The following is a 72,089-nucleotide window of genomic DNA, read 5'->3' as shown; positions in this document are numbered from 1 at the left end:
TATCATGTAATTCAGAAAAATCAAATAATAAGATCTGTCATAGGGTTCATCTTCCCTAGGTATTTAGGGAATTTAGTTCATACTTGGAAAGGAAAACATCTCAAAAATAGGAAAACAACAAAACATAAAGAAACCCAAAAACTTCTAAAGAAATTGAATGGAGATATTCAGTCTTGAAGGAGATCTTGCTTTTGAGTTAAGTTTGTCGGCCTTCTTCGAGTAATTTCTACGTTCTACTCTGCGTGTCCCCTTTAGATCCTCTTCTAGTGTGTATTTATAGACTTTAGATTGCCTTTTTCTCCGTAACAGGGAAGCCGAGTGCAAAATAGACACAGACTGGCACATGGGCATGTGGCCAGCCCGTGTGGAAATGCCCAGGCCATGTGGATCTTGAAAACAACTCTTTTTGCCTGATTTTGGCTTGTTTTTCGCTCCTTTCACTCCCCTATGCTCACCTAAGTATAGAAACATGAATTTAAAAGATTAGGAGCATCAAATTCACTAATTCATATAATAAATCATCCAAAAACGCATCAATAATGGGATTAAAAACATGTTACTTTTATGGCTTATCTGAATGCCTGCTGAATTGCTTCCTTGTAGTTTTAGTACATTGTATTTTTCCTGCATCCCCAATAGCTAGTAGTTCAATTTTTTTAGCTGTTTGAAAATTTTATCATAATGTAATAGAAAGGTCCTGAAACGAGATGATTGTGAATTTTCATTCCATTGGCGTTGTGGGTGGCATTGTTGTTATTGAATGCATTACAGGGCCCTTGGTAACCTCTCTGATGCCATTTTTCATTATAATGTCTTCTGGTTTTAGAAGGTTGCATTTCATTGTCTTCTTAGTGTTAAATACTTTGCATCACAACTGTAGGTAGGAGCACATTCGGATTGAAAGAAAAAGACCCAAATTCAGGAGATGGTAAAAGACAAGGTTGAGGGAGAAAGAAGATGAAGAGAAAAGAAAGAAGAACAAGAAAAAAAAGGAAGCATAAAAAGAAAGAGGTTGAAGGAGAAGAAGATAAAGAGAAAGAAGAAAGACACAGAGAAAGGCCAATTGTCTTTCTTTTCTTTTTGACTCTTTGACTACTCATTTAACGTGACAAGTTAATTGGCCTAATTAGCTAATTAATTGGCTACTTCAGCTATCCCGTTAAGCCTATGACGGAAAATGTTAATGAGTTATTAATTTGTCACTTTTTAATAAAGTTAGTGACTGTTTTGTTATTTTTTTAAAGTTGAATGAATGAAATAAAACTCAAGTGATTGTTTTGTCAGCTACCCAAAATTGAGTGACTGTTAATATAATTTACCCTAAAAAACTATAATATTTTATTAATATTATAAGTAAAGTATGGTCTTTTTCTACATCCGATTTTATTTTAACAACATCATATTAATTATTTTTATCTATATCTATTGAAATGCAATAACTTGATGACAAGTTATTATCCAATTATTTTATATTATATTCCAAGTTTTCAAACAATGTGAGCAATGCTACCTTCCATCAATAAAATAAAAGCCATGCATACCTATTCACTACCATGTGATATGCAGCAGCCAATATTGACATTTGTACTTAACAAAGGTTCATTTCGTCAACAGCCAAAATATCACTGCCACAACACACCTTCTAGATAGGATTAAACAAATTTTCCCAATTGTAACTTACCCAAGGCATAAATATAAAATCCTACTTAGATTACTTTCTTTTAAATTGATTTTTTTGTCATACTTAAACTATATTTCTTACTTAAATTATACTCCATTAATTAAATTATTTCAGTCATTATATAATAAAAAATTGTAACATGAAACACATTTTAACTAAAAATTCAAAAAGAAAATTTAAGTATTATTTTTTAAAAAATTATAAACATATTCATCTCTTCAATTTTTCACTCAAAATCTTCAATATAAAAATTCAAGAACTCATTGAAACTCATCTAAATTCAACTTTCGATGATAAAACCCATATTTTGATGAGCTTCTTTTCTATTTAAGTTTTTAAATCTCTGTTTTGATTCTTTTCTCATATAGATTCAAAATCTATTGGAAGCGCAAAAATATATAGAATTTTTCAGCACATTTTGAGCTCTAGTTCATGTAGTTTTGTAGTAAATTTTGTCGAAATTCACACTTTAATTATAGAATAAATAATTTGTACTTAAATTATTAACATATTGAATTTTAATTATTTTTATAATAAATTTTCACAAATTTAGTTTATTTTCGATAATTTTGCACAAAAGGTAAAAACTGGCTCGGCAGACACCTCGAAAGGCTTGAACCGTTGGGGAATTTTTGCATCAAGTGAACCAAGAGCAAGACTGAATATTTTTTCAGCCAAGGACGGTCCAAATGATGATTATTTTATGTACTTTGTATTTAATTTTTATCTAACTTAAATTGGGTTAAAAATTAAATAAAGCCTGAAGGAGAAAGTGACCCAATGTGCTAAGCATTGAAGATTGATCCAACAAGAAAATTGGCAGCCCAAAACCATCCCAATCAGCTTATTTAGCTGATTTAATTACTTGCATAACAACCCTCAAAGTTTCCTTAAACTCCATTCAAACCCCTCCACTTTTTGTGCCTTTGAAGATTTGCCCCAAGCTACATTTAGCAAAGTTTGAAACATTCAAACTTGCTTGTTGTATGGTCAGCCAAGGAAGAGTGTATGACTCCTAATTATTTGCTATTTTTAGCAGCTTCAGACCTATAAATACCCATCTTTGCTACTTCATTCAACACACCTCCCATGCCACACATCTCTCTCTCTTTCACTCACTTTCTCTTCTTGTTTTCCATTTTTTTCCTTTCTACTTTCCTTTGCCGATTTTTCTTTTGGAAAAGAGCCTTTCAACCACCTTGGGTAGCAACATTCAAGTGCTTATAGAAGTCTTGGAACAACAAGAACGAGCGGAGAAAGAGAGGAGCAAACTAGTCTGGCTTCGGAGAAACACTAGATTTTATTCTAGTTTCCTATCCTTTAACTTTTCTTGTTGTTGTTATGAACATGTCTATTTGTTATGTTGTTTTTCTAAATTTAATTAACATGGCTTAAATTTAATTCGTGTAAGGTTGATTGCATTTCATCTACTTAAGTTATTAAAATCATGTTTGTGTTGTTATAGGTCTTGATAAATTGTTTGATTAAGTAAAACCATGATTATGTTATATACTTGCATTACAATTGTAAGGTAACTAATGAATTAATTATTAATCGTATTTAAATTGTAATTAATTGACACAATACTTAATCAGTGCATGTTTAATCTTCTAAGGTAGCTGAGGGTTAAATTAGCGACGGTATTAAACGGTATATTAGCCTTGTATAACTTGCAAGATTATTGTGATTAAACTGTTTCAATGTAGGAATATATTGTTACTTCACTTAATCTTTTACTTGCTTATTTAAATTGATTAATTATTTGAATTGGTTTTGTAATATATTCAAGAGATTAGTTAATTTAGTAAGTTTGTATGTGCTATAGTTAACAAATTACTAAGTTGCCATTAATTTATTCGTAACAACATGAACATTGTCTTGATAATATTAAGTTAAGAAATGTAATTGATCTAACACAATTATGTCATATTGATTAAAATCATCTTTTGAAATTATGCTTTGGAATTTTACCTTTTAATTTTCTTAGTTAAAATATAGTTTACTAAACCCTTTTCTTTCAAAACAAAAGATTTTCCTTCACCAAAGTATTTTTATTAATTGCATTTCATAAATATTTTCTTACACAGTCCTTGTGTCACTTTATTACTTATTGCGATTATGTACACTTGAACATTTTCATCGTTCCATCTATGTATTATTTTTGTTAAAAATAACTTTTTCTATTCTTTTCTATATACTTTGCATAAAATAATTAAGGGTCCATTTGTTTAGTAGGAAAACATTTTCTGAAAAATGTTTTCCTGATTTTCCAGTGTTTGTTTGCTTGAAAATAACTTACATTGGTAAAATTTTTTCAGAAACACGGGAAAATGATGAGGGATTTTAAGGAAAATGTCTTACCGATTTTATTTCTGTAAGACATTTTCCGGAAAATCTTCCTCCACTTTCATCATCTTCTTTCTCCTTCTTCTGTTTTCTCCTTCTTCCTGTTCTTCATCTTTTATTTCCGTTTTTCCTTAGCTGCCTCTATCGTATATCTTCTCTTCTCAGGGCTGCTGTTTCGTTTCGCTCTAATCTTCCTCTTCGCAGGATCTTGGCTTAAGGTATGGCATCTTCTTTATCTTCATTTAAAAGCTCTTTTCTTTCTTCTTGTTCTTTACTTGTCCACATTTTAACCGATAATTTTGGAAATTCCCTAGAATTTTGATTTAAATTTTTATACTGTTGAATACCCTTTTGTTCTTTGTGCTGAATTAGTGGTGGGTTTTATCTGAAAGTGAAGCAGCGTTGGTTATACAAGTTTCTTTCGGTTCGTATGCCTAAAATTTTATGCCTTTCATTGTTTCTTTATTTTAATTTTTTAGTGAATTACATGTTCAAATTTTGAACATATTATTCTATATGTTCTTTCCTGCTCCGGAGGGTAACTAAGTCCTCTGACTTTCGAGAAAATATATTTCATGTAGGAGGAGAAGGAACAATCCCTAAGGCAGGTTAAACTACCTTAACCTGCTTCCCCCCTTCCAAACTGTCTACTCTATTTGTTCTTTAAGGATTTCTTTCTGTTAGGATTTTAACCCGGTTAAGTAACGAACAAGAAAATAGTAGAATAAATTGATAAATTGAACACACAAATTTAACGTGGAAAAACCCCTCCAAAGAGGATAAAAAACCACAGGCAAAGATAATTTTACTATAATGGCAAAAGAACGAAGAGTACAAAAGATGGAGATAAAAACTAAACCCCGAAAACCTGAAAACAAAGAACCCACAAAACGTAAACACAAAATTCTCTAAATGTGTTATGAGTTCTAATCTCTAATGGATGTATTTTCTAAGGTTGTAAAAGAGCCTATTTATAGGCTAAATTCATAGATTAAATAATAATAAAATAATCCAAACTAATCAGTATTTGATTGAAACAAGTAAACAGAGTTTAACTAAAAGATTATTTTTCAAATTTGACTGAAAATAGGAGTCATATTTAACAAATCTCCACCTTGACTCATATTTTCCATAACGCCATCTTTGCCAAAGCACGCCATCTTTGCCAAATCCCGCCATGAGCCTATCTTGAACTATGCAGGGAATTAACTGAGTCGAATTTGTGCTTAGAAACTGGAAGACTTCTAGCCTTCTACTTGTACACTGCCAAATCAAAACTAACCCGGGTCTGATTTTCACGAACATAGTGCCCTAACTTTTCAAAACCTGCATCCAAAAGAGAACCTCTCTTCAACGAAACAGTCATACCTTTTTCCCTCTATGACCAAGTTGCCTCCCTCCAAACAAGTTGACTTCAACTCCATAACGGACGAGGGACGTCCGATTTCACTGGTCACTGTATAACTTTCCAGAATATAAAGACCGCCGGTTCTTTTATCTTTTAACAAAACGAGAGCTCCACGAGATACTTTAATACCGCTTGACTCGATGTTGATTTTGCATCCTTTCAAGTCTAAAATACTTAAGGAGATGAGATTCTTTCATAAATCAGGTACATACCTGACATCTGAGAGTGTCCTAATTATCCCATCGTGCATCTTAATTTTAACAGTACCAATACCAATTACCTTACTAGATGAATCGTTTCCCATGCGCACAACTCCACCTTCAATTGAACTGTATATGGAGAACCATTCTCTATTGGGACACATGTGGAAACAACATCCTGAATCTAGGATCCACTCGGACGTGAGCTTCGTGTTATCACTTGTTGACACTAACAAGAAATCATCTCCATTTTCATCGGCCAAATTATCACCAGCTACATCTTCCTCGTTACTCTCAGCAGCTTTTTTATTTCGCAGTTTATAACAATCTGCTTTGACGTGACCTAACTTTTTACAATAGCGACACCTTTTATCTCGTTTCTTTGATGCTATCAAAATGGAAGCTTGCCTATCTGTCTTGCTATCCAAATGAAGCTCATTGTCGAGTTTGTTTCTACTCAACAAATGACCCTTCACATCTTCGAACGAGAGTTTGTCTCTGCCATAAATCAGGGTCTCCCTGAAAGACTTGTATGAAGGGGGTAAAGAGCACAATAATAGCATAGCCTGATCTTTATTGTTAATATGAACCTCAACATTCTTTAAATCATTTAAAAGAGTAATGAATTGACTGATGTGATCTCTAAGAAGCTCACCTTCGTTCATGTGAAACGTAAATAGACGTTGTTTCAACACTAAACGGTTAGCCAGAGACTTAGTCGCATAAAGAGTTTCTGACCTTTTCCTCAAGGTAGATGAGGTCTTCTCCATCAATACCTCCTGCAATATTGTATTCGTGAGGCACAACTGGATTGCAGATAAAGCCTTTTCATCAAGCTCTTCCCATTCTGTTTTATTTAGATTCTCAGGCTTTTTCCTGATAACAACCTTTTTCAAGCCTGATTGAACTAGAATTGCCATCATCCGAACCTGCCACAGATTGAAATTTGTCTCACCATCGAACTTCTCAATTTCAAACCTTGTTGTTACCATCTCTGAACGGGCTAATCTATGAAAATTGAACTAGTTCTGATACCACTTGTTAGGATTTTAACCCGATTAAGTAACGAACAAGAAAATAGCAGAATAAATTGAGAAATTGAACACACAAATTTAACGTGGAAAAACCCCTCCAAAGAGGATAAAAAACCACAGGCAAAGATAATTTTACTATAATGGTAAAAGAACGAAGAGTACAAAAGATGGAGATAAAAACTAAACCCCAAAAACCCGAAAACAAAGAACCCACAAAACGTAAACACAAAATTCTCTAAATGTGTTATGAGTTCTAATCTATAATGGGTGTATTTTCTAAGGTTGTAAAAGAGCCTATTTATAGGCTAAATTCATAGATCAAATAATAATAAAATAATCTAAACTAATCAGTGTTTGATTGAAACAAGTAAACAGAGTTTAATTGAAAGATTATTTTTCAAATTTGACTGAAAATAGGAGTCATATTTAACAATTTCAACCTGTAATTACTATTGCTGTTGTCCTATGTTTTATTGGTGATTTGAAGATCACCAACATGATTCGGATTAGAGCTATTGATTATTGATACTGCTCTGTTCAGGATTAGAGCTGGTCTATGTCATTAAAGGAAAGTTTGTTGTTCAGTATAGCAAATCTCTTCAATGATCCAGGATTTTCTATTTTCATGTCTTATTGCAGTCACCATCCTTCCTACAAGCTTAGTCTACCTTATCAAGTTTAGAATTTCTGATAGAGTCATCCTTATTGATACCTGAATGAACTCTATTACTTCCATCACCAGACTCCTCTGTTAATTCCTTTGCATTCTTAGATACAGGGACCCTTTCCTTAGGAAGCAAAATCTTAGCAGCATCTGCTATCTTACTCGTGGAGTTCCTGGAGATGTGACCAAATATTCTTTTCAGCATCTGCATCTGAAGTTATTGTGTTCTCTTTTCTACTAGATTTTGTATTTTTCGATATGTTCTAAAATTACAATTTTTGTAGTAAAAAATTGTCATTCCAATGTGTTTTCTCACAATTAGTAAAGATTTTAGTATTTGACTTTATATGGATGAGCCTCTCTTTTATTTTTGTGGACTTCATTTCTGTTTTGGGTTTGAAAAGATGATTTGGTTGAGTATGAGTAAATATTATGGTGTATTTTTTTCTTAATTCCAATTTTTTTGTTTGGCTTTGTTAATTTAGAGTACAAGGTGCACGCTTTCAATAGAAATGGACTTGTTGCCTTGGGATTTATGGATGAACACTATCCTATTCGAAGTGCTTTTTCGCTTCTCAACCAGGTAAACGAGCTGCAGCTTTATTTTTTCTTTGTCTTAATGATTTTCTTTAAGCTTCAATATCATCTACTCTTATTACTTACAATATTGGTGTTTTGCTTTTAGTTGTATTGAGAACTAAGTTCAAATTTACTGGGTTCTTACTGCTTTTTCATAAGATCTGTCTTGTTTCAAGATTATATAACTAGTATCAGTAACAAAATGAAAATTTCTTTTAAATACTATTAGTTTTTGATTGATGTTCACTAGTGACTCACGTATGTTTATGCTTGATACTTGGCTCATATGTTGGATATGGTTATTTTGTCTGTGATGATGTAATTCTATCGATTCAGGGCAATGAAAATGTAATATGGTACCACGTTTTGTTTGTAAATGTGATTGATTCTTGTGCTTGTTGTTTTTGTAAATGATGCACCAAATAGCATTAGTTCCAGAGGTACCATTTAGAGAACATAGGCAAAGGGTTTTAGGTTTTAAGGTTCTTCTCTGCCTTTCTGATTGACGCTACTCGTCTCCATCTCTGCTTCGAGTTAGGCTCATTTTGAGGCTTCTCTCGTTTTAAAAATGGAAAGCCTCCACCCGACCATGAGGCATCTGATTTTCCATTATCACCAATAACTTTTTTACTAGATGCGCCATTATTGAAATTATCATATCCATCATCCTTGGCTTCGTCCCAACCAGCCCAACCATCATTGCTATGAGAAGTAGTCACCTCTGTAGTACCTTCCTTCCTATTGAAGAAACTTCTCTGCATGTATTATTCTGATGTTTTCATGGTTTATAAAATGTTTTCATGGTTTTTGAACTTATAAGTACAAGTTAAGATGCATGTATCTGGTTTCATTTTAAATACCTTCTTTGGGTATTAGTTACGTCTTATGGTGAATGAATTATTTTATTAACAAATCCCATTTACTGTAGTAAGTTCTGAGCAGGGAGAAACATGAGTGCACTCTTTTAGAATGGCTTGCAATTTGCAAATGATCAATAGATGCTATATTTGGTTTTGCCTTAACCGATGACTAAATAGTTGTAGGTGGGGACAAAATAAATGAATTCTACAAAACAAAAACGTTTTTAATTTGATGACTCCATTTGTGTAGTAAGGGAAAAAAAGACTAGGCAAGAAGAATTGGCAATGACCGTCATTTAATCTGCATAAAGGATCCATTTGTGATATCTCATGACCTTGGTCAAATGGTGGACAAGTTCAGCATTAAAGTTCCCAGAAAAGAGTTTGAACGAGCGGCTAATGTAATGCAACATGATCCAAATCCTTGGATAACACTCTTTGAACCTTACGTCCTTGGGTAACAAAACCTTGTCCAAGTGTGTTAGAAAATCAATGGTTAAAGCTATTTGGTTGGTTTTTGTAGTCTGTGTGCTTTGCGTCCCCCATAATCTTCAATTTTGACCTTTTTAGTTCACATCCATTTTAAAGAAGTTTAAGCTTATTATATGTAATCAAGAAAAGAAATTTCCAAACATTTTATGGATGGATGTTAAACTAGTTGTAATTAATTGATTGATAGTGTATACAAAATTCCTGTATGATCCAAACATATTCATATCAAATGAGTGTGTTATATCGTATTTGTGTATTCAAGTGAAACAAACAAAAACAGTCTTATTATATACATCTAATAAATCATTACAATATATGTAAAAACAATTTAAAATATAAATTTATTAATATATATATTAAACTCAATTAAAAATGAAAAGATAATAAATTTTTAAATATAATTTGTTTAATTTAAAACAGTTTTATGAAATATTTTCAGGAAATCTGCCAAACAATAGAAAATATTTTACACAGATTCATCCAAACACCAGAAAAGTAAATCATTTCCAGAAAAGAAAATCATTTTCCAGAAATTATTTTTCGGAAAATATTTTACTGGCAAACAAATGGAGCCTAATGCTAAGTGAATCTCTATAATAAAAGAATTTAGATAAAACATGAAATCTAAATACTGAAAAGAAGCTAAGTAAAAGAAATAATCTAACAGTTAAAAATTGCATTAAAATAGAAGAAAGAAATAGGGAAAGGAAAGAATGTATCTTTTTTAAAGGTTTTAATTCAATTAAATTTGATTTGATTTAATTCTTTTAATTTAATTTAATTTTAATATACTTCTAGACTTAGACACGTAGCCAACTCTCTGATTTCACTCAGGTGTCTTGATGAGTAGTTGTCCTAGATCCCTCATCCCTCGGTATCAGTATGGGATCTAGCCTACTCGCTTCCCCCTCAAGGGCCTATACTAACCATCACCTATCCACCCATTCAGTTGGTGTATCCCAGGAAGTGTCTTTATGAGACACCTGCTTTTAGGTATGAACACTCCTAAAGTGAAAACACACTTTTGATGATCATTGGACCCCACTTGGGCGTAACAATCTCGTATTATCATAACAGAATGGAGCCACGATGCACATCTTGCATGCCCTACAACTTTTACATGACAACCTGCCACATCACACTAATAGACGAGGACTTCCACTATATATACCCACTCAGAAGATGAAGAGGGGATATTTAGCCTCTTCAGCAATCTTAAAGCATCCTTCTTCCCCAGCCTTCTCTTTAAGTTTTAAACTTGTTCTTATCTATTTTTTAATAATATTTTAATTTTTGAATTTATATGAGCCCTGAATAACTTTTTTTTTTGAATGTGATCCAAGAAAAAGGTACTTCTACATAAAAAAATTGTATTCGAAAAAATGTTTGGAAAAAAAATGATATTGGGCGGCCTTGAAAGCTTTTTCATTAGCCAAATCTCTTTCTACAGGGAATTCAAAAAGGTTTTTTTTTTTTGTATGACAAATAAATTTTGGATTAATTTGAATTAGTTTAACTTGAATAAGATACAAAGGTTTATATTGTAGAATTTTATAGTTTTTTAATTGTTTTCAATTTTTATATAATATATTTTTTAAAATTTATGATTATATATTTTAGAATTTTTTATTTTTTAAATTTTTACATTTTTGAATTATTTATATTATATATGATATTTTTACATTTTAAAAAATATTTCATATACAATATTAAAAAAAGGGTGGTGTGATAAATTTCGATAAAGCCACGTGAACGATGAACTTGGTCAACATTCGATCAATAGTGGTCAACGATGGTCAACGTTGATCAATGGTAACCAATATCGATTAACGTCTAGTCAATGTTATTATTGTAAATAACCCTAAATGTTAGTGGCAAATTTTGATTGGTTGAAAGTTGTCACATGACACATTTTAATTGGTGCCATGTGGTAACCAATTTTTTTAATATTAATCATATAAATAGTTATGAAAATGTGTAAAATTACTTTAATTTTTTGAATCCTCTCCTATATTATTATATTATTAATAGATGTCAAAAATTAAATATTATATAGATATATATCATATATTATTAAAAGCTATGGTATTTTGGTATTTTTAAATTTTGGTGTGTTTCGAGGTTAAGTATTTTATTATGGTAATGATTTGTTCGTTTTGATTTATTTAATTTGATGGGCATCGAAATCACCAAAAATAATTCCTACAAAAATAACTCTAAATTGTAGTAAAGAGTGGTAGTAGGGTCGAGTCCACAGGGATTGGATGTTGTAATCAACTTCTGTGTTTACTTATGAACAGAATGTTCGTTGTGTAAAAAGTCGTGGCAAGAGTCGTGCCTTCGACTCCAAATGTACCTGCAACAAAAATAAACAAGTAATCGGAGGGTTTCGAGAATGTGTAAACAAACAATTAAATAATATTATAAATAAATTTGGTTCGGGACATAAATTCAGAATTTTACAAACAGAAATAATAAGCCTTAGCCTTAGACTCGGTAAATTTTGTATCAAGGATCGATCCTCGAAAATTAATCTTCCCTTCTAACGATAAGTTGGTTATAGCAGTTAAGAACGTCCAAACCACCAATTCTTCCTCTTGTAGCTGGTCCTGGTACGACTTGCAAACCAACCCTTACCGATTATCTAACTGAGATACATGAGTTCCCGATTCAAGATTCCGGCAGCCTTACATTTTGAAGAACCCAACTCAAATTAACAGCCTCAACCGCGTGGGTGGTTTAAACCCGATCACTTTTTCCTTCATTTGTTCTCGGAGATCCGAATACAGCATAGCCGACTCGTTTCTCCAACTTTCAACAAACATGACTCCAACCCAACGTGCACTTTAACTTGAAATCAAGTTTAACTTTAAGGGATGATTGGTCTATCCAGATACTTAGGAAAAAAATGAATACCGATTGGAAGGGTTTTTAGCACGAATTTGAATCTCACGATTCCCGACCGAAAAGAACACCGGCCTAAGGCTAAGATGAAATTTAGTGAAGCATGAAATTATTCATGCTTTATAAACTTTGGAAAGTGGTTTGATGATTATGGTAAAGAAATGAACTGAAAGGACTTGGAAAGAAATTAGCCCAATTTTGTAAAAGCAAGAAAAATGCCAATTTGAAAGACAAAAGAGAATAATTCAATTCCCAATTGAAGTAGGAATGTAGAATTAAGTGATGATTTTCCTAAGAACATTAAGGCCTATTTATATACATAGAATTTGCTATTTTTGGCCTTAACTAATTTAACATAAAATCAAAATAAAATAAATAAATAAAAATAAAATAAGATTTTTTCTATTTTTGACTTTGGCTTTTACAAAGTCAAAAATTCTTATGAGTCATTGGCTTTTCTCCACATTTTTTATTCGGCCTCATTTTAATTGGTTGTGTTTCAATTTGGTCCTTTTTTACTCATTTTTGTCTCTTAGCGTCCCAATTGCATCCCTGACAAGATTAAAACAAAAAAAATACTAATTTAGCAAGGATCAATTCAGAAATAAACCGAATTAAACACAAAATATCATGCAAATTAATATGTTATCAGATCCTTCCTACTTAGCTCATGCTTGTCCTCAAGCATATTGCTCGTTCAAACACTAGAAATTATTCTACAATTTATTACAAATCGAGCTTCTTTTCCACATCCATAATCAATGTAAAGAACATAAACAAATACTCAGAATATATATTTTAATCAACAAGTGTCATAAAATTGAAATATGTGAACTAAATAATTTCACTAAACTGGGTTTGAATCTAAAATTTGCAAGGCATTATAAAAAAAACTAGGCATGGTCAAACCTTTTTACGCGAACTAGGATGACAACCCAAGCACCCTATCCCAGTTACTCAGTTCAAACAGTCTGTTTTTTTTAAGGCTCGGTTAACGGAATGTTTGCAAGTTATCGACTTGTCACTCGAACCTTTTTACACGAGATAAAATGACAACCCAAGCATCCTATCCCGGTTACTCAATTCGGTCACATTTTCGAAAATTTCACTCATAACTTGAGCCTTTATTTATTTATTCATTTTATTTATTAATTTATGTACAAGCAAACATTTTTTCAAACAATCAATTTATATGAAAAGTCTAGTTACATATATCAACCTTAAAACACAAATGTCGACTAATCTAGATACTTTGAACACTTTAATTTAAAATTTGCCCAATTGTCCAAATTGACTACGTAATGAGATTAGAGGCTCAATGTCAGAATAAACTATCGAGTAATTCTAGTATAAGATTGAACATATGTAAAAGAGAGACATGCAGCAAAAATCATGCATGCATACTTAATTACAATTTTCAATCCCCCCTACTTACTCTATGCTTGTCCTCAAGCATGTTTTATATGCAATAAAGTTCAGTAACTCAAACAAAAAGCAAAGAGAAATGTTAAGAATACTCCCCATGTGTTTCTAACGATGTTGTCGGCGTTGGGAAATAATTGTCAGCATTTAGCACGAAGTGCCCACGGCACCATCATTATCCGACTTTTGGAAAAATTCATAACCTGTTACGCTCTTGAAAATAAAAAATTCATTGGATTAAATAAAAATTTATTTATTTACAACCTAAATCTTACTAAAACTCAAAATTAAATAAATGAAAATAAACTTGGGTTGCCTCCCAAAAAGCGCTTTTGTTTAACATCGTTAACTAGGCGACCTGGAAATTTATTTAACCGGCTCTTCGAGGACTATCTCCTCAACCATGTGGACTTAAAAATTCTCGTAGAAAGGCTTTAATTGCTGTCTGTTGACCTTAAAATTTTTTTCAGATTCTTCGCTTTTAACCTTGACTGCACCATGTGGAAACATGTAAGTAACAACAAAAGGCCCTAACAATAAAGTAATACTTTCTGTCCTACCATAAATTGTTTACGGGTTATCTTTTGGTCATGGTATGCTTTGAACTTATCCTTATAAATTTGGGCACTTTCATACGCTTCTCGTCGAATTTCCTCAAGTTCCTAAATATGTAACTTACGATGCTTACATGTAGCTTCTAACTCCATGTTGCATTGCTTGACCGCCCAAAACGCTTTATGTTCTAGCTCAACAGGAAGATGACATGGTTTCCAAAAATTAGGCGATAAGGAGACATACCTATGGGTCCTTTATAAGCTGTACGGTACGCCTATATTGCATCGTTTAGTCACAAACTCTAGTCTTTTCTGTTCGACTTAACGGTCTTCTCCAAAATCAACTTGATTTCTCGATTCGACACTTCTTCTTGACCGTTTGATTGAGGATGATAAGTCGTAGTGACTCATTGCACTACCCCGTATTTTTTCAAAAGTGTGTCGATTACCTTATTGCAAAAATGCGTTCCACGATAGCTGATCAATGCTTGCGGTGTGCCAAATCTAGAAAAATATAGCTCTTTAGAAAATCGACTATCGTTTTGGCATCAATATGACGAGTGGCTTTTGCTTCCACCCACTTCGACACATAGTCCACTGCAAGTAAAATATAGACGTTACCGTATGAAGAGACAAAAGGTCCCATAAAATCTATGCCCCATATATCAAATATTTCACAAACATGTACAGGGGTTAGAGGCATTTCATTTTTCCGACTCAAGTTTCCTACCCTTTGGCACGTTTCGCATGTTTTACAGAACAAATACACATCTTGAAAAATACGTGGCCAATATAGTCCACATTCAAGTCCTTTATGTGCAATTTGTTTAGGGCCAAAATGTCCACCACATGCATAAGAATGACAAAAAGATAGAATTGATTTTACCTCAGTTTCTGCAACACATCGTCGAATTACCTGATCGGAACAGTATTTCCAAAGGTAGGGGTCATCCCAAATATAGTATTGCGATTCACGTTTGATCTATCTTTTTCAGACGAGATAAGTTAGAAGAGACTATACTTGTAGCAAGGTAATTCACCATGTCCGCATACCAGGGGAAAGCTGTCTGAGTAGCGAGCAGGCTTTCATCTGGAAAATTGTCTTTAAGTGGTATGAAGTCCTTCGATGGAGGTCTTCGGCTCAGATGGTCAGCTACCAAATTTTCGCGTCCTTTTTTATCCTTTATTTCTAGATCGAACTCTATGGACATCTACAAATCTTTAAAGGATTAATCTCTATAAAGTATAAAACGAAATAGAATACCATGATTCCACCAAATAAAAAACTAAAACCTATTATCTTTATCGGTCAATATTTTGAAACATACAAGTCCTAATTTATGTCAATGAAATATTAATTAACTTTTTATTCCTTTATTAAACAACTAAGTTGCTTAAATGAAATATTAATTTATTTCAACTAATTTTCTTAATAGATTTTTTTGTTAAAAATTAGTTTTCTTTATTTATTAATAAACAAATATCATGTTATTCAATACATGATTCAATATAAAAACATAATTATCAAAGTTTTAAAAATATAAAATTTATTTAATAGAATTTAATTAATACATATAATTAATCTGTGCATTGCATCGAAAATAATTAATTTATACTATTTTTATTATAAAATCCTGGGAAAAAATGGTACAATTAAAGTACACCATATAAATAATAAGAGCAACTGACAAAACATCTCTAAAATTTCAAGGAGTTCCATCAACAAGCTAAATTGAGCATAAATTTTATCTTCTTTTTTTTAGCATAGCTCAGCTACCTGTTTAGAATGTAGTAGACCATGCATAAATGTGGGAAAGCAGCAAATATGTATGAAATTCCAGAAACCGGTATGGTTTTCCTTTCTGTATGCTACCGATATGCATAAACGAGAACAAATAACAAATATATAGGTTAATATACCCAACATAAAGACAAACCTTCACACTTCATATCCGCCATATACTCGGTCTGATACCAAAATTAAAGACCCAACTTTTTAGCATGTCAACAAAATACAGTAACCATCCAATTCATGCTCATGGAAAGGGGGACCCAATTTATGGGAGAATATTAAATGAATTAGAATAATCAAGATGTTAAATTACAAGGTCAGGCAAGGACTCACGTTCCTACAAATCCAAGACAGAAAGAATCAGGATTTATAAAGATAGTAGATGTAACGACCTGAAAATCAGTAGTGTAAAAAGTGTAATTTCAGGATCTCGTTTCTATAAACTGTACTTATAAATACTTTTATTAAATATTTATAAAATTATATTAGGAGTGAATTGAATTGCAGTCATGTGATTTTGTCGAATTAATGCTTAATTAGGATATAGAGACTAAATCTTAAAAATGTCAAAAGTTTAATTTTTAAGGAATATTTAATTAAAATATGACTAAGGGATTAATAAACAATTAAACCCCTACCTTAATGATAGTGGACGGTAGGGAATGTTAATTGATTATTAATGTTATAAAATTTTAACTTAATTAAAGTTTAATCTTAAACTAAGGTTAAAATAAAACAAAATGGAAATACTTAGGTGACGGGAGAGAAAGAGAAACACCATATTCTATTCTTCTTCATGCAAACCGAATGGAAAATTAGGGAGAATGAGGATTCGGTCATTGAAGTGGATTATTGAAGCTTAAATCGGTTAGTATAATTTAGTTTTTTAAAAAAAAATAATGTTTTTGAAATTCTGGGAGCTTGAGTTAGCTGACACATATAGTATTTTTCGATACTGTTAAAGATTGAGAATGTTTCTATTGATAAATAGTTGAAGTTTTAGGAGTTAATTTGATAGATTTTAAGTTTAGAGTTGAAAAAGGATTAAATTATAAAGTTAATTGATGGTTTTGTTTAATAAGGACTAAAATGTATAAATTTCAAAATTCGTGGTAGAAATGAGAAATAGGAAGTTCAATTAGGACTAGAGTGAAATTGGCATAAAAGATTGGGGCTAGATTTGAAAGTTATGTTAGCCCCAGTTTTATGGACTAAATTGAATAAAATGCAAAAGTTACATAAATTAGCAATTGAATGTGAAACTCGTTGTGTATTGATAATTTTGTATGCTTGTCTTAATCCGTAGCTAACGCCGACCCAAATTCCTCGAAAATGAAAGGAAAAGGCAAAGTCATCAACGAATAGCTCAGAGTACAGTTTGTGTTTCTATAATCTGAACTATCTCAATTGTTTCACTTTTGCATTGCATTGTATGGTAAGTTTATAAGGTGAATTATAATTGATTCAATTCTTTGAAATGATTTGTTATGAATTGGTTGTCTGTGTAAGGACTGGATTGAATAGATTTAAAAATATTAAATATTATTTGAAATGTGGAATTGTAATACTGTTTCGACGAGTTTGCAGTTAAATATGAAAATTATTGATTGGTTGATTGGGGCTATGATATGGAAATTGTGAATCGATTATAAATGAATGTGATAAACTTATTACCCTATTAATTGTTCGGGTAGGGTCAGGTAAAATTGGCATGCCGTAAGATAGGAAGAATTCAGGGATATATGACTACGTGCTGGGGAGTGCTAGGCACCACATTTTGTCGGTTATACCGATCAGTGCTAGGCACATCTATTTGTTAGTTTTATTGGCCAGCGTAAGGTGCAACTAATTATTTTCAAATTTATCCGACTTACACTGGTGTCAAATTGGTGTGTTGGTTGAATCCGTGTATCCCTCTAAGTCTGATTTAGATTAATAAGGAAATAAGAATGGGAATTAGAATAATGAAATGTGAAATGAATAGAGTTAAAAAATGGTTTTGTTCTTTAAATTCATGTGATGGATATTGAGATAAAATGAGATACTTAATGTTTGATATTTCAAATGGTTATGAGATGGAAGTGTTATGCCTCATACGAGTGTCTTTTGTTATATTAGATAATGAAACTATGAAATAGTAAAAGTTTACATGATAACTTGCAGATCATCAATTACTTTTTACTTATGTGTTTGAATGAATTATATTATGTTTAATGTTTGGATTATAGAAATTTCATTGAGTTATACTTAGCGTACGGTTTTATTTTTTCTGCGCAGGTTAGGTAATTTTTTATTTAATCATCAACTTCAGCATCCAAAGACAATCCCAGACTCAAGTGTTGGTGATATTTTTATTTTGGTTATGGCATGTACTTAAGGTGTCATTTGGTTAAGCAATGTTCTATTTTGGATTTTTGTTGGCATTTTGAGAATCATATTTATTTGTGTGTAGGTGTTGGCAAAGCTCGTATTTAGTGGTGATATTATTGAGTAGCTTAGGCATGTATGTTTATTTGCTTAAATAATGATCATGTGATGTGCCATGAAATTTGTAATAAAGGTGGATGGTATGCTTATGTTGAGATGAAATAAATTGGTAATATTAGTGCATGCTTATGAGGTTGAATTTGAAATTGCTTGAATGGCTAAATTTATGAAATTTTGTTAGTTGTATTGAAGTGTCTTGGTAGGCATATTGGAATGGTTTGAAGGTGGTGTTTTGGTTGAATTTGAATTGTTGAATTGAGATGCTAATTGTGGAATGTTAGTTAGGCACTTAGGTTGATTGTTATAAGTGATGTTTGTAGTATAATTTTGATTCTTTTGAATTTGTTGAGAATTGGTATAATGTATTTTATTGCTTGTGGCATAAGTAAATTAGGGTTAGAAAGCTTGTTTTAAAAGATTTCTTCAAGTATACACGGCCAGATACACGGCATGACACACGGTCGTGTGTCATACATGGACATATGGCATGGCCGTGTTGTCTGTATGTTTAGGGTGATTTTTGGTACACATGGCCACATTATGTTACATGACTTTGCGACACAAACGTGTGGTATCTTTTGAATATTTGCAATTTTGACTCACACGACATCAATGAGTTACACGGCTTGTTCACACGGCCGTGTGACTCCAACTCCACACGGCTTGCCCACACAGTCTTAGCCTTTCACGCGGTCGTGTGACCCCTTTTTACAAAATTTTTCCGACCTTTTTATTTTTGTTTCAATTTGATCCCTGATTAATGTTAGGTTAAATTAAAGCTTTCGTAAGCTTAATTGAAACTCGAAATTAATTGAATTGCATTTTATACTTGATTATATGTGGTGAAATGATATTGTATTGAGATTTTGAAGTATGAATGGTATGTAGTTACTTTGTATTTGTTTGTAGCATCCTATTACTCGGGTTCGGCGTCCGGACCAGATAAGGGCTATTAGATTAGGAATAGAGAATAGTAAGATTTGATGAGAAAATATATATATTAGTTAATTAATTTCTTATTAATATACTATCACCTTAATTAATAGTTAATCAAATGAGTGGTAAAATTTTACGATATTTTGAAGAAAACACTATCATTGCATTATTTAATGCGAAAGCTTTTTTTTATTAATTTCAATTTTACTTTATGATATTTTAATTACTTTAAAATCATAATCATTATTATTTATTATAGTAAGACTTTATAATTGCTTAGAAATTAATTTTAATATACTAGAAGTAGTTGAGTTGAATATAAGGTAAGTAAAAATATATATTTATCATATATCTATAATTTTTATTATAATATATATAAAGTATTAAATAAGTTAATATAGCTTAATTATATTCAACAACTAAAATAAATAATATTATTTCTATTATAAAATAAATACACGAAGGTAAAGAATAAAGAGAATGAGAGAGCAAAGAGAGAGCGTATTTTATTGATCAATCGAGAATGATTACAATGCTTCATCGGAGTTTCTATTTATAGGCATAAGAAGTATAAAAGTAGTAGAGATCTAATTCTAATAATTATTAGAATTTAAATTACATTAAAACCTTATCTTGATCATAATGGACATCCACTTAATAAAATATTCATAACATCCCCTTGGATGTCTTTTGATAGATAATGTGCCTCGTTAAAACCTTATTAGGAAATGTAGCACCCCAAAACCGGCCCAGAAGTTATAGCCGGATCCGGCATGCCACATCAAAAACGTTAAAAAAAAATTTCCATTCTAAGTCCAGAAAATCGTACTTGATGTTCAAAAGATTAATTCATTAAGGGTTAAAGTGAATGGAAGTGTGCACCGGTAGGAAACCGGAAAGAGGTGGTGAGTCCATCTGATTGCTTAAGTACCAAGCTCCCTTCGGATCCAATCCTAGACATGCATACCGCCATTGCCACACCTTAACGTCATGGATATTTCTAGGAAACCGATTTGATTAAGTCATTTTTAGGAAAAGTAATTAATTTTGGAAAATACTTTCATTGCGGAAGCTTTGCTTGTTGTCGTGTTATTTTGAAATCAACTGTTGTTTTTGAAAACGCGCCCTAAAGCTATCCAATTTCAACAGTTAAATATAAGTATTACCTATCTTCATAAAAATAATTAAGCGGCCTTATTACATTTAAAAGCCCAAAAACTTGAAACGTAAATAAAAGGATGTCCAGTTCACCAGAAGAAAATCAAACTTTCAGAACGGGTGGCCACTCCGAATTCCCTCACAGCTCCAAGCCCACTATGGTTGGGGATTTCCTGCGTGGATGAAAATAAAAGGGTGAGTTTGGGGAAACTCAGTGTGTAAGGAAAACCCATTCAAAGCCCAAGTCAGCTCAAGCCCATTGGGCCTAAGCCCATTCAGTAATGATGGTATTGGGCGAGCCCTTTTCAGATTACAATAAACTGGGCCTTAGCCCTTATTCAGATAACAAGATGGCCCATAGGCCCATTTCAAAATACATGCAACATCAATAACATATGCAAACCCATTTGGGAGACTACTCAACCCACCAACCACTACACTCCACCCGTACCAGCCATACACTCCATGTGGGATAGCTCAACCCACCCACCCAACACTCCACATTGCTTGCAAAGATTGCGCTCGATTAACAAAGAATTGAGGTAAAGCCTCCAAGACGTGGACAAGCCACTTTCAAGACTTCCTCCGTCAATATCCCAGTCCCATGCATCGATAATAACAACATGGCATGCATAAATAACAACAATCAAACATGCATTTAAGTCAATTTAACCCTAGGGGTATTTTGGTAATTTATCTCCTAGGGTAAAGCGTAAATTTTCCACTTTTAAAGGTATTTCAGTAATTTATCTATTTTAGGATTTTTCATGCATATTCCTACTTTTCACGTACTAACAGAATCACGATCGAGGGTTCTTATCAATTGGGCCCGTTGGCCCATTATTCCAATTTTGGCCCATTAAGCCCAAAAATATCGAGGGTACGTAAATCATGCACTTTGCGTCTAAATTTTGCAGCTTACCAAAACATTAATCGATTTACCTCACGAGCATTCACACACTGCAAATCTACAAAATACCGGTTTTCGGCATTTCGACTTTTCGACTTTTACCGATCCAGACTAAGAAAGAGGGTGTTAGTTACACATTGCTTGCGACGATATATTGACGAGATCCACACACGAACCGCCTACAATTGGATTACTAACACGTTAATCTAACTATTCAAATACAAACTACGATTAACCCCTTACAATATTCGCCAACCACACCTACAGATCATAGTAAGCTTATAAGAAATCAATAAGCAACTCATTAACAAATTTTTGTCAATGTTTACCACATAATCAAAATTTCACTGCAAGCTGTCTTCCTGAGCAACAGTCACTAAGTCATTTATAACTGGAGCTACGAAACTCCAAATCAAGTTCCGTTAATTTTCCCTAAAAATAGACTCATATATCTTCTATCCATAAAATTTTCAGAATTTTTGGTTTAGCCAATCAATACCAGAATTTTCTCAAAGTTTCCCATGTTTCACTGTTTGACTAATCTGACCACCCTTCATTACGAATCAAATTTCTCATTGTACAGAATTCAAAATATTTCTTGTTTATTTCATTAGAAACTAGACTCAATAAGCTTTAATTACATAATTTATTCAGCTTCTAATTCTTCTTCCACAATTTATGGTGATTTTCCAAAGTCACGTTACTGCTGCTGTCCCAAGCAGATTTATTACCAAATCACTCTTTCACACATACCTTACATGCATGTTATTTAAACATGTATATCACCAATCAATCATCACATATCTATGATTTTACTTAAGTATAATCTCCATTTCATCATTTTAAAGCACAACATGTTAGCTGATTTTTCCCTTTAACATCGAAGGCACATGCATGCTCATTTGTTTGGCTCAAATTCACCTATCTTCCATTTTTCATCAAAAGAACATGAGACAACAACCATTTCCTTCATTTTAATTCATGACTAAATGCTCACAACACAACTAAAAATCAAAATATACTTCAAGAGTTAAGGTAGAATCAAGAAGAACTCATGAACCTCAAAATAGAAGCAAGGTACCAAGAACTTACCTTCAATTTTCCTCCTCCTAATGACCGAATACTCAAGAGCTTTCTCCTCTCCTTTCTCTTCTCTAACTTTCAGCTATGATGAACAAAGATGGACAAAACTTTGTTCTTTTCACCCTTTTTCTTTTAATAAAACTTCATATTTCATCCATTTAATTCTTTAATACAAAAGACATGATATTCTTATCATGAAACATTTACCTAACCCATTATCATGAAACATTTACCTAACCCATTATCATGAAACATTTACCTAACCCATTACCATGGAACATTTACCTAACCTATTATCAATTTGTATCAATTTGTACCATAAATTATGGATATCAAGTGTACATTTTGTCTACAACAACATGATGGTTGGCCACTTCATGTAAAATGGGAGGTTTGTCATGCAAATCCTCCTATTTTGCACTCCTATTTATTTGGCCACTTCAATTTAGCCTATAGCATTTTCAACCATTTTCACATAGGTCCTATTTCATAATTTCACTCCCTTTTTCTTATGGAACAAAAATTAACTAAAATTATCGAGTTCTATCTTAAGCTTGGGCCTTCTAGAGGCCCACTAACATAATTAAACCTATGCCAACATTCACAGGATTCCCGAAAATTGGGGCGTTACAGGAAAAACCTTGTAGGATAAAAACCTAATGAAGGAAAAAGAGTACACAATCTATAATACGCATAATATGCTACCTTATTAAAGACCTTACCAGAAAAACCCAATGGGACAAAACATCGATTAAGGGAAAAAGAGTGCAACGCGTATTTACTCTCCCTCATGAAAATATCACATATTTTATCATATTCTATTTATTCAATCTTGAATACCAGTTTTTCAAATTACTATTTGAATGTATTTTCTAAGCATTTATATTACCATTCTTTTAAAAATCATGAGTGAAGGAAATTTAGGGAAATATAGTTTGATCTCTTGAGGAGATTCAACAATAATCATAACAAACTTTAATCATGATTCTTTTATAAATACACAAATATGTATTTTGGATAATTTTATAATCCTCTTTCAACTACTATTCACTAAGTCAAATTTACCACATATGTTCAAATTATTCCAATTCATATAAATGAACAATTTCTCGAGAATTTCAATATGTTTCTAGTATTCTAAATCCTTGAAGGATTTTAATATAAACTTTACACTGTATAGTGATTCATAAAAGGTTCTAACAACAACCATTAGATGCAAGTTAAATCTTTTATGGATTGCTAGTTTAATAATATATATAAAGGTTATTGCATCCACCACAAAAGAATATTATATATTTTCATAATCAATGTCAGGACTTAGCAAAACATCATATTTTTATTCCACTTTTGCAAAACTACTTCATTTGCAACCTCAGTGGCTTTATAAATTTAGATATTTAGATTACTAATCCAAACTACGAATTTATTTGTACTTGAGTTGTGTCTTTCTATTTTGATCAATTTATTCCATATCTATATTTCTCAATAGATTTATTCAAGATCCTCATTTTGTTTTATTATTTCAATAATAATATTGTATGCAAAATCATTGTCGATCACTTTTATTATTCAGTTCCACATTTTCTCGAATTGACATAACTTATTGAGATCTCTTATTTTCATTATTTTAAAATTCAATTTTAGGTACTTGAATATCTTCTGAAGTTTTACTTATTAGTTATGTCTTTGGTCTCGTATGGAGCACCCGTCTCCACTATATGACCAGCTAGAAGAATTTTCATCTTTGGAACCGATCAATCTATTATTTGTTTTAACTGATTGTCCTATTGGTTATTTTCATTAAGTTTGTAAATACATCTAACAGTTAACTTGTAATGAGTTATTGTAATGACCCAAATTTTACTGTTATCGGAAAGTGAATTTTCGGGTCTCCGTTTCTGAAAAATGGATTTGTAAATATTTATTAAAAATATTTACAAAGTAAAATGAGTGGTTAATTAGAGTTTAATTAAGTGAATTTAATTATTATATAAGTGTGGTATTGTGTTTATTACTGAAATGAATTTATTTGAAAATGTGGTGAAATAATTATGAATAAGTGTTTATTGTAGAATTTGATTATTTGTTAATGAAAAGTGAATTGAATTATATTGAATTGTATTGATTTATTAAATTATATGATTAATTGATATATATACATATTGATTGAAAACTGGAAAATGAATTAGAAACCCTATTAACAATATCGGGCTAAGTCGGATATAGTTGGCGTGCCATAGGATTGGAAGTGTTCAGGAATATTCCGACTTTGTGTCGATGAGACACTATAAGTGTCACCTTACTGTTACTGTTCCGGATTTGTTCCGAAGAGGTACTCCCTACCTTAATGTTACTGTTACTGTTTCGGATTTATTCTGATGAGGTACTCTGTGTACCGCTACTACTACTATTACTGTTATTGTTACCGTTACGGTGTATTCCGGCTTCAGCCGATGAAACACTATATGTTATCCAGGTGTGTAGGTTGGATCCGTGTATCCGTCCAGGTTCGAGTCATGTTAATAGAGGTAAATAAAAGTACTGAATAATTGACTGCTACTAAATATTTGACTGTTACTGAATTATTGATTATTACTGATGACTAACTATTACTGAAATAGATAAGTACAAAATACTAATGGAAATGTGATAGTTGAATGTTATTTAATGTTACTGAATAGTGAACTGAAGAATGACTGAGACATATGAATTAAGTAACTCAGAATTAGATATGAATGGGAAAAATATTGTTCAAGTGATTTATGAATTTATTTTGGAAAGCTAATCGAATTAATAGATGATAAGAATTGAATGAGTTATAAAGAATTTACCCATGAAATGAATAATTGAATACTTATGATCAATATATGTTTTTAAGTGTATGTTATATTATTAAGTGTTTGGATTATAGAAATACCACTGAGTTCATACTCAGCGTACGGTTTGTTTCCGTGTGCAGGTTAGGTTAAGGTCAGACAGTTGAATCAGCATTTTAGGCCAATCTCAAACTCAATAAGGTAAAGCATGTTAATTGTTGATAATGGCATGTACCTAGGATGTCTTAAGTGTGTTATTTTGCATTGTGATTGTAATAGTGAAATAAGTAAATTGATAATTGATAATGATACATGATAAGTGTTTTAAGTCAAGTATTGGATAATATATAAAACGTATTTGTATTGGTTGTGGTTTGAAATTTGCAGGGTTGGCTAGCAAATTGTGAAAGGCTCATTATTGAGTCCACACGGCCTGGCACACGGGCGTGTGACCAGACTGTGTGAGACACACGGCTTACACACGGGCATGTTGTTAGGCCTTGTGTCCCCTACACCTAAAATGTTACAATTCAGTATGTCCAGGTTTTACCACACGGGCAGAGACACGGGCATGTGTCTCAGCCTTGTGGATGACACGGTCTTAAACACGGGCGTGTGATACATCTGTGTGAAAACTGCACTAGATTCGAAAAATAAATCCATAGGGGCTAAGTACACGGGCATGTGACTTGGCCATGTGAAACCAATTTATTCATGGGTAACAAGTCAGAGAGCTCCACGAGTAGAGGACACGAGCGTGTCCAGGCCGTGTGAGCCACACGGTGTGCCCACACGGGTGTGTTATGGAACACATGGGCGTGTTATCTAGACCACACGGGCGTATGGTACTGTTCATTAAAGGAAATTTTAAAATTTTACGAAAGATTTTATAAGCTCCCAATTGAGTCCCGATTTATTTTCTAATTTGGGTCTTGAGGGCCCATTACAGAGACAGTAGGGCAAATTCTTGAATTGCTTAATAATTATATCTGTATTATTCATGTTTGAACTGTACTGACCCGTAATACTTCGTAATCCTGTACCGACGACGGTATAGGGTTAGGGGGATTAACAGTTATCCTTATTGAACTTCTGTTTCAAATTACTCTCCTCCTAACTCATTACAAGTTATTATTTCTCTCCCCCTAATGTCAAGAAAACTATCGAATCAAAATTGTAATCACAAATCATGTCATAATTGAATCTCGAATACATTCAAAACATCTAATAATATAAAGAAACTTGTAATTAATATATATTCTCAACTTTCTTTGAGGATTCACTCATCTTTGTGCGTTGTGGTGGAGCAATTGGAACATATACGCACATACAAAAATTTAAAGATGAGAAATATTTAGCTATTGATCAAAAACCAATTGTAATGGGGAGTATTTATAACTTATTAGCTTGATGCGTATAACACATAAATCAACATAATATCATGTTGAAATAGGAAGTTTAGTTCTCATAAGTAATGGTTTAGACATTAATCAAAGCCGTTCAATCAACAATTTTTCTAAACCATTATGTGTATAAATAACAATTTTTTACAAAAGTTTTTCAAACTCAATCAATAAAAGACAGATATAAACTCATCAGTATTGGCAAGATAAATTATCTTAATTACATGATCTGAAATTAATTATTTAAAAAAAGCAATCTTCCAAACGACAGGTTGCAAATTAATCATACATGTGATTATTTTGTAGATGCATCTACCAAAATCATATAATATCAAAACCATCCACATGGTGGATGAATGGCTCATTTTCGTTTCATAAATGCAAGACATTAAATCTCAACTTTAACTAGTGAGTTTCTAACAATTAATTTTCATTTAGAACAAACAACATATGATAATTCTTTTAAATTAAAGAATCTTCTGGTTCTTTAGTAAATGTCCATATGAATTCTTAATTATTTTTTGCATCATATATGATCTAGGATGGTCTAACTAGTCACGCCAAGTAGTAAATGCATTTGTATTAGTAAACTTCGGTTTACTTTAACATGTGTTTTAATTATACTAAATTGTAACAAATTAATAATTTTATTATCATTCATTTTACTTTGTATCCACATATAAGTGCTATTGTGACATTTATTAATGAAAATGTCCAAATCAATGTGAATATTATAATGTCACTAAGTCAACAAAATAAATATAATTTCCAAACAATTATATGCAATATTCGTTTCAAGGAATATGCCAAAATCTTCAAATATCTAAAAAAAAATTTAACAACTTCAGGTGCATCCAACCATAATGAGCTTTAGATAGAATTATCATATTTTATTGCTTATAAATAGATCTTTCACAATCAAATATTTTATTTTCAATCCCTTAATAGGGATGATAATGAAGAAGATCACAAAATTATAAAATAAATATAAATTAATAACCCAATTCTCTCTTTTCATCCTTTCAAAATAGATATTTATAGCAATAGTGATTCATATGAAATATAATATTTTCCTCATTCACAATTTCAATATAAGATCTATTATAAATATCTTTTAAAATCAATGGATTAACTATCACAAGATATTAATATATTAGCTCTTTTAGAGCTTTCGACTAATTTTATACTATCAAATATTGGAATAATATTTGTTTGTTTTAGCACCAAATAAGATAAATACTTTCTATCTATAATGATAGAATTTATTACTACATTCTCATATCCTTCCTTAAAGAATATTAACAAAAACAAAATATTTAGGTGTACACCACATATATGGCCAATAATTTTTCATATCACATTGATAACATAAGTTATCTTTATCATTTGAAGAGTTATCTTAAGAACTCTCATTGTTTTCTTGTTTATTACTATGTTCCGATTTTTAGTGGTTCATGATTATATCTTTTATTTTCTTTATGTTTGCGTTCACTTCGAAGAATGCAACTAGTAGGACAAACTTTTAAACGTCTCCATTAATTCTTTATTTCATAATAACCATCGTAAACATGCGTGAATTTCAAATCAAAATCAATCTATTCATGTTGTCATGATTATTCTCCAATTATAATAAACATGATATAATAAATAAATCATAGTAAAATATACCTGAAGATCTAGTAGTTAAAAGCTCTAATGATTATCCATAATGCGCAGGCCTTAAATGAAGACTGAAATTGCAATAGCTCTAGAAGGCAATCGACAACAACTTGAACAATAAATTTGGAGTGACCTTATTATAAAATAAAAAAGAATCGTATTGATAACGTGTTATAAAATAAATATACAAAAAGTAAATAACAAAGAGAATGGGGGAGTAAAGAGAGTGCATATTTTATTAATCAATCGGAAATGATTACAGTATCTTATTAGAGTCTCTGTTTATAAGTATAAAAATATAAAGAAGTAGTGATTAAATTCTAATAACGATTAGAATTTAAACCTAATAATTTCACATTAATGACCACAATTAAAATATAAAATGTAAAACGTGAGAAACTAGTTTAATCTAAAATCATATATTTGATTTTTATGAGGTGAAATTAAATGAGATTTAATTGGTTTCACAGTAGTATACATTTGTCGTTTTTTTAGCAATTCTTTAAAAGGCAACGCCATAATAAGTTGGAAGAAAATCTAAATTAGTGATTCAATACAGGTCCCAACTTTTCTTGAAGCTGGTCGACTTTTTTATCTTTTTTTTTCCCATTATCAAACTCACCAAGATAGTCAAGGGTTGATGCAGAGCTTGAGAACAAGCAATTAAGATGGATCTCTTGAGTTGGTTAATGTACCTTGTTTCCTACGTGATCTTGTTTCAAGCCCTCCATGCAATCACAAGAAAATTGGGAAGAAGGGCCAAGCTTCCGCCTGGTCCACCAACAATTCCCATCTTCGGGAACCTCTTTCAGCTTGGTGATAATCCCCATAAGTCTCTTGCCAAACTTGCCTCGGTTCATGGGGACATCATGACTTTGAAACTTGGGCAAATAACTACTGTAGTTTTCTCGTCTGCAACGATGGCCAAAGAAATCCTCCAAAAGCATGATGCCGTATCTTGTAACCGAACCGTTCCTGATGCCATTCGTGCCCTTCGACACCACGAAGTCGGATTGCCTTGGATGCCTGCTTCAACCACATGGAGAAATCATAGGAAAATCTGCAATTTGCACATTTTTGCTAGTCATAGACTTGACGCTAACCAATACTTGAGGCGCACCAAACTAGAACAACTCCTCGCTGATGTTCGTCATAGTTCCCGCATCGGAGAAGCTGTTGAGATACGCCAAGCTGCTTTTAAAACTACGCTTAGTTTTATGTCAAATACTATTTTCTCTATTGATTTATCCGACTCTTCTCAAACTTCTGCGGAGTTCCGAGAAATTGTGCAGGGTATCTTGGAAGAGTTAAGAAAACCCAACTTTGGTGATTATTTCCCTATTGCTAATCTTGACTTGCAGGGCAATAGGCGTCGAATGACAATTCATTTAAGAAAGATTATGGATCTTTTCGACAATTTGATCGATGAGCGGGTGGAGTTGAGAAGGATGAGTGATTATGTATCAACTAATGATTTATTGGATACTCTTCTCCAACTCAGTCAAGAAAACAACCAAGAGCTTGACAAAAATCAGATCAAACATTTGATTCTGGTTGCAACTTTATCTCCTTTCTTTTTTTTCCTATTGAAATTTTAAGTCCATAACTTGGTAAGAATTTATGAAACAGGTTTTATTTATAGCGGCAACTGAGACAACTACAAGTACAATAGAATGGGCAATGGCAGAATTACTCCATAACCCCCAAGCTTTACTGGAAGCCCGGAGAGAACTTAAACAAATAATTGGCAAAGGGAACCTGGTGGAGGAATCCAATGTTACTTGTTTACCTTATTTGCAAGCAATTGTCAAGGAAACATTGAGGTTACATCCTCCAGCTCCTTTTTTAATCCCTCGAAAAGCTGAAGCAGATATTGAGGCTCATAACTTCGTGGTTCCAAAGGGCGCACAAGTGTTTATCAACGCATGGGTTATAGGTCGAGATCCCAATTTTTGGGAGGAGCCCGACTTGTTTCGACCAGAAAGGTTCATAAGATCAGAAATGGATGTTAAAGGAAATGACTTTGGACTGATTCCATTCGGAGGTGGGCGACGAATTTGCCCTGGATTGCCATTGGCCATGAGAATGTTGCACTCAATGTTGGGTACACTTATTCATTCATTTGATTGGGAACTTGAAGATGGAGTTGCACCCGAAAACTTAAACATGGATGAAAAGTTTCACTTTGTTTTACAGAAAGCTCAACCATTAAGATCTATCCCACATTCAATTTGATCCTGGTTTTTTCTGTTTGCTGATATTATCTCAAGTACTGGAAATGAATAAGCTTGGATTGTAAAACCTCCAATTGTCCATCAATAAGATCCTGAGAATGGATTATAATGTCTGCTACGGTCTTTTTCTTCATAAAGCTCAGTATCCCAGTTTTATTTTAACAACAATATCATGTTGATTATTTGTATCTATAACTACTGAAGACTTGATGACAAAGTTATTATCGAATTATTTTATATTATATTTCATGTTTTTCAAACATAGTGGGCAATGCTAGCATTCATCATCCACATAAAAAACCATGCGTACCTATTCACTACCATGTCATATGCGGGAGATAATATTGACATTTGAACTCAACAAAGGTTCATTTCGTCAACAACCATAATATCACTGCCACAATACATCTTCTATGTGTATATATATATATATATGGATTAAACAGCTTTTTCCATTGTCATTGAAGCCTAGAGCTCATAAATTATGTGAACAAGAATCCTGGTACCAAGGATATAAGTACATATACCAACTTCGACAAATCCTTAGACCTTAGTAGTGACAAAATCTTTGTCACTTGCTTCCCAGATGGTGGTACCGTCACATGCACATATCTTCTTGTAGTTTTCACCAACCCCAGCACTTCGGGCTATCACTGCAGCCGTCAGACCTGGATCCGATCTATCTTCAGTCTCATAAACAGCTATTGACCGCCCAATGAGATCAGCAACCCTGAGTTGCTGTTCGACACCAGTGTAAAAGGCTTCACCATTCTTATCCACATCTAGAGTTCCCAGGTCGCCAATTGGCTGTAATGCAAAGACAAGATTAAGGAATGAACAGCAAACATGATGGTATGAAAGAATGGATATCAAGATCCTGGCTTTTTATGATTAAATAAATATGTAGTTAACAAAAGAGAGAACATTCCATGTATATTAGAAAAACTCTACGTACTGGTAACTTAAATACTAGCATCAATTTTTTTACAGCAAAGAATAATCTCTCCACAATTTTGCTTTATTATATATATATATATATATACTTTTTGTTTCTCAACAAAGAAGTCTGCAGGCAAGATTAAAAACACTTGGGTCTTTAAGCATATATTCAGTCATTACAGAACTCTAAAATTTATGAACAGAACAAATTCGCTATCAAGTAAATCATTTGAAAAAATCTTAAGGCAGCAGTAAACCATGCCCTTCATTATAGTTGTGCCCTTCAGATAGCATTGAGATAGGTCCATCAACCAGTAAGTTGCATCTTTAACACAAGTGCTACTTTGAATCTCACACTTGCACTTTATACTTACTAAATGAAATTAAACTGACATGCGCGCGAACTCACAGTTAGAAAATGAAATATAAAAATACACAGGCAAAGGGTCGCATGTGAGGTCACTTCATGATTTATGTGAAAAAGAAAAATATGAAATCCGGGATTGCAGAAGTTGGGAAAATAACCTGTTTAGCAGTTCCTTCATTTGATGGATTAAACACTTTCCCTGTACTTGCAGCACCTCTTGTCAGATCACCAAATTCATTAATTGACCAACCGTGTTTTCCAGGTGACAGACCACTAAAACTGGCTTCAATCCTAGCCAGTTCCATACTCACTTGAGCCAATCGAACCACACCAAAAATTTGTGGCCCTTTGAACTCAGCAACAGCTGCAGAAACTAAAAAGTCTGCAAAAGAAGGGCAAGGATAATAATTTGAGAAATTGCAGTTTCATTTGCTGAAATGGGGTGGAGAATTCCATTATATGAATAGCATGCTCAAAAATGTGCCCCAAGAAATCGACTCCCATCAATATATTTATGCTCTGTTTGGGAACATGCCTTTGAGAATTTGGATTTCATTTATCATATAAATGGTAAGAATGAAATGCATATCTTATGGACAAATTAGTTGAGATTCAATATAATATATATTTAAAAAGGCATAAAAACAAGGATTTGTCAACTCCAAAAATATTTTAAGAACTTCAAGTTCATTACCAAACAGACATCTAACAAATCCATGGATTTGAGAAATTATCATGAATGTTACATTTCTAAATAGTTTACTACTCAATTTACACTATTTTTGAAATCCACATCCAAATTCTAAAATCCTAGCTCCCAAACGCTACCTTAGAAAATTGGTACAATTTAAGCACATCATATAAATAACAATAGCAATTGACAGGACATTTCTAAAATTTCAAGGAGTTCCATCAACAAGCTAAATAGAGCATAAATTTTATCATTTTTTAGAACAGTTCAGCATCTTGTTTAGAATGTAGTAAACCATAGAACTGGTTGCTACATAAATTATGAAATTCCATGAGAAACTATGCCTTTCCTTTCTGTCTAGTACCAGCATGCATAAATGTGAGCAAACAACAAATATACAGGTTAATATCCCCAACATAAATACAAGGTAGATTTGACAAACCTTCTGGCACTCCTTGACCTATTAATCTAGCTTTTCGACCAGTCTGCTCCAATGCTTCATTCATGGTTTTCACAGGCGAATTACCAAGTATTCTCACCACTTGATTGCTCAAGTCAACTTCCACACTCTTGACTCCTTTGCATTTATGAACAGAAAATAGACACGAAATAAAAGAACGGCTAAAAAATATCCCTTCAAAGCCTAAAAAAGATTAGTAAATCACAAAATTATCACTATTGCCTTACCATCAACTGTTTGTAGCTTATTCTTGACCGCAGTAACACAACCTTCACATTTCATATCCACCATATACTCAGTCTGATACAACAATTAAAGACCCAACTTTTTAGCATGTCAACAAAATACAATAACCATCCACTTCATGTTCAAGTAAAAGAGGGAGTTGGGGGAGGGGGGGGGGGACTCAATTTATAGGAGAATACTAAATGAAATAGATTAATCAAGATGTTAACTTACAAGAAGGTCAGGCAAGGACCCATTTTCCTGCAAATCCAAGATTGAAAGAAGCAGAATTTATTAAAGATAATAGTAATAGAGAAGAGCAAGATTTGATGAGAAAAGAACTGGGCAGTGCTCAAAATTGGGAATTTGATCAGAAACCTGAGATGGGTTGTGATGAGTAGAGGGTGAATCCATGTTAAGAGCAGTGGGAGAGGTCGCGAAGTTCCTTGTAAGGCCTAAGCGATTGGGTGGTGAAGAGAGGAAAGGGAGGCTTTTTGCGTTGGGGAAATGAGAAGAATTGCGAGAAGAGGAGAAGGAAGAAGAAGAAGAAGAAGAGAAAACAAAGGCGGCAGGCAGAGCAGAGGCAGAGGCAGCGGCTATGGCAGTGGCAGTGGCAGGGGTCAGCGACCTTAAAAATGCCATAGCTTTTGTTTGGCAATTTTTTACTTTTTGATGGTTAGGTGAAGGTGCGGTTCGTCGAGAGTCGCGAGTTGGCTCGCTTTCCAGATGCTTCTAATCTCAACTTGTAACTTGGAACTAATGCATGATAAATTTAAGGAGCTAATTCTGCACGCTGTAAGGGGACTAAATATATGAGATTTTACTTATTTTTATTATTAATAAAGGTATCTCCAAACAAATGTCAACTAATCAGAGTGGCGCAGCGGAAGCGTGGTGGGCCCATAACCCACAGGTCCCAGGATCGAAACCTGGCTCTGATAGTTTTGAAATTATTTTTCATATTTGTTTTGGGCCAAGAGCAATTATTTTTTACTCAATATCCTAATTATAGTAATTAGATTGAAATTATGAATATAAAATTAAATAAAAAAAATCTGCACATATTTTTCAATATAATTACTTGTTAAAAATAAATTATTTTTATTATAGGGTGTGATAAAGAAAATATAAGATATGTTTATTAATCTTTAACAAAGTTCAATTGAATTGATACGTAAATAATAATATTTTCCTAAATATAATTTGTATTAAATTCAACCTATTTACGTTAAATCATTTGTAGAGCAAAATCATAATAGGTATAATTATAACCTGATAATAGGATAAAGATTGTTAATTACTTATGCAACTATGAGAGATTTTTATTTCATTGTAAATGTATACCTAATACCTCCCCATTTCTTTATTTATTAACATGATTTTTATAACTTAATTAAAACTTAAAACTTTCAACTTTAAACTCCTACTCTTACTAATTTCTATCAATTTTTTTATTTTAACATCTTTATTTTCTATAAATCAATCTCTCAACAATCTAATCAAAATTTCATGTTGTCAATTTTTACAAATAATACTCAGTAGGGCTGAGATTTTTAAATAATAATAAAGATTACTTATTCTTTAACTTTTAAGTATAAGTATTAAATCTTAAATTTTGTTAAATTATAGGGACTAACAATAATTTTAACTTTTTAAGGGATAAGTTGCTTGGTAAGGAATTCAACTAGTGTTTTTTTTTTTTCTTATCGCCATAGCACAATGGCGAATTTTGTTTTGTTTTGCTTTATAATTTTATTTAATATTTCAAATTACTATTAAAATCATTTAAATTGTTTCATGAATTCAAAAATTAAATGTTGAAAAGTTAATTATTGAATTTTATAAATACTAAATTTATATTATAAATTTGTTTGATAAGCCAAATCTCAAATCTCAAATTTTAAATTTTATTTTATTTTATTTTATTATTCTAAATTTTATTTTATTACTATAATATTTTATATTATTTTAATAAATTTAGATAAAATTTAAAAATAATAATTTGAATTTTTTACTTAAAAGGATAATTGATTTCATTTATGATTTTTTTTTAAGATAAAAGAACTTAAAACTTTTAAATTTAACATTGTTTTGAAAATTTGTATGAAGGAAAATTTTATATGAGTTATTAACACATTTAAAGCTTTGTGCATTTAGAATCTTTACTTTTATTTTTAAGATTTTAATTTATATACTTTTGAATTTAAAAGATTAAAATTATTCTATTAAATTTATTGATGTGATTTTAAAAAAAATTATTCACTTAATAATTATATAACCAATAAAATGACATTATAATAGACATGAATTTAATAGAAGAATTTTAATAATGTTGGCATCGATATTGGATTTGAGCAGGCTGAAGTAAGTTTCTTCTTGTAGTAAAAGTTAGTAAGAGTTATTCCCAATTCTAAACATTGTATAAGAAAAATACTTAAAATGTCTAAATTCTGCACACAATTCCTGTACGTTCTAGATTTTTAAAATTTAGTCCCTCAAATTTTAATTCTAGAAACTTAATCTCTACTTGTTTGATTGAAAATTAAAATCCAATTGGTAACATTGTTATATTATCATATGACTTTTGTTAAATCTGAAATGTGTTTTTATAAAAAAAAATTGTACTTTGTTTTTAAATCAACTATATCAACGTACCTAAAATTTAACAAAATCATCAATTGGACTTTAAATTTGAAATTAAAAGGACTATATTTTTAGAAATAAAAGAAAGAAATAAATTTCAAAGTCCAAAGAGTTAGGTCTGCCTAAAAATAGGACATAGATCATAAAACTAAGAAACTAAAAAAACACTAACATATATATTCAGTCAGAACTTGAATTAATCAAGAAAGAAACATAAAAATAAAAAATCAAACGAACTCTTGATTTCCTTTCTCATGATCCTCATTGCTCCTTGGTTCTGCATCAAATATTTAGAATATACTCTTCATGATCCTAGTTTGTATCTTACAAGTCAAGAAATTCATTGGTAATATTTGGCGATAATATACAGGCAAATATATATATCCCAATATATATCCCATGTCATAGTAAATATAAATGTTACCTTAGGCATTGTCATCATGCTCCTTCCTCCTCACAACTCAATGTCCCATCCTTTGTCATAAGCGTGTTCATCATAGCAATTCGTCCCAAAAGACTAGGCAAAAATTTCCTTAAACACTTACGTAAAATGACCATTTTTTACATAATAAACAATCAAGTAAAACCACAAGTAAATACCAGTTTGACTTTGCTGAAGCAGTTCCCAATGTTCAAATGTATCTGTCATACACAAGGTCCGTCAACACTTTGTTTTCTAACTGGATACAGCAGCGGGGAATACCAAGTTCCCTATGAGCCGACCTAGAGGAACTATCTATATAAGGATATGTATGCATATGGTAGTATACATACAGAGTAATTCAAAAATTAGGATTCTCCGTTCCTTCAATCAATATGAAGAGAAGAAGTACTAAACTGGTGCCAGAAATGGGTGCTATTTGTTTAGTTAATCTTGTTTTCATGTTTATTGTTCCTCTAGCAGTGGCTAGCAAAGAAAATGGGAAAAGCAGCTTGTCAACTTACATTGTTCACCTTAAGAAACCAAAGGGAGTCTTTGCACAAGCAGTAGATTTGGATGGTTGGTATCGATCATTCCTTCCGGTTACCATCCCCGGCCAGAGGACACGGATGGTTTTTTCGTATCGAAATGTGGTTACAGGATTTGCTGCAAAGCTAACAGCAGAGGAAGCAGAAGCAATGAAAAGAAAGGAAGGGATCAAATCTGTTTGGCCTGAGAAAGTATATTCTCTACATACAACACATAGTCCTGACTTCATGGGTTTGCAGCAAAGTCTTGGGTTTTGGAACCAATCAAATTATGGTAGGGGAGTCATAATTGGGGTTTTAGACACTGGAATAACCCCGGGTCACCCTTCATTCAGTGACGAAGGAATGCCGCCCCAGCCAGCGAAATGGAAGGGGAAATGTGAGTTTGAAGGGGGATGCAATAACAAGCTGATTGGGGCAAGAAGTTTTGTAGAAGGTGAGGTTGGGCCACCGGCTGACGAGGAAGGTCATGGCACTCACACAGCAAGCACAGCTGGTGGCAATTTTGTGAAGGGTGCAAATGTTTTTGGCAATGCCAATGGCACAGCAAGTGGGATGGCACCTTTAGCTCACTTGGCAATGTACAAAGTATGTGGAGCGGGTTGTTCTGAAAGTGCAATATTGGCTGCAATGGACGCCGCTGTTGAGGATGGAGTGGATGTCCTCTCACTTTCATTAGGTGGTGGTTCAATTCCCTTCTATATGGACTCAATTGCCTTGGGTGCATTTACAGCAATTCAGAAGGGTGTATTTGTGAGCTGCTCAACTGGAAACGAAGGTCCTTCCTATGGTACCTTATCAAATGAGGCTCCATGGATTCTTACAGTCGGAGCAAGCACCATTGACAGGAGCATAGCAGCTGTACCAAAGCTAGGGAATGGATTAACTTTTGATGGTGAATCCCTTTATCAGCCTAATGATTTCCCTTCAACTTTACTGCCTCTTGTATATTCAGGGGCAAATGGCAAGGCAGCATCGGCATTTTGCGCCCCGGGGTCATTGAAAGATGTTGATGTCAAAGGAAAAGTGGTTCTGTGTGAAAGAGGTGGCGATATAGGAAGAATTGACAAAGGCCAAGAAGTAAAAGACAATGGTGGCGCTGCCATGATCCTCATGAATGACAAACTTAATGGTTTCAGCACCATAGCTGATCCTCACGTACTTCCTGCAACCCATGTGGGTTACGAGACTGGTTTGAGCATCCGAAAGTATATAAACTCGACCATAAATGCAACAGCTACAATCATATTCAAAGGTACAGTACTAGGAAAGCAAACTGCTCCTGAAGTCACTTCTTTCTCCTCAAGAGGCCCAAGTTTGCAAAGCTTTGGGATCCTGAAACCAGATATAATTGGTCCTGGTGTAAGCATTCTAGCTGCATGGCCAGTTTCAGTAGAAAACAAAACAAATACAAACTCAACATTCAACATGATTTCTGGCACTTCAATGTCTTGTCCTCATCTCAGTGGCATTGCTGCTTTACTCAAAAGCTCTCATCCAGATTGGTCTCCAGCTGCTATAAAATCTGCGATCATGACTACAGCTAGCTTGGTTAACCTGGGAGGTAACCCCATTGTTGATGAAACAAACACTACTGCTGATATCTTCGCGACTGGTGCCGGCCATGTTAACCCATCTAAAGCAAACGACCCTGGCCTTATCTATGATATCCAACCTGATGATTATATCCCTTATTTATGTGGCTTGAATTACACTGACGAGGAGGTAGGAACAATTGTGCAACAAACGGTGAACTGTTCCAGTGAATCAATAATAGCTGAAGCTGAGCTAAACTATCCCTCATTTTCTATATTATTGGCGGAATCTGGTGGTTCTCAGACATATACGAGAACGGTGATGAATGTTGGACCAGCAAGCTCATCCTATACCTATGAAGTGTTTGTCCCAACAGGGGTGGATGTTAGTGTAAAACCGGAAGAGATTGTTTTCACAGAGGTGAACCAAAAGCAAACCTACTCGGTTACATTTAGCAGGCAAAAGAATATCTCCTTGCCATTTTCCCAAGGACTTTTAAAGTGGGTTTCTGCTCAACATGATGTTAACACCCCAATTGTTGCCATTTTTGAATAAGCAATAGTTCCAGCAGCCCCCATGCAAGGCCAACTTTTCATGCAAAAAACTTGTTACTGGTATTTATTATTCCTAGTTCACAAATTACAATAGTCTCTCTTTTATATGTTTTTCCTTCAATAAATGTTAAAAGTGAAACAAAATCCTAGTTTGCTTTCATCCACTCGTGATTTCGTGTTTCAAGTTCCAAGTTTTTTTTCTCATGTTATTGGTTTTGAGTTCATACGCCATTCTTGCAATTGCTATTTATGAATAGGGATTGAAGTTATATTGCAAGTTGAGATTATATAGGGAAATTGAATGAACTGGCTTGGACCATTTCAGCCAAAACACCATGGATTTCAAGCCACGTCTGTTCGCACCATATGCATGAATATTATTATATTATCAGCAACTGGCTCAAATATAGAAAACAAAGGAGTCTTTGAAAGGACTCAGTCATGGTAGTGAAGAATTTTAAGAGAAAAAATGTAGAGGCAAGAATATAAAACAAGGATGGTTCATTATTCCGTTGTACCCCTAAATCAACGCTCAAATAAATAAAACACTCAAAGGCGGCATCTCAGTTGCCGGTTAAACTATTACTGGATAAATACAAACTAATGGGGTGAATATAATAGTCCAACACTGGATGTCAACATATATTGAGACTCACATGAGAAACCGGCCATCTTTCTCCCTCTTGATTTGTATATATAGGCAGAGTAAGGAAGCTTCGGAAACACACAAAAAAAACCTAAATATTCTTATAACTTGCTAGAGAAGAGCCATTTCCCATCCAAGATGGATATGAGTTACTTCATCTGTTTCATTTTCCTGTTCAACTTTCATTCCTTGATTGTTCGAGGAAGTAAATTTTCTTCTGCAAAAGAGATTGAAAAGAATAAGTTGCAGACTTACATTGTCCGAGTTGAGCAGCCTGATGTAGGAGTTCTTGGACAATCAGACAATCTGGATGTAGAAAGCTGGCACAAATCTTTTCTTCCATTGCATACTGCAAGCTCAGATACGCAGCCAAGGATGGTTTATTCGTACAAAACGGTCATCAGCGGCTTTGCAGCTAGACTGACAGAGGAGGAAGTGCAAACCATGGGAACAAAAAAGGGGTTTATCTCAGCACATCCTCAAAGGATACTGCGTAAACAGACAACACACACTCCTCGTTTCTTGGGGCTGCAACAGGAACTGGGAATTTGGAAAGAATCAAATTTTGGAAAAGGTGTGATAATTGGCGTGCTGGATGGTGGAGTTTTGCTTGACCATCCTTCATTCAGTGATGAAGGAATGCCACCTCCACCGGAAAAATGGAAAGGAAAATGTGAATTTACAGCCTGCAACAACAAAATAATTGGCGGAAGGTCCTTCAATATTGATGGAATTATGACCAAGGGAAAGGTGGTTGAACCACCTAATGATGAAGATGGACATGGGACTCACACAGCTAGCACTGCTGCAGGTCGGTTTGTAAACTATGCTGATGTGCTGGGAAATGCCAAGGGTATGGCCGCAGGGATGGCACCACTTGCTCACCTGGCAATTTATAAAGTATGCTTCGGAGAAGACTGTGCAGAGAGCAACATACTAGCTGCATTGGATGCCGCTATTGAGGAAGGTGTCGATGTGCTTTCACTTTCTCTCGGGGAAGAAGCAGTTCCCTTTTTCCAGGACAGCATAGCCATAGGCGGATTTGCAGCAATGAAGAATGGAATATTTGTTAGTTGCTCAGCTGGAAATTCTGGCCCTTCCAACACCACATTGTCAAATGAAGCCCCATGGCTTCTCACAGTGGGAGCAAGCACCATAGATCGAAAAATTGTAGCCACGGCAAAGCTTGGAAATGGAGAAGAATTTGATGGAGAATCCGTTTTCCAACCCAATGACTTTCCTTCCAAGCTGTTGCAACTTGTTTATGCCGGCATGAATGGTAAACAAGAGTCTGCATTGTGCGGTGAGGGAACATTGAAAGGTATAGATGTCAAAGGCAAGGTGGTTTTATGTGAAAGAGGTGGTGGAATAGCAAGAATTGCTAAAGGACTGGAAGTGAAAAATGCTGGTGGTGCTGCTATGATTCTTATGAATCAAGAAACCGATGGCTTCAGTGTTTCAGCCGATGTTCATGTTCTTCCAGCAACCCATGTAAGCTATGCTGCTGGGTTGAAGATAAAAGCTTATTTAAATTCAACAGCAGCACCTACAGCGACAGTCTTATTTAGAGGAACCGTCTTAAGAGACCTGTCATCTCCCTCTGTTGCTTCCTTTTCGTCAAGAGGCCCCAGCCTGGCGAGCCCTGGCATCCTGAAACCGGACATTATAGGCCCTGGCGTGAATATTCTGGCAGCATGGCCATTTCCTCTTGACAATAACATGAACTCAAAATCCACTTTCAATATAATGTCTGGCACATCAATGTCATGCCCTCATCTCAGTGGCATTGCAGCCTTACTCAAGAGCTCTCATCCTACTTGGTCACCAGCTGCCATTAAATCTGCTATGATGACTTCTACTGACCTATTCAATACCGGAGGCAAACTCATTGTTGATGAAACACTTCAACCTGCCGATATGTTTGCTACTGGTGCTGGCCATGTTAATCCGTCCAGGGCAGATAAACCAGGATTGATTTATGATATCCAACCAGATGATTATATTCCATATCTTTGCGGTTTGGGCTACAAAGATGAGGAAGTTGGTATAATTGCACATAGATCAGTCAAGTGCTCGGAAAAACCAAGTATACCGGAAGGAGAGCTAAACTATCCTTCATTTTCCATCAAACTCGGACCATCTCAGACATACACAAGGACTGTGACAAATGTTGGTGAGGCAAATTCAGCCTATGAAGTTAACGTTTGGGCCCCAAAAGAGATTGATGTGATTGTGAAGCCTAGTACACTATACTTCACAGAGATAAACCAGAAGGCAACTTACTCGGTAACATTTACTCGAGTTGATTCAACTTATAAAACAGGTGAATACACTCAAGGGTTCATCAAATGGGTGTCTGCTAAATACTCTGTTAGGAGCCCAATCGCAGTAATGTTTGAGTAAGACATAAAAGCAAGCAATCAAATGTATTCTCATAGAAATCTACAGCTACTACAAGATGCTATTGCAGTCTTGTAATATCTTAATATTTCTCTATTTTTATTCAACAGGTTCTTCCGTTTGCAAAACAAGCAAATTAAGTCCATACCAAGTGAAAAGTAGATGTGGCCCCTCACTTTATTCCTAATGGTTATAAAACAATAAAATTATCAAATAGAACTGGTCAGCATGAACTTATAACAGTTGATGAAGAAGATTTTGAAGGATAAGTGGGCATTAAGTTGAAGTTTTTCTTTCTGGATTCATATTTTAATCGTCAACTACTGCAAATTTATCCTAAATATTCCAAACTTAATCCCAAGAGCAAAGATTTTAATAACCAAATTTCTCATACCAAACATACTATGAAGAAATACACCTACATCTTAATCCTGGAAATCACATGATTTCAACTAACAACGCCATCAAGCATTCTTACTCTTCAAATTCTTGTACTAGTTTTCTTGCCAATCCCATCTGACTATCTAAAACTCTTTAACCATTTATACATAATCCATCGATCAAAGTTCTATACTCGTAAAAAGTAAAATTTTAAATTCACTTGTTAGTTTGACTTCACTTTGTTTTAAAACTTTTCATAATTTTATTTCTTTTTTAACTAAAAAAAAAAATTCTATTTTTCGTAAAAGCTTATATATGTTTTTTCTTCAACTTTCCATGTTAATCTAACCAAAAAATCAAAACCATCTCAACCGTTTATTATTTCTATATGTTCTTTCTTCAAATTTCTTTTAAATACACACTCAATAAATGCTTTCAACTTATATCCTAACATGAATATAAAAAAAAATAATCCTTTAAAAAAAGTTTTCAAACACATGAAAATCTTGAAATTCACATGAAACACATACCAAAGTTCGAGTTCAAATAGCATAGTAACAGAGAATATCATGAAAATAAAAAGGATTATAAATCAAATTCGAATTTTGGAATTAATAAATATAGTGTTATAGCATAAGTCAAAACTCAGCTTCTTGTTCTTCCCATAATAGAAAAAGGGTAATGCAGCTATTCTTTATCTATTAGGTGTGTGTGAGAGAGAGGGAGAATGTTAAAAGTTGGGGCATGACATTGCCATTGATTTCTGTACAAATTTGCAAGTTGCCCCTTGTAAAAATACTACAATCAGTTCATAGAATAGAGTACATAAATGTGTACAACATGACAAAATTATGTGTCTAAATTGTATCTCAATTCTCAAGTATCAGATTCAATTAACAATTTTTACTTACACTTAATAACCACCTTGAGGTCAATTTGAGCTCCACCAGATGATAATGGACGGGAAAAAAAAAACCACGATCTCTCAAGCACTGGAGCTAGAAACAATCTAGGACAAGTTATGTGTCCTCTTACGAGAATGGCGCCGGTCGGTTACCAAACTTGTGTTTCTACAAATGCATGAAGCTAAGCAAGTAAAGAAAAAATCAAATTGAAATATTCAGTACTAAATTTGAATTACTCACGAATCATCTCCATGCTTTCCACTTGTTGACTCTTGCACTGTCGGAGATGGTATCATCACCTGCCAAAGATACATTACTATATTAAAAACATGAGGTTCAGCATGTATGTCAAAGCTTGTGCCACACTACTAGACCAAGCTACGGTGTATAACAAGTCAAATTTCCTAACTCCCGTGGGGCAGATAAAACTAAGTTCATCCATTCATTCAGTTTATTTCCTTTATTATTGTTACTTCCCTGGTCATGGGAGTAAGTTCAGCATTAAAAAAAAACTTAAAAACCAATCAGAGAAACATGCACAGATATTCATTCGCTGCTCCTAGCGCAATAAAGGGTCAGGCCAAAGGCCAGACTTGGATGAAAGAATTTCTATGAGTACACATTTTCTTTTCGTACAGAGATGAGCTACTTGTCTGCCTGCTAGTGTTTCATAACTCTTAAGACAATCAGCCAAACTATCCCAAATAGGACCCCGGACATCTTGGCAGATGCAATTAGCCGGTGGTAGCATGTCATAAAAATAAGCAACTTCTATTAAATTATTTACACAATTAATTGACCAGGAAACTGATACAGTACTGCATTGCATTGACAGATCCAGGTAGCAGATATAGTATACAAATAACCAGTCAGAGTTATTAATAGAAAGTACACTGACAGGGCGGCATAGTTGTTTGCTTGTTCTGCCATGAGCTTCTAGGTACTCTTCATATGTCTGCAAGCAAAATAAGGAGTAAGACATTAAAGGAAAAAAAGAAGAAGAAAAGGTTAAGATATAACCGAGCAAGACTATTCTGAGAGAGAAAGAAGGGGGGGTTCTTTTGGTGATAAAGCAGAAACTGCGGCGCTTCATCTGCAGATTGGTCATGCATCGGCCAAAAGTTTAATAAAGTGTGCCAATCTTTATGTCCACAGTTGATCAAGGAAAAACAACGCATTGAGCACATGAAACATGTGGCAGGATTCACTGTGCTGAATTCTTTGTAAAGGAAGAGAAGTGGAAAGTTAGGGTGACAGGGCTCTTGGTAAATACTAACCTGAGAAATCTAGCTTCTCTGATTAATCACATTATATATGACGACAAGGAACATATCCGCTTAGCAAAAGAGCATATAAATTAAACTTCAACAGAATATAAAATAGAGCTTAGACAGGTTCCCAATACCATTTCAAGGAAATCATCCTCAGTCAAGGTACTAGCAAGTGGGCTTTCTGCACATAAACACCAAGCATCAAATTGAGTAGACATATCATGGTTTATTTGTAGATTGGTGAGATTTCTGTTGATGCGAGAATTTTTCATACTTGCAACCTTTGATGTTCCCATACTGGTAGGAAAATACTCAGTGGCCAAAGTATGCGGATGTGTTAAATGGAATCTATTTGGGTCCGCCTGATGCTGATAGAGGAAGGGATTGTAAGGCATGGGTGTACCAGGCCAAGGCACATGCAGCGGAGGCACACTATAATCTTGATCTCCTAAAGAATATGGATGTTCTAGGCAAGGCCTCTTTGAAGCTAGATCATCCCTGGTATAACTAATCCAGCATGAGTTCACAAAATTCAACAACGCTCATGATTTTAATAGAACATGCAGCTTGGAGATACCTTTTCAGCAAAACATCCACATCATTACTCATATCAAGGAGCTCACAAAGAGCTTCCCCTATATCTTGAGGTAATTCCTAAAAAGAAAACATGAATAAAAATATTACTGTGAAGGAGAGGGATGCTTAGTTATAAGAAGAAGAAGAAGAAGAAATAATTGTGAATATAAAGGAAACCTGGCAGTCCCTGCTGATTTTGACAGGTTTGTAGTCATTCAATGGGTTCTTAAGGTGTAGAGTCTTTTGGAAAGGCAGGTGATTCAAGCAGAGCCATTTGACCTTAAAACTGCGGCCCCAAGGATTACCTTTACCACTTCCTTGGCTCCAAACATTATCTCGCCTCCATCCAACAGAAGACATCATTTGGGCATAACCTTGGAAGAAACCACTCATGTTGACACTAAATATTAAAATAACACAACCAGAATTCTGCAATACAAGAAAATCCGCCAGAATAAAATATCTAGACATAAATAATTGCATAAGACTAAAATAAGAGGGATTTTACATGAAAAGCATCTTCTAGAATTGGTTCATTCATGACTTGAGTAGCCCAAATTCCTTTGTCAATTGATAGTTGAATATTTTGGTGGTTCAAACTCTTAATGATGAAATATCTTGTATTACACAATTTGCCCCTTTTCTCTGCCACATGAGAATGCTCTAGGTCTTGTGCCTTAAAGAGATAGCCATCCTCATTCTCTGACATAAACCAGATTCATACAATGAATAAAACTTGAAAATACAAATTAAAAGAGGCTGTTACCATGTAATTGATTCTGTACGGTTCAAGAACATGAAAATCATTAAAAGCACAAACCTGCACTTTAGTACATATCTTAACTCACTTCATCACTTTATCATAGTGTGTGAATATATGCATGTATATATATTAGAGAGAGAACTCAATGCCGATGTCAGCAAAAACTAGATGGACTGTAACAAAACTTGGCCACTGGAACCAACTCACCAAAAATTAAAGAAGAAAAAGATTAAATAGTTTCTAAACTCTATTGACAATGTATACTTTCCTAAATACTGTATCACAAAGTAAAGTGAAAAGATTTCAACAAAGCTGGATCTCTATGCTGCTTGTTTTCTGTTTAACGTCTTATCTTTACACAACCATTAGCCAATCAAATGAGAAAATGGGATCACTTCTTATGGATTCACATGCAAGAAAATATAGTTATGATCATACAGCCATGATAGAACCAATAATGCAAATAAAGGAGGCTACAACTCGTACACATATTCAAAACCTGATAAACAATAACTGCTCTCATTATTTATAGCATAATAGGACTTCAAAATTATGTGTCCCAAAGTGCGATATGTAGGTTCTGAGCAAGTTAAAGAGAGAGGGAGATCATAAAACTTCTTTTTCTAGTCTTAAAATAATTCTAGGCCTACAACCAATGAACTAAAATCATGTTCAACATAAGATGTAAACATATACATGGGAAAGATGAATTTCAGATCAATTAAAGGTAGAAACATATAATGATGTCTTAAACAAGAAGAAGCCATAATTTTACCTAAATCATCTGAATTTCCCATGTCATTTTTCCATTCAGTCACCGATGAATCAACTACAGATGCATTTTCTCTTGCAGTATCAGAAGACATATCCTTATTCACCTCCAATCACAATGCAGATTAATGAAAAAGAAATCAAGCCAGACTCTGCGGAAAGACAATGCAACTGTATTTAAAAAATATATATATATATTTAGCAATCCAATTCAAAAAAAAAAAAACAGTGTTCAGTATCCAGAATCTCTACCATCAGCAGCAGTAACCGGATATGGACTATGGGCAGAAGGAAAGAAGTATTAAATGTAAAAGAAAATACAACTTTTCTAGGCTAAACATGAACTATTACTTCAAGTTACCTTATAGCAAAATTAGACATGGAGAATACCCAAAAAAAAAAAATCATACAGAAAAGCAATTTAGTAAATAAATAAAGAAAAAAGTAGGATATAGTTACAGTAATAACTAATAAGTAAATACAGTTTCTTTTTGTTAATCCCATTAAAAGAATTTTCAAGGAGAATGTTTGGAAATGTATTTTGCATCACAAGTCTATTCTATTCTATTCGTCCATTTAATTTTTTAGTATACCATTAAGGCCGAACGCATAACAAATAAATTCTCATGAATAAATAAAAGAATTAATACTAAGATAAATTATAGCCAATTCCTTATATTCATAGGCGAAATGAATTTTGTAAAGTTAATATTCAACATTAGGGAAATTTCAGAAAACAATTCAAAACTAATTATGTAAAGGAATTCCTCCCATTTTCCTTCTACTATTGTTTCTCAGCAACCAAGCAGAAGGTAAAGCGAAAAAATATTAAGAGAAAAGAAAGAAGTGAAAGCGAGTACCTGTTTAAGAGGGAAAACCAAACAGAAAGCAAAACAGGAGTGTTGAAATTGAAGCTGAAGTTGAAGTGGAAGTGGAAGTGGAGGTACCAAGTGATTGGCTATGTATTAGTGTCTTGGCCTTGCCTGTAGTAAATGAACCCTAACTTTTGTTTCCCTTTTTTGTTTTTCTTTTTTTTTTTTTTTCGATTTTCATTTCTTGGAATTGAACCTTCCAAATTATACGCCGAGTATAGGTAACTTTACCTCTTTATTTTTTCCCATTTGCGGGTCTTGAGATTGGCGATCCAGCAGCTGCTTTATGTTGGTTTCGGCTGAAGGTGGACAGATCGGAGAATGTTGCGTGTGTTCGTGAATCACAGACAATGCGCGCAAATTAGATTTAAACTGGGCCTTCTCAGTTCCAGGTTCTATATTTGGGCTGTAATTGCCCTGAGGCCTCAGCCATGCACTTGGGGAGAACAGTTTAATCGGTTGATATCTTTTTGGAATTGATTTAATCAATTTTAATATGAGAAAATTGATTTAATTGATTTTAGTTAAGAAAATCGATTTAAAATCAATTTTGATTCGGTCGATTATTTTGATTAACTGATCTTGAGTAGATTGGGTTTATATGGTTAGATATTTATTTTATATTATAAAATAAGTCTATTTATTTGATCGATTTAATTACAGGATTTAAAAATTAATAATAGATTAAACCAAGATCAAAACCGATCAAACCTCTCCATCTGACTAAACCGAAACAAAAAAAAATTTAGATTAAACCCAAAAATTGCTCTCCCTTATCGCTATTTTTCATATTTCAAAATTCAAGTTTCATTGTTAACACTATTATTCTTCTTGTTAAATTTATTAGTATGACATTTTAAAATAAAAAAAAAACACTTAGTAGTAATATAATTGAAAATTGTTGTAATTAGACTTATCCATAACTTCGGCTACAACCCAGTTCCTAAGCCCAAGCCTTTTTTCTACCCAACCCAACCAAAAAGCTTATTTCACTGTTTAAAAAATAATGAGTGAATTCGAGCCAAGTTGACTCACATCGTACAAAACTTTGTCTAAGTCCAGCCCAAGTTAGCTCACCTAATTCATGGACAAATTTAATTGTAATGAACCGAAATTTAATAAAATAATTTTAACATATTAACGGCTAAATTTAAATTTGAAAATCTACCAAATGAAAAAATTAAAATTTTCAAAATAAAAATAAAAATTAAATTTTAAATTTATGAAGAATAAATGTACTTATTACATATTTTAGTATTAAATTAAGGGTAAATTACACCAACAGTCACTCAACTTTAGGGTAGCTAACAAAATAGTAACCTAAGTTTCATTTAAGTCACTCAACTTTTGAAAAATAACAAAACAGTGGCTAACGGTTACTGATTAAAATTTCCCGTTAGTGTTTTAACGGGACCGCTGATAGGGCAAGTTAACTAATAATGTGGCCAGTTAACTTGTCACGTTAGATGTCTACAATGAAAACCCCCCCAATTTAAGAAGAAATTGAAAAAAAAAACCTTAATAACATAAGAGGAGGAGGAGGAGAAGAAGAGATTGTAAAAAAAAAAATCTTTTTTTGTTGGAAAATATGGACATCACATATATAATAAGGGTAATTACATGTTATTATTTACTATCATTATAGGTTAACCCAAATTAAAAGTGATCTAATTTGGTTAAAATTTTATTGGGCTTTAATTATTAAATAAAGTATTGATCAAATATATGTAGATACTCTAGTAATTGAGTTCTAATCAAATTCTAATTAATGATGGGCTAATTAGAATTTGATTAGAACTAATATATCAATGTTATAAATATTAGGGTTATGGTCCCCAAATTATACACAAGATATCTTTTCTAATATCCCATCATTAGGAAAGAGAGAGCAGATATTCTCTGAATTTCTTGTGTGCTAATTTGGAAGATCAAATCCCCAATATCTAGTAAAACTTCAAGAAATTCATGGATTTAGGTACGCTTCCGCATCCAGTTTTGTTCTTGATTTATTTTTGATGATTTGACATGATAGATCCTAGTTTATTAAGTTTTATTTTAGATTTATTTTATAAATCTAACAAGTGGTATTAGAGCCTCGTCATGTTGAATCATTGAGAATGAATTGATTCTCTATTAATTTTGATTGATTTGATTTTCAAATTTCATAGTATGATATTTCATGTTGAATTTTTTAAATTCTTGATAAATTTCTTTTAAGTTTTGCTTAATTACAATTCAATCCTTTTAGGGTTTATACATAAAAGATTTCACTTTTCTTTTGAAATTGAAATTACTGTGGACTAAACCTACGTAATTTCTACTTTCAATTTTTGATATTGTCTTTTGTAAATTACTATCTTTCAATTCACAATGACCTAACCCATGTGATTTTGACTTCAATTGATTTGGTCCGGTAATTTATTACCTATATATGAATATTATTCTTATAAAATATAAGTTAATGCTTGACTATTAAAACGTGATTGATAATTAATCATTAATGGTGATTGATTATTAATCATTAATTTTATGGATTTATTATCATAACTTTTTATTATGTTTTGGCTAAACATATTAGTTTGATTATGTTAGCAAAATTTATGATTTGTTTATATGACTAATTTTTATGTTATCAATTCTTTTAAGAATCAAGTTTTGTCTATAAGAAAATATATATATATATATATATATATATATTAAGATCAATGATTTGCAAATTACCTTAAAGGTTATAAGTTTTTTTTTGTTGGTTACATGAATTTATATTTAGTGGTTATGGATTTGTTTTTAAAATATTTGTATGTATAAAGAAGTTTTATGGTAATTTCATTAGTCATGAATATAAATTTTGAGTTTACATGACATATGTAAGGAAAATCAGTATTATTTTTTATTATATAATTGTGTGTAAATATTGTGTGTGTATATATTATATGCATATCAATGATTTTGAGGATTAATGCATGATTATAGTTGGCGTGAATAGGTGTTTATAATCATTATTCAATAAGATATCTTTTATAGTTTAATTGGTGAAATTAAGTTTTGATGGATATCATTGAAGTTAATTTTTTTTATGGTTATATATTCAAATTTATGGGCGCTTTGGTGCAAGATAAATTAATATTTAATGTTTAATGCTTTGCATCATAGTTGCTGTTGAAATTTGCCAATTGTGCAGCCTATTTTGATTCCTTTTCTTGGCATAATTGCTTATTTTTAAGTTATTAATATTAGTCGATGAATTTCAATTATCTATGCTGCCAAGATATAAACACATATATACTTAGTTTTAAGTTTGGTCGAATAATATTTGGATTTGACATATTATTATTTCTAATATTCGTTAAATTATATTGATATAGTCTATGGTATGAATTTTGGGGTATGTCAACTATTATGGTTTTATTTATGAGATATATTGAATTGAAGTTTTTATTTCAAATATTCATTTGAATCTCTGTTTAATCATAAATACAAGTTTGGATTTACGTGATATATGTAGGGTACGTTTTTTTTCTATTTGATTTTAAATATATGTATATACGTGAATTATTTTGGTGTTTTGTCTATGCCAAAATTATGAATACATGTGCTTGTTAATTATTTGGCATTGGATTACTACATTATTTCCGTTCGGTTTTGACATATATGGTTATATATATATATATATATATATATATCAGTTAAAGATTAAGGTTTTGGGTTTTTTTATTGTGCTATTTAGACAACCTTATTTTGGGTTATTTAGGAAACTATATAGCAATAAAAAATTAGTTTTGATCTTTAACTGTTATGAAAATTTCAAATTTGAATATTGGTATGCTTATATATATATTAAAATAACTTAATCTAAGCAATAAGTCACCAAAGTGATTTTTTTGTATAAATTATTTTGTTTTAAAATATAAAAGGTTGTGTGCATGTAACTTAAGTTATGTTTGTAACACCTCTAACCCTTATCCATTGCTGGACTAGGGTTATGAGGCATTAGCAGACCTATCGGAACATTTTATAATCATTTCACAAATATCATTCACACATCATAGCATTATAGTCAAACATCATCACAAAGTACCTTTCTTAGGTCAATGAGACCTTAAACATGCTTTAGGAAAGAATCGGGACAAATCCAAACACATACAAAATCTCTCGAAACTATACAATTTTTCCAAGTTACAAAGGTCACATGCCCGTGTGAACAGGCCGTGTGCCTCACACGGTATTATACATGCCCATGTGTCAAAGCCGTGTCAAAACAGGGCATACATATTGACTTATCTACACGACCGGAGACATGCCTGTGTACGTTGGCCATGGTCGAAACTGACTTGGGTCACACGGCTAACCACATGCCCGTGTTTATAGCCCATGTACCGTTCGAAATGGCCATACACGCCCATGTGCCAAGGCTGTGTGCCTTACACGGCCACCAAATACGTCTGTTTGTCTAGGTTGGGCTTGAGACTGACTTTAAATTGTAGGACTACCCTAGGGGACACACGGTAGTGTAACATGACCGTGTGTCACACATGGTTGAGACACATGCATGTATCTCTGCCCGTGTGGACAAAATAGGCTACTTGACAAGCCATTTTGCCACCCTATATGCATAAGCTTTTAAGGCCACATTTCATAACCCAATATGCAACCAAAACATTTCCAAAACAAGCATCACTCATACTCAAATATCAATAATCATTTTCATACATAATTCCAACTCAAACATACTAATTCTATGTAACTAATTCATACCATGAACACATGATTCATATCACATTTATAACCATTTCAACCACAAAACTAACTTACCAAAAAAACCATTTCACTAGGCCATATATATACACCAAATTTACCATTTTTGCATCACACATCATATACCAAAATCAAACCATAAGTTTAACCATAATCAAGCCATATCTCATGGCATGATATACCCATATCAAAACACACCACATTAATCCTAGCCTATACATGCCATACTTTGATATATACATTTTCAAAAGGTACCAAAAATAGAGTTGGATAGCGTGGTGATGATCCTCGACGATCCCCAAGCTTCCGATAGCTTTGATAATCTATAAAACAATTGAAAAACACACAAAGTAAGTTTTCAAAAGCTTAGTAAGACATATACAAATAAACTTATCACATATTACAATTTAAATCAATTCATTCATATGAATCATGGCATAACACAATAGTAAGTTCATATTTCTCATTTAGCTCAATTGTTCATAATCAGTTACTTATAAGTACATCACATTTCCATGTAACTCACATAACAAAAGATCATATTCATACTCACCTTTCATTGTCAAATTCCATATACAGTTCATACGTACCTGAATCAGATATACATTCACATAGTTATTCATTTCTCGGGATGTTCGTTGAATCGTACGGAATCAAATAGGATACGCGGATAGCTCGGAAAGCTCGTACAATGCCAATGTCCCAGACGTGGTCTTACATGTAATCAAATATCGATGCCTCTGTCCCAGACAGGGTCTTACACGAAATCAAATATGATGCCGATATCCCAGACATGATCTTACACGTAAATGTAATATCCTGATTTTGGGCCTAGTCGGAATAGTGGTTTCGTGACCACAAAATCCGAGATAGAAATAATTATTTTATGATTATTTTAAGGTCTATGATATGATTGCATGATTGTGTGAAAATTTCGTGAAGAAATTTTATGCATAAAGTGCTTAATTTGAAATTTGGGACTAAATTGAATAAATTGCAAAACTTGTGTTCTAGAAGTATTTTGCATAAAATTGAATTAGATTATTAATTAGAGGTCCTTAAAGAGTAATTTTACCAATTTCTAAGTCTATGGACAAAAATTAGGACATGGAAGGAATTTTTGGAAAGTTTAGTAGTAAGGGTATTTTGGTCATTTAGGGTAAAATGAATTAAAATACAAAATTAAAAGCCAATTTTGCTCATCTTCAACCCCATGGCCGAATATAGCAAGGAGAAACCATGGCTAGGGTTTTCAAGCTTCCAAGCTTGATTGTAAGTCCGTTCTAGCCTCGTTTTAATGATTTTTACGTTTTGGAGTCCCTTAGCTCGATTTAGCTTATGCTAGCAATAATTTAACCTAGGGTTTATATTTGGAAAAATACCCATAGGTGAAATTTGTGTATTTTGGTGTTTTATGATAGAATTTGAGGTTTTAAATTATGTTAGACAACTTGTGCTACTCGGTTTTAAGTGAAAACAAGCAAAAGGGCTTAATCGGTAAAAATACCTAATAGTCATAAGTACATGTTAGAGTGAGAATTTGATGTTGCCATAGAAGGGAAAAATGATCAGCATGTCATAAAACATAAGAAAATAGGCTGAATTTTAATTTACGAGCTTTGGGGCAAAAGTGTAAATATGCAAAAGTTTAGGGGCAAAATTGTAATTTTTCCAAAATATGATTTTGGGTCAATTTGAATAATGTGAGTCCTAATTAGACTATATTTTAAATGATAGAGCAAGGAAAACTGAAATTGGGCTAAAATGGGGAAAATACCAAGTTGTGGACGAAATGGTAAAATAGCCATTTTAGCATACGAGGTAAGTTCATGTGTAAATAATGTAGCATAATGGTTATTTTAAGTTATTGATGTTAATTATATGTTATGCTGAATTTTATTATGAAATGTATGCTTTGTGGTTAATTTCAAATAATATGCAAATTATGTGAACTACTTGTTAAATATAATTGTTACCGAGTATTGATTTCGCATTCTACGGAAGACGGCAAGGATAAGTGTTCGAGGAAAATCCGTTTGAACCTTAGGAATAGATGAGGATACAAGTGACATGTCACTAGGATGGTTGAGCATCCGAACTCGTTGAGTTGAGTCCGAGTTCACTTATGGATGCGAGCGTCCGAACTCGTTGAGTTGAGTCCGAGTTCGTGAGATGTAACTAGGCATCCGAACTCGTTGAGTTGAGTCCGAGTTCACTTACGGATGCGAAAGCCCGAGCTCGTTGAGTTGAGTCCGAGTTCACTTATGGGCGGGTTACATGGTAGCTTGGCTACATATGTGGCACTTATGTGCAAACTTTCCATGTATCCGAATTATATTCCGATGTGTTCAACGGGTAAAGTTCTACTCAAATGGAGGAATACTCAAGATGAAAGGGATGTATTGGTAAGTGTTGTGAAATGGATACTTGAACAGGTATGTACTTAACCCTCGGGTTGAAAACTCGATATAACAACAATATGGTAAGATGATAAATGAAAAGGTGATATGAATGTCTTGGTGATGATTATGCAAATGATGTTTTATGTTTGCTTATATGGTTATGTTACTTGCTATTTGCATGTGAGCTTCCTAAGCATTTATGCTTACTCCCTCCTTTTCATTCCTTGTAGTGTTGACAAGCCAGCTCGGAAATCGCTCACACTATCCGTATACCGTCTTGGCATAATGGCTTGTATATTTTGAGTATGGCATGTATAGCATTATAATCATTTTATATGTATGGTCTTATGATATGGTTATTGAGTGGTATGGAAATAGAATGTTGGTAATGATTAGCCATTGGAATGGCTAATCATGATCATATTTGGTATTATGTATGTCAAATTGCTAGCTAATCCATGGAAACCATGAAATAGGTAAAATTTACCATAAAATAGATTCAGACAGCAGCAGTGATGTGAGTTTGAAAAATCACTAAAAATAGTAGAAATGGAATTAAATAATGAATAAGTTATGGAATCGAAGCTTGATGAGTCTATTTTCATATGGAATAAGCAAAACAGGTATATGAGCTATATTTTATGAGATGTTTAAATTTTTGTGAAACAGGGCCAGAGCAATTTCTGGATCCCCTGTTCTGACTTTGGAAATTCACCATAAATTTTACAAAGATAATTAGAAGTCACGCTTTATATGTACAGATTCCTTATTGAGTCTAGTTTTATTAGAGACAAACGGCATAGTCATTGAAGGTCTGTATAGGAGATATCTGATTCGTAATACACAGAGGTCAGAGTAGTTGAACCCTGAAACAGGGGAGACTTTAACTAATAAACTGTACTAATTGGCCCAACCAAAAATTCTAGAAAAAAATTAGTAGATATATATATGAGTCTAGTTTCAGGAAAAATTTACGGAATTGGATTTCGAGTTTCGTAACTCGAGATATGATTTTTAAAGCGACTATGATGCAGTTAGCCAGCTTGTCTGGAAATTTTAAAATGAATTGTATGAGCTGTTTAATTAATGAATTAAGTCCGTTAACACCTCGTGTTCGACTCCGGAAACGGTCTCGGGTACGGGGTATTACAGTAAATCTCGAATCGATGCCAACGTCCCAAATTTGATCTTACATGAAGTCCCATATCGGAATCCTATGTAGTGACATATGTATCCTAACTATTCCTATGGTTCGTACGGGGCTTTCAGACGTCGTCACATTATCGAAACTTCTTCAATTTCACATATTCAGTTTCTATAACCATTCATCATAATTCAATATCATTTAAGCATGAATAATCAATTCAAACACATTTATTTATGTGTAGACTTACCTCGTACGAGAATGAATGGAAACGAACGGCTATTCAATTACTTTCCACTTTTCCCGATCTAATTCCATTTTCTTTAGTTCTTGATCTATACACATTCAAATTTGACTTATTCAATCTCAAATTCATTCAAATAAATCCATAAACACATGTTTATGGAATTTTACAAATTAGCCCTCACATTTTCACATTTTAACACTTTAGTCCCTAATTCATAAAATCACAAAATACACATAATTTCATATTACACATGCTTGGCCGAATGTTCCCTTAGCTCATATAAACCCATATATTTCATTGATTTCACATTTTAGTCCCTAAAAATCTCATTTTCACAATTTAGCCTAAATTACTCAAATTCATCAAAAATTCAAATACAAAACATATTAATCTAACACATGTCTTTCATTTTTCATCAATTAACATCACAAACCTCACAAAATAAACAATGGCATCTTATGAAATCATAAAAAATTTCAGAAATTGAGGCATGGGCTTAATAAAACACAAAGCAACGATCACAAAAACGTAAAAATTATCAAAAACCGATCAAAAAATATACCTTAATCACAATCAAAAGGAGCCAAACCCTAAAAGCTTTTATTCCTTTCTTATTTTCTTTGTACTTTCGGCAAAATGATGAAAAGATGAAGCAAAAATCATGTTTTGTTTAACTAATAAACATTAATTCATCATTTACCAAAATAACCTTATTATATACATTTAAAGTCCACTAACCCTTGACATATATGTCCATTCATAAATTCAATGGTCTAATATCAACATAAGGACCTCATAATTAATAAGCCATGTCAATTCGGCACTTATTCATGTAGCACACAACTTTTTTATTTTTTGCGATTTAGTCCTTTTATCAAATTGAGAACACAAACGATCAAATTTTCATACGAAACTTTCACACATGCTTAACCACATACTGTAAACACGGAAAATAATATTAAAATATTTTTTTGACTCAGATTTTTGGTCTCAAAACTACTATTCAGACTAGGGTCTAAACCGGGTTGTTACAATGTTAATATTGATTGGCCCAAATGAAAGTTAATAATATTACATGTGCAACTATGGTAATAGACATGTGACAATTATTCGGTTTTACATGTGAGCAATAAATTGGCCCCAAGGAAGATTTATGGTTCGACATGCTCTTATTGTCAATGTTTGATTATTACACTAATATATCACTTACAAGTTAATATTTTGTTTAAAGATGAAATATTAATGGAGTTTCCGATATGATGAGGTTTACCTTTATTCAAATTATTTTGGTTTAAATTTGAAGTCTTATGGTTTATGATTTATTCAACTATTATTATATTTGCGAATATCATTGAATGTTGTTTTAGGATAAATATATACATATATATACTATTATCTTTTAATTTGATTGAAAGATGAAATTAAAAGAAATACTTTGAAACAAATAAATTCAGATTTTGGCTTTAGGTTTTAATTAAGGATGTCTAATATTTTAAATAGATTAGTTGAAACAAAATGCAACCAAAGTGACCTCTTTTGTGTAGATTAGTTTATTTAAAATATCAAGATGATTATATGTTTTTGTGATTTCATGCGTTTATTAATTGACCCAAAGGTAAGTTAATATTTGGCAGAATTTCAACGACATCTGAGGTGGTAAATGTGTGACAATTATAAGGTATTTTATGTGAGCAATAAGTTAGTCCAAAGATTAATTAATTGTTTGACATTATTTATTGTCAATGTTTGATTGCTACAACAAGAGTACTATTTACTGTTAATATTATTGTCCAAAGACTTGATATTAATGTTGTGTTTGGTATCCATTATCCTGAATTTATTATTTACTTATGAATATTGATGTGAGTTTATTTTTATTTTTTGTTCTATATTCAGCTAATTCATCTTCTACTGCCACATTATCTGCTAACATAAATTCTATATCCATGCTTAATGGGACTAATTTCAATGAATAGAAAAGGAACTTACTTATAGTGTTTGGCTGTATGAACATAGACATTGCACTAAGGGAAGAACAACTTGCACCTCTTACTGAGAAAAACACGTGAGATCGTTCAAATTGCACGAGTCTAATAATCATGAAGACAACATTTCAGAAGCCTTTAGGGGAAAAAAATCTAAAAAGATTACTCAGGCCAAAGTTTCCTTAACGAAATTCAGAAACGTTTTTTTAAAAACGATAATGTTGCAATGACATCACTTCTGACTTCTTTGATGTCTATAAAGTATAAGGGTCAAGGAAATACTGAGTGATCTAAGGGCTATAAGTCTTATGATCCCACAATTAGGAATATTTTTTAGATGAGAATTGCAACATTCTTTTAGGATGTTGAGTTTGGGGGGAGAAAGAAGGTTAGAGACATTACTTTTGAGGAGGAATTGGATTTTAACTCAATTCCTACTATCACTTGTGATGATGTTTAGGTTCTCATACCTATTATTGATTAAGAAGTGAATCTAGAACCTCAATAAGACAATGTTGAACAACTCCTTATTCAAGATGAGGTAATTGTTCCAGAAGAACAAAGTTAACAACCTCAAGAATAAATGTCATTAAAAAGGTCCGCTAGAGAAATGGTTATAATGGCTTTAGTAGAATATTTTGACATTAAGATACATCAGATGAATATTAAGTTAATAGTTTCTCAATGGTAACATTGATCATACATTTATATGGTACAATTAGAAAGCTTTGTGTCTAATGATGCAAAGTTAATGATTTGCAAAGAATTTCATCTATGGGCTTAAGCAAACTTCTCGTCAATAAAATTACAAATTTTACCAAATGATTATCTTATTCGGTTTAGAGATAAATTTTATTGATAATTGTATATACCATAAGTTTAGTGGGAGTAAGGTTCAATATTTGGTTTTATATGTTAATAACATATTGCTTGTCAATAATAAGTATAGCCTCAATCAAAGCCCAAAGAATGATTTTGATATTACAAAAAAATGCATTAGATTTTTTACATTTTAGTAGTAGAAAGTCTAATGTATGTTCAGGTTTGTATACATTGGAATATTGTGTACACTATTGGGATGTTAGGCAGATATTTTAAGCAACTTTGGTTTGGACCATTGGATAGCATCCAAGAGGGTTATAAGGTATTTTCAGAGAACAAATGATTACATGCTTACATATCAGAGGTCTAATCAGTTAGAGATCATCAGGTATATAGACTCCGATTTTGATGGAATATGGATACAAGATTTTGTCACTAAAGTGCAAATTGTGAAAGCAAATTGCAGTCTTTTATTCCAATAGCAACAGGAGCACATCAAAGTAAAAACACATAGACTTTAAGTTCCTAGTTGTTAAAGTAAAAGTTCAGAATGGTTAGGTGCTTATAAAGCATATTAGGACAAACTCCATGATTGAGAAACCGCTTACTAAGGAACTACACCTAAGGTTTTATAAGAGCACACTGCTCATATGGGTGTAATGTCATTTAAAGCATATTTGGTTTAGTGAGAGTTTGTATTTTTAAATGCTTTTATGTTACAGACACATTTTCAGTTATTTCAGTTTAAAGATATTAAGTTTATTTTCTGCAGAAATAAAGTTTATTTGGTTTATTCACACTCTGATTTTGGTAAGGTTTGATCTCACTAAGGAGGACTAGTTGGAAATAGACATGTTTCGATCATATTGCATGTAATTTCCATGCTACACATCCATACTTGATCTATGTCATTTGGTTGTGTTAATATACGTGATCATGGGTGGATTTAGTTACGATATATGTAACGAAAGTCACCTTGCTTCTATGTTAATATAAATAATGGACAAGATTGTTTGGAATACCTTTTGGATATGATAGTAAAATTTTGAGCTCATAAGGTTATATAATGACATGTAATTATAAAGTAATTAGTATATATATGTGGTCCAAGTGGGAGATTGTTGGAAAATATAGACATCACATATATAATAAGGGTAATTGCATGTTATTATTTACTATCATGATAGGTTAGCCCAAATTAAAAGTGATCCAATTTGGTTAAAATTTTATTGGGCTTTAATTATTAAATAAAGTATGGATCAAATATGTGTAGATACTCTAGTACTTGAGTTCTAATCAAATTCTAATTAATGATGGGCTAATTAGAATCTGATTAGAACTAATATGCCAAAGTTATAAATATTAGGGTTATGGTCCCCAAATTATACACAAGATATCTTTTCTAATTTCCCATCATTAGGAAAGAGAGAGCAGATATTCCCTAAATTTATTTTGTACTAATTTGGAAGATCAAATCCCCAAGATCCGGTAAAACTTCAAGGAATTCATAGATTCAGGTACACTTCCACATCTAGTTTTGTTCTTGATTTATTCTTGATGATTTGACATGATAGATCCTGGCTTATTAAGTTTTATTTCAGATTTATTTTACAAATCTAACATTTTTTGCCTAATTTGGTGGAGTTTGATTCTTTGTCATTGAAACACCATGCCTACGCTCTTCTTCTTCTTCTTGGCTTTCTTCCTATGTAACCTTCCACCACTGGAACACCATGTCTTTCCAAGATGTAATGCAACCACCAAATAGACAAATCTCAGATTCACTAAAACACCCAAAAAAAAAGACAAATAAAATTTTTTTCAGACCCGAATCAATGAAAAAGAAAAAAATTGACCCATCAATTGAACCAGTATGTAACAACTCGTTTTTGAGCTAAATCGAAATAGTGGTTTTGGAACCACAAATCCAAGGTTGAAAAATTAATTTAATATTATTTTTGGTGTTTACAATATGATAGCATGTATATATGAAAATTTTGTGAGCTAATTTTATTGTTTAATAGCTTAGTTTGGGAAAAAAGAACAAAATTGCGTAAAATGCAAAAGTTGCATTCTATTTGTTAAAGGTGTCAATTAGATTTGGCTTTTATATATGATGGACTTAAATGGTAATTATACCATTTTAGATGTTAATGGACATTAATGGACATCCATTATATGATTTTAATGTTTATTAATTAAGGTTAATTTAGTAAATTGTGAATTAAGTTTAATTAAACAAAACAAAAGCCATTTTCATGCTATCATCCTTTTCAATAGCTGAATGTGAGGAAAAAAATAAGGGTTTTAAAGCTTTTAATGTTTGTCCATTGTTGTTCAAGCATGTAAGTCTATTTTGACTCAGTTTTTGATAATTTTTACGTTTTTGAGATCGTTGCTTCATATTCTAGCTAGCTCACTCCTTAATTTTTGAATTCGTTAATGATTTTTTGAAGTTCCATTGATGAATACTTGAGTTTTTGAATGTTTGATAATGGAAAACGACTATTTTTTGATAGATTTAATAGTTTTGTAAAGTGATTTTTGACAAAAATGTCAAAAAGGGATTAAATTATGAAATATGTAAATTGAGGGGTTGAAATATAGAATAAATGAAAGTTATGGGCTGCTAGGGGTCCCTATGAAATTCGGCTAGCATGTATTTGGTTTGAATTGTGTGAATTTTGTATATTTGTGAAATATGGACTAAATTGATTAAATGTGAAAGTTTAGGGGTTAATGTGTAAAAGTGCTCAAATGTATATTTTTGGACTAAATTGAATGAGTTGGTGATTAAATAGATTAATTTTGAATACATATAGATCAAGAAAGAAAGAATTCAGATTTAAATTGGGGGGAAAGCAAGGTTGTTGAATAGTCAATCCGATTCGTCAATTTCGAATACGAGGTAAGTTCATATAAATGAACTTAAATGTGTATCTATTTATTGAATGGACGAAATTGAGATAGTACTTATTCTATTGGATGAATATTGAGATATTAATGACATGTACAAGTTGAGTAAGGCGAGATACCAAGTAAGACCATAGTTGGGCTATGGCAATCGAACAAAAGACCATGGCAGGGCCTTGGCAATGTATATATGAAAGACCATAGTTGGACTATGGCATCGGAAAATCAATAAAACTGTATTGTAAGCAAATGTGAACTGAAGTGGTTCAATAAAATTATTGATAAGAAATAGAAATGTCTTGGTACAGGTATGTACGGAAAACTATTCGAATATCGAACTAGTGAAAGTTGAGAATTGATGAATGATGATATGGATAGACCTTATATTAGCTTGTGAATTGATGACTTAAATGTCTATGATACTATCTATTTTGAATTGTTAATGAATGTTGTGATTCTTTCATGTCAACGTACGAACTTACTAAGCTTTATAGCTTACTCTGTTTAATTTTCCATGTTCTATAGATTTATGAAGCTAGCTCGATTCATCCACTTCTCATGTCCCATGAATAGTCGGAACATTGAAGAATATCCAAAAAGGTACTTAGAGAATCGGTCTGATTCTATCTCCGTCCAATTTGAAAAAAGAAAGGATCCTACAGAATAGACTAAGAATAAATTTTGAAAATTTGTAATTAATTTTCTTAATTTTAAAATTGTAAATATTTCAATCATCAGAGACTTCATCGTACTATCGATAATCTATTTTGGTACTTTTGAAGTTATGTATATATGGTATATGGCATGTATAGGCTTGGGTCACTTTGGTATGTTTGATGTATATGTATTTTGATCATTTGAGTTGGCATAAAATGATGAACTTGATGATGCTTATGAATGTGCAAATAGATATACTTATAATGTTTGGTAATAGACCTATAACGTATGAATGGGATTGAATTGGTATGAATGTTTGGATTAGTTTTGTCTAATGAACTATACATGTGAATTATGCTTAGAAAAGCAAGTTAAATAGCTTGATATTTGAATAGGTAAATAATATGGATTTGAGTATTGAAATGGTTGATATGGATTTGGTATGTTTGCGTATTGGTTGATGAACTTTGGCTGCATATTTGTGACTTAAAATGATACCATATGAGCTTGTGTATGTATGTGCAAAATGGATGGCAAATTGGCTTTGCAAATGACCTATTTTTGTCCACACGAAACGAACAGAGACACGGGCGTGTGTCTCAGCCGTGTGCGACACACAGTCTTGCTACACGACCATGTGTCCCCTGGTGTTGAAATTGAATTGAAGTCAGTTTGCTCCAAACGGTCTCACACACAGACGTGTGGCTGGCCGTGTGGTATAAGTCAATATACCCCCTAAATGGCACACGACCTAGCACATGAGCGTGTGTGGCCATTTCATAAGGCACACGGGCTGGACACACAGGCGTGTGGTTGGCTGTATGACCCAAGTCAGTATACCCTTCAGTTTTCGCACGGCCTGTCACACGGGCGTGTCCTCGGCCGTGTGATAAAATTCAGTATGTATGCCCTGTTTTCGCACGGCCTAAGACACGGAAGTGTCTACTAGCCGTGTGAGGCACACGGCCTGTTCACACAGGCGTATGACCCTTATATGATTGAAAAATTTCTAAGTTTTCTGAAATTTTTGTATGTTATTAGTTTAATCCTGAATCATTTTTAAATCATGTTTAAGGCCTCATAGGCCCTTATAAGAGATAATGTAATTGTATTCAATGATGTATGAGAATGATTGCTTGAGATTGATAAATGTAAGCTATGTGTTATGTTTTGATCGATAATACTTCGTAACCCTATTCTGGTGATGGATACGGGTTAGGGGTGTTACACAGCAAGGGAGTTCAATAAATTTGGAAAAGATCCAAAAAAGAAAATCTTGCAAAAAGTGGGTCATTTCTTCAAAATTTGAAGATTTAAACATTACCTGCCATGATCAAAAGTGAGGAGAAGCTTGGGTAAATTGCCTTCCCCTTGTGTTACTGTAACCCCCAAAGCAACAACATTCTGGTTTGAAGCTGCAACAGCTATGCCTGAGTAATTGCAAAAGAATATGAAGCAATTGGGTTAAAGCTTTGGCCTTAGATCGTTACCTTTGAAGTTTGGAGGAATCACTTGCAGAAATGCAGTATGGGATTGATTTGAAAACTGGAGGCATCTCTAATTTTTCTTTTCTCCTTCTTCTTCTTCTTCTCTTCTTAAACTCTAAATTGGTACTGATAAGGCTGTTAGATTGGTGGTAACCGGCTAGCTGGAGGGTTATTTGACACCAAACACGCCGTCATCTGTCATGTCACTTTGCTGTGACGTCTGTAATAGAAAACGACAAAAAGGATTGTTTTGTCACTTTTTTAAAGTTAAGTGACTGAAATGAAATTAAGGTGACTGTTTTGTTAACTAACCCAAAATTGAGTGACTGTTGGTACAATTTACCCTTAAATTAATTATATCGACTGGTTGTATGAATCAAAATAATAACTACCAGAACGTTATAACTTGTGTTCTGCATGGACCGCGTACAACCTCCATTTGGGATTGGTATTGAATAAGAGAAAAGGTGGTTAGAAATATCACTTTACTACTTTGAGAAATTAAAAAGACAGGATAAATGGTAATTTTCACAAGCAAGCAGCTTAATAAAAGAACCAAATCAGTTCTCATTATTCAAATAAAACAGGTAAAGGGGAGCCAAGGAGTGGAGACAGACGCCACAACCAAGGGTTTAACCCCCAACGAAATATAGCATTCATCAGAGTACAGAAAGAAATAGATTATCGCGACAAATAAAAATACTAGTTTCAGTTGGACAGATTATCCTGGGTCTTCCTGAACAGCTTATGCTCGATATGCTGAGCAAAGGTACGAGGAGGGAACAGTGGAGGTTCGGTCTCGGAGACAGTCTCCGGGAGTGGCTTAAGGATGATCTTATCCTTTGGTGGCTCACAGAAAACTGCCCACGAGATCCTAACCTTCTCCTTATTAACCAGACCCCTGTGGAGAATGCTCTTGAACTTTCCATTACTGAGGATCTCGATGGTGTCTCCAATGTGCATGATGATGGAGTTAGGAACACATTTAGCGGTCACCCACTTGCCCTGGTAAAAGAGTTGGAGGCCAGGAACCATGTTGTGGAGAATGAAAGTGAGTGCACTTATATCGGTGTGAGCTTCGACACCGAGAGCGAGTTCTGGTTGTGGACACTTGGGGTAGTAATTGATTTTCAATTGAAGAAGAAGCTCTTCCACGCCACCAACTTCCTTCTCTAGCCTTCCTTCTTCTAATCCCAAGCAAATTGATAGTGCTGAAAGTATTTTGCTCGCTAGGGCTCGCAGTTGCCTTGCATACTCACTTGTAACTTCACTACAAGACAAGTAAATGATGAATCAGTACCAATTAACATTAAATATGTAAGTAAAAACAAGCTAAGCTAAACTCACGTGTACTCGCTGGGGATTTTAGGCCAAATTGACAAGTCTCTCTTATCCTCAGGAAAAATTAGATGGAAGAAGTAGTCCTCCCACTCAAGCTGCCCACTAGCATTATTAGCAAGCTTGCTACCATAGCCCTGAACATTCCCAGAGCTCTGGTCGTTGGCATACTTCTCTTTCTCCTCCACAGGGAGTTCAAAGAATTTCTGCCCAACTTTCCTAACACGATCCATGAGCTCCTCGGAGATGCCATGGTTAACAAGGTGCATCACACCCCATTCCATGGCAGCTTTTTTCAGCTCCTGCCGACATCTCTCCTGGACCTCTTTGTCCTCCGACTCGATTTCTGTCAAATCGATGGTCGGAACCTGAGGCCCTTCCTCTTTTTTCTCTTCTTCAAACACGTTACCTATGCTTGTAAGCTCTTCTTGAGGCCTGATATATTCTTTCGGGATTGACTGAATCCCACTGCTTGCCAAGCTTTCTACTCTAGGTAGCACTGAGGTCACCATTTCTAGATGTCGTAAGTTTATATTTTAAAATCAAAAACAAACTTTTTTGCGTACTGCAATATATATCGGATATATGCGGTAGTGCTGGGCTTTTTATAGGGCAGTGGTAGAAGAATAACGTTAAGCTAAAAAATGATGAAAATAACGGAATGAATCTTTAGGAATGCGTTTGATGGTAAGTTGTACACGTGAGTGATAGTAAGCAGGGTCAAGGAAAATACATTTGAACTTTGAAAGAAAACTAAATGGTAAGTTGTACACGTGAATGAGAGTAGCCAGGGTCAAGGTAGGTTGACTGGAAGATAAGGGATTTGGCCTTCAGTTTTTGGTGACTAGGAGATTTCAGATTTGGCTTAAATATTATAAAAAATGAAATTGACATGAAAATTCATACTCTGACAATTATCAACTGTTAGGTCTTTTTTTATTTTTTAATAACCTTAAAATTTAAAATTTAAAGTTTTATAAAAATATTAAATTAATTTTTAAATATCTTTAAATTTAAAATAATAATAAATTAATTGAGTCTTTATTTAGTTGATATTAATATCACTCTAATAACAAAAATTATAAATTCGAGTGCTTTATACTATTATTTATATCAAATAATTGGAGGGCTCATGCCAGTAAATCTACGGATTGTGAGCAAAGCCTCGGACAAATTTTCTATATGATAAAAATCATGAAATAGAGAAACGAACAAAGATCTGAAAATTAAAAAATATCCAACAATAAGTTTATAGTGATATAGCGAGCCACATAGGAAAAATATATATTGACAAAAATTAGCGTGAAGCCAATTACACCACTAATTTAGTAATAAATTAATGGATGGGAGGTTTAGGATTCCATAATTGTATTTGTAAATTTGTTTCCTTTCCCGTTATAATATACTTACACCAAAGAAGCCTATTTAAAGTAGAGTCGGTCGCAATATAAAATTGTCGGCGTGAAACAAATTTGTTTTTAATGAAAATCTCTACTCTTGCTGCAAGACATAAGCTAAATGCGTTGTCAAACTGCCAACTACCAAACCAGTCTTGCACGTTTCATCTAACCCAATCCTTGCCTTTGGATTAATTCTGTTAAACTCAAATTAATGCAGTATTATTGACCTTTAACTGTAGATACAATGAATTTAAAATAATTTAATTTCGAAATGTAAGGATAAGAGTAATAATTGTATAATAAAACTTAAAAATTCAAAAGAATATTAATTTAGGGTGTTTTATAGATCATTGAAAATTTTTATTTTCAACATTTAATATTATAAATGTGTTTGATAATTATTTTGATTTTTATTTAATATAAAATTTTCAGCAAAGGGTATTGAATAAGATAAGTAGATAAGTACTTACTTGTCACTTAATTTAGAAAATATTAAGTTGGTTTTATTTCATTAAAAATTGAAATAAATTATTAAAAAATGAGATATTCAAATTACCATATTTATCTTTCATCCAAAATCATTCCAAATGATGTAAAATTAAATTAATAAGATTAAAATTTAAAAAATAGTATTTTAGGAGTCAATATTTACTTTTTATCAAACAATATAATTATATTTGGTACTTATATTTAAATTCAACATTATAAAGGATTTTTACTTAAATAATATAAAAAATATTGAAATAGGATGATAGGGCCATTATTTACAAATATAAGCACATTGTACAGTGAACCTACGATGCCGCCTGAGCAATCGGCGACATCAACCTCCCTTGGCAACTAATTTTCCTTTGGTGCCTCCTGAGCAATCAAAAGCATAACACCGTATTACCAAACTCAATTGCCGGGTCTGAGCAACGGGATATCACATTGTTGCCAAAGCAACCGTCATCATCCGTTCCATAATAAATTCAAATCGTGCATTTAGACCCATAGGCATGTCTTGATTAATATGCCAATATCTTAACCACTAACATATTTATTCATTGCAATTTATGCATCCTCTATTCCAGCTATATATATACACACAATAGCATTAATTCGGTAATAAGCAACAATATACAACAACATTCAATCCACTATACAAAGATATTTCAGACATCAAATTACTCACTTATTAACAACAGCAATTTAACTGAATTATTTCATGCAGTTCTTCCAACCTGAAACAGTAAGGTTAAACCACCAAGAATTGAGCATTTTACATGATAAAGACCAAGAAAAGCTCACCAAAAGATCTGTTCAAAATGCCGAAACCCTCACACTAGCTTAGATTTTCCCTTGCCATTTGGTCCTGTTAAGTATGACTCCTATTTCAGTTAAATTTGAGAAATACTCTTCTAGTTAAACTCTGTTTATTTGTTTCAATCAAATTCTGATTAGTCTAGATCATTTTATTATTTGAACTATGAATTTAGCCTATAAATAGGCTCTTTTACAATCTTAGAAAATACACTCAATTAGACATTAGAACTCATAACACATTTAGAGAATTTTGTGTTCACGTTTTGAGGGTTCTTTGTTTTCAGGTTTTCAAGGTTCAGTTTTTATCTCCATCTTCTGTATTCTTCGTTCGTTTGCTATTATAGTAAAATTATCTTTACCCGTGGTTTTTTATCCTCTTTGGAAGGGTTTTTCCGAGTTAAATTTGTGTGTTCAATTTCTCAATTTCTTTCGCTACTTTTTACTTGTTGCTTAATTGGGTTAATCTCCAACAAGTGGTATCAGAACTAGTTCTATTTTCATAGATCAACCTGTTTAGAGATCGTAGCAATAAGGTTTGAATTTTAGAAGTTTGATGGTGTCACAAATTTCAATCTGTGGCAAGTTCGGATGATGAAAATTCTAGTTCAAATGGACCCGAAAAATGTTGTTACCGGGAAAAAGCCTAAGAATCTAAATCAAATAGAATGAGAAAAGCTTAATGAAAAGGCCTTGTCTGCAATCCAGTTGTGCCTTGCGGATAAGGTATTGCAGAAGGTATTGATGGAGAATACCTCATCTGCCTTGTGGAAAAGGTTAAAAACTCTTTATACGACTAAGTCTTTGGCTAACCGTTTAGTGTTGCAACAACGTCTATTTACGTTTTGCATAAATGAATGTAAGCTTCTTAGAGATCACATCAGTCAATTCATTACTCTTTTAAATGATTTAAAGAACGTTGAGGTTTAGATTGACGATGAAGATCAGTCTATGCTATTATTGTGCTCTTTACCCCCTTCATAAAAGTCTTTCAGAGAGTCCCTGATTTATGGTAAAGATAAGTTCTCGTTCGAAGATGCGAATGGTCATTTGTTGAGTAGAGACAAACTCGACAATGAGTTTGGTTCGGATAGCAAGACAGATAGGTAAGCTTCCATTTTGGTAGCATCAAAGAAGCGAGACAAAATGTGTCGCTATTGTAAAAAGTTAGGTCACATCAAAGCATATTGTTATAAATTGTGAAATAAAAGAGCTACTAAGAGTAACGAGGAAGATGTAGTTGGTGTTAATTTGGCCGATGAAAGCGATGATGATTTCTTATTAGTGTCAACGAGCAATAACTCCAAGCTTATGTTCAAATGGATCCTAGATTCGAGATGTTCTTTCTACATGCGTCCTAATAGATAATAGTTCTCCATATATAGTTCAGTTGACGGTGGAGTTGTGCGCATGGGAAACAATCCATCCGGTAAGGTAATTGGTATTGTTATTGCTAAAATTAGGATGTACGATGAGACAATTAAGACATTCTCAGATGTTAGGTATGACCTGATTTACGAAAGAATCTCATCTCATTGAGTATTTTAGACTCAAAATGATGCAGAATCAACACCAAGTCGAACGACATTAAGGTATCTCATGGAGCTATCATTTTGTTAAAAGGTAAAAGGACTAGCAGTCTTCATATTCTGGAAGGTTCTCTGATGACCAAGTGAAATCGGCGTCCTCAAATGCATTCTGATTCAAAGTCAACTCATTTGGAGCTAAGGCAACTTAGTCATAGGAGGGAAAAAGGTATGATCATTTTGTTGAAGAGAGGTTCTCTTTTGGATGTAGGTTTTGGAAATTTAAGGCAATGGTTAGTGAAATTCAGACCCGTGTTAGATTTGATTTAGTAGTATACAAGTCGAAGGCTAGAAGTCTTCCAGTTTCTAAGCATAGATTCGAATAAGTTAATTCCATGCATAGTTCAAAATAGGCCCGTGGTGGGCTTTGGCAAAGATTGTGTTGTGGAAATATGAGTCAACGTGGAGATTTGTTAAGTATACCTCATATTTTAGTCAAATTTGAGAAATAATCTTCCAGTTAAACCTTGTTTATTTGTTACAATCAAACTCTGATTAGTTTAAATTATTTTATTATTATTTGACCTATGAATTTAGCCTATAAATAGGCTCTTTTACTACCTTAGAAAATACACTCATTAGAGATTAGAACTCATAACACATTTAGAAAATACTGTGTTTATGTTTTGAGGGTTTTTTATTTTCTGTTTTTTGGGGTTTAGTTTTTATATCCATCTTTTGTACCATTTGTTCTTTTGCCATTATAGTTAACTTATCTTTACCCGTGGTTTTTTTATCCTCTTTAGAGGGTTTTTTCCATGTTAAATTTGTGTGTTCAATTTCTCAATTTCTTCCACTATTTTTTATTTGTTGCTTAATCGAGTTGATCCCTAACAGGTCCCTCCACCTCATTGCTAGCTAAATTGTAATAGCCCGATTTTTTAATGGTGTCGAAAACAATGGTTTCGAGGCCACTGAATTCGAAAAGTAAGTTTGTAAATATTATTATTTAATATTTACGATTCAAATATGATTTTAAAAAGGTTTTTGATTTGGTAATTTATGTTTTATAACGATTTATTAAGTCTAAGTGGTAAGACCCTAAGGTCAAGTGGTTTTAGAAACTGAGGTATTGGGACCTCGTTTCTATAAATCGAATCGTAAATATTTTTATAAATATTTATGGAGTGTCATTAAGGTGGTATTAAAGTTTCGTTGAAGAATTTTAACGTTTCGATAGTTAATTAATTAAAAGGACTAAATAGTAAAAGATGTAAAATTTAGTCATTATTTGATTTGAGTCATTAAATGGTTTATTGAATAAGGAAAAGGGACTTAGTTGGTAATTAGACCATTATTAAAAATAATGGACAAAGGAAGACATTAAATGGGTGAATTTTAATATTATAACAAAGGTTAAATTAGTAATTTAATAATTAAAAGAAAAGTAAAACAAATAAAACGTGGCATCATCTTCTTTAACCTTTGTTTTTTCGCTGAAATTGTTAAATAAGAAAGCCATAGCTAGGGCTTAGTATTCGGCCAACTTTGGTTTGATGATTTGGTAAGCAAATTTTTGCTTGTTTCTTTTAATTTTTATTTTTTGAGATCGTTGCAACTAGGTCCAGCTAACCATACTTTCATTTCTGATTTTGTTAAAATTTTTGGAAGTTTCCATTTATAAATATTAGATGTTTTTGATGAATAACATGGATTTGGAGCTTTGATTGTATTGTGTGATGATTTTGTAAAGTGATTTTTGTTAAATATTGATTTTAGGATTAAATTGTGAAAATGTCAAAATATTAGGGTTTGATAGTGAATTTTAGGTTTATTAGGGCTGTATTAGGTTCTAGAATATTTGGATAGATTATTTATTTGAGAAAATTAGTTAATTTGATAGATTAACTAATTAAGGGATTAAATTGCAAAAATTATAAAAGTTTGGGGTAATTGTATAAATTTGAAAATAAAAGGGTATTAATTGTAAAATGGATTGAAAATGAAATTTATGCTAATAAATGAGTAATTTTATATTTTAGATCAAGATCCTGTATATACTCGTGGAAAAGGAAAAATAGCGGAATAGTCCCTAAACTTCTGCAATTACTACAATTCAGCCAGGTAAGTTCATACAGTTAAAATTTAACATTTGTATAAATTGATGATTGGAATTATGCATATATTCTATTGTTGGAAATGAATTATTGTTTGAATTATAATATAGAATTGGATATTCAGTTTGAATTGAACGCGAGATTTGAGTACATTCGTGATTCGGTGTATGACGGGGGTTTGGAGTGGAGATGGTATTGGAAGGAGATATCGACAGTTTACCCAAGTAAACCGGGGTGCAACATTTGTTGCGAACTCTTGTGTTTTATTTTCCGTTTGGTGTGATTGGGTGGATCAGCTCTTACGAGCTTCAGTCCAACTCTTACGAGCTTATGTTCAGCTTTCGAGCTTCTGTTGGCATATTCGGGGGGACCAGCTCTTATGAGCTTCTTTTGACGATGTACT

The 72,089-nt window shown here is 32.9% G+C and overlaps 7 protein-coding genes and 1 long non-coding RNA gene across 15 annotated transcripts in view; 3 read left to right on the top strand and 5 right to left on the bottom strand.

The window, feature by feature from the left end:
• Positions 1 to 7,544, bottom strand: part of LOC108468308 (serine/threonine-protein kinase BLUS1-like) — a 10,221-nt gene extending 2,677 nt beyond the window's left edge. Inside the window, exon 1 of the mRNA XM_017769197.1 lies at positions 7,338 to 7,544. Within this exon, the coding sequence (XP_017624686.1) occupies positions 7,338 to 7,544 (207 nt within the window). The remainder of the gene's footprint in view (positions 1 to 7,337) is intronic.
• A 21,367-nt stretch (positions 7,545 to 28,911) lies between these two features.
• On the top strand, positions 28,912 to 30,882 carry LOC108468307 (geraniol 8-hydroxylase-like). The gene is made up of 2 exons (XM_017769196.2): positions 28,912 to 29,941; positions 30,018 to 30,882. Exons 1-2 carry the CDS (start codon positions 29,057 to 29,059, stop codon positions 30,621 to 30,623), a joined length of 1,491 nt encoding a protein of 496 aa, XP_017624685.1. The 5' UTR covers positions 28,912 to 29,056; the 3' UTR covers positions 30,624 to 30,882.
• A 90-nt stretch (positions 30,883 to 30,972) lies between these two features.
• On the bottom strand, positions 30,973 to 34,102 carry LOC108467417 (copper chaperone for superoxide dismutase, chloroplastic/cytosolic). Its single transcript, XM_017768020.2, has 6 exons — positions 33,683 to 34,102; positions 33,539 to 33,565; positions 33,307 to 33,379; positions 33,062 to 33,196; positions 32,087 to 32,310; positions 30,973 to 31,429 (listed from the first exon to the last, which is right to left on the bottom strand). The coding sequence occupies exons 1-6, from the start codon at positions 33,944 to 33,946 to the stop codon at positions 31,166 to 31,168; spliced, it is 987 nt and encodes a 328-aa protein (XP_017623509.1). The 5' UTR covers positions 33,947 to 34,102; the 3' UTR covers positions 30,973 to 31,165.
• Positions 34,103 to 36,015: 1,913 nt separating this feature from the next.
• On the bottom strand, positions 36,016 to 36,683 carry LOC128296266 (uncharacterized). Its single transcript, XR_008286813.1, has 3 exons — positions 36,548 to 36,683; positions 36,372 to 36,464; positions 36,016 to 36,224 (listed from the first exon to the last, which is right to left on the bottom strand). It is a non-coding gene; the product is annotated as an uncharacterized LOC128296266 (long non-coding RNA).
• Positions 36,684 to 36,796: 113 nt separating this feature from the next.
• Positions 36,797 to 39,007, top strand: LOC108468306 (subtilisin-like protease). Its single transcript, XM_017769194.1, has one exon. The coding sequence runs from the start codon at positions 36,797 to 36,799 to the stop codon at positions 39,005 to 39,007; it is 2,211 nt and encodes a 736-aa protein (XP_017624683.1).
• A 652-nt stretch (positions 39,008 to 39,659) lies between these two features.
• Positions 39,660 to 42,055, top strand: LOC108469057 (subtilisin-like protease 4). The gene has a single exon (XM_017769947.2). The coding sequence runs from the start codon at positions 39,791 to 39,793 to the stop codon at positions 42,053 to 42,055; it is 2,265 nt and encodes a 754-aa protein (XP_017625436.1). The 5' UTR covers positions 39,660 to 39,790.
• A 1,106-nt stretch (positions 42,056 to 43,161) lies between these two features.
• On the bottom strand, positions 43,162 to 48,049 carry LOC108470162 (uncharacterized). Of its 8 annotated transcripts, none has more exons than XM_053018038.1 (11): positions 47,823 to 48,048; positions 47,580 to 47,702; positions 46,724 to 46,871; positions 45,694 to 45,887; positions 45,363 to 45,614; positions 45,187 to 45,263; positions 44,884 to 45,116; positions 44,744 to 44,790; positions 44,231 to 44,293; positions 43,579 to 43,637; positions 43,162 to 43,503 (listed from the first exon to the last, which is right to left on the bottom strand). In XM_053018038.1, the coding sequence occupies exons 3-11, from the start codon at positions 46,812 to 46,814 to the stop codon at positions 43,443 to 43,445; spliced, it is 1,077 nt and encodes a 358-aa protein (XP_052873998.1). In that variant the 5' UTR covers positions 46,815 to 46,871; positions 47,580 to 47,702; positions 47,823 to 48,048; the 3' UTR covers positions 43,162 to 43,442. The 8 variants fall into 8 exon arrangements, with proteins under 8 accessions (XP_052873998.1, XP_052873999.1, XP_052874000.1 ...); XM_053018039.1 differs by having other exon boundaries at positions 44,237 to 44,293; XM_053018040.1 differs by having other exon boundaries at positions 44,884 to 45,107.
• Positions 48,050 to 64,546: 16,497 nt separating this feature from the next.
• LOC108470207 (anthocyanin synthase-like) lies at positions 64,547 to 66,045 on the bottom strand. The gene is made up of 2 exons (XM_017771479.2): positions 65,351 to 66,045; positions 64,547 to 65,273 (listed from the first exon to the last, which is right to left on the bottom strand). Exons 1-2 carry the CDS (start codon positions 65,851 to 65,853, stop codon positions 64,712 to 64,714), a joined length of 1,065 nt encoding a protein of 354 aa, XP_017626968.1. The 5' UTR covers positions 65,854 to 66,045; the 3' UTR covers positions 64,547 to 64,711.
• Positions 66,046 to 72,089: the final 6,044 nt, after the last annotated feature.

This window comes from Gossypium arboreum, chromosome 8 (assembly GCF_025698485.1).
Source record: "Gossypium arboreum isolate Shixiya-1 chromosome 8, ASM2569848v2, whole genome shotgun sequence".
NCBI lineage: Eukaryota > Viridiplantae > Streptophyta > Magnoliopsida > Malvales > Malvaceae > Gossypium > Gossypium arboreum.
Note: the sequence above shows the minus strand (reverse complement) of the source record. Positions and strands in the feature narration are given on the sequence as shown.

Coding starts and splice junctions, on each gene's coding strand:
- LOC108468307 (XM_017769196.2), top strand. CDS start 29,057: ATGGATCTCTTGAGTTGGTTAATGTACCTTGTTTCCTACGTGATCTTG. Junction 29,942..30,017: donor AGATCAAACATTTGATTCTG/GTTGCAACTTTA, acceptor TTTATGAAACAG/GTTTTATTTATAGCGGCAAC.
- LOC108467417 (XM_017768020.2), bottom strand. CDS start 33,946: ATGGCATTTTTAAGGTCGCTGACCCCTGCCACTGCCACTGCCATAGCC. Junction 33,566..33,682: donor CTCATCACAACCCATCTCAG/GTTTCTGATCAA, acceptor TTGGATTTGCAG/GAAAATGGGTCCTTGCCTGA. Junction 31,430..32,086: donor ATGAAGGAACTGCTAAACAG/GTTATTTTCCCA, acceptor TTTGCATTACAG/CCAATTGGCGACCTGGGAAC.
- LOC108468306 (XM_017769194.1), top strand. CDS start 36,797: ATGGGTGCTATTTGTTTAGTTAATCTTGTTTTCATGTTTATTGTTCCT.
- LOC108469057 (XM_017769947.2), top strand. CDS start 39,791: ATGGATATGAGTTACTTCATCTGTTTCATTTTCCTGTTCAACTTTCAT.
- LOC108470162 (XM_053018034.1), bottom strand. CDS start 46,814: ATGTCTTCTGATACTGCAAGAGAAAATGCATCTGTAGTTGATTCATCG. Junction 45,615..45,693: donor TTCTAGAAGATGCTTTTCAT/GTAAAATCCCTC, acceptor CTTGTATTGCAG/AATTCTGGTTGTGTTATTTT. Junction 43,504..43,578: donor GGAAAGCATGGAGATGATTC/GTGAGTAATTCA, acceptor ATGCATTTGTAG/AAACACAAGTTTGGTAACCG.
- LOC108470207 (XM_017771479.2), bottom strand. CDS start 65,853: ATGGTGACCTCAGTGCTACCTAGAGTAGAAAGCTTGGCAAGCAGTGGG. Junction 65,274..65,350: donor AAAATCCCCAGCGAGTACAC/GTGAGTTTAGCT, acceptor CTTGTCTTGTAG/TGAAGTTACAAGTGAGTATG.